Source organism: Lepidothrix coronata, unplaced genomic scaffold (genome assembly GCF_001604755.1).
Source record: "Lepidothrix coronata isolate B3197 unplaced genomic scaffold, Lepidothrix_coronata-1.0 Scaffold131, whole genome shotgun sequence".
In the NCBI taxonomy this organism is placed as follows: Eukaryota; Metazoa; Chordata; class Aves; order Passeriformes; family Pipridae; genus Lepidothrix; species Lepidothrix coronata.
The window spans coordinates 2537080-2608861 of record NW_016690311.1 but is presented as its reverse complement, the minus strand read 5'-3'; the positions used below and the strand labels follow the sequence as shown (position 1 = coordinate 2608861).

At 44.0% G+C, this 71782-nt stretch overlaps 2 protein-coding genes across 10 annotated transcripts; both read right to left on the bottom strand.

Annotated features, from left to right (window-relative positions):
• Positions 1-11561: 11561 nt before the first annotated feature.
• LOC108503147 (monocarboxylate transporter 2-like) lies at positions 11562-50562 on the bottom strand. 9 transcript variants are annotated; one of them, XM_017826886.1, is made up of 7 exons: positions 50450-50562; positions 48207-48281; positions 47316-47762; positions 46828-47085; positions 22198-22341; positions 16072-16926; positions 11562-13305 (listed from the first exon to the last, which is right to left on the bottom strand). In XM_017826886.1, the coding sequence occupies exons 4-7, from the start codon at positions 47042-47044 to the stop codon at positions 13013-13015; spliced, it is 1509 nt and encodes a 502-aa protein (XP_017682375.1). In that variant the 5' UTR covers positions 47045-47085; positions 47316-47762; positions 48207-48281; positions 50450-50562; the 3' UTR covers positions 11562-13012. The 9 variants fall into 9 exon arrangements, with proteins under 9 accessions (XP_017682375.1, XP_017682374.1, XP_017682376.1 ...); XM_017826885.1 differs by having other exon boundaries at positions 47316-47573; XM_017826887.1 differs by having other exon boundaries at positions 47316-47528.
• Positions 50563-56359: 5797 nt separating this feature from the next.
• Positions 56360-65852, bottom strand: KBTBD8 (kelch repeat and BTB domain containing 8). The gene is made up of 4 exons (XM_017826902.1): positions 65772-65852; positions 63506-63716; positions 61781-62895; positions 56360-60036 (listed from the first exon to the last, which is right to left on the bottom strand). Exons 1-4 carry the CDS (start codon positions 65785-65787, stop codon positions 59573-59575), a joined length of 1806 nt encoding a protein of 601 aa, XP_017682391.1. The 5' UTR covers positions 65788-65852; the 3' UTR covers positions 56360-59572.
• Between the last annotated feature and the right edge of the window lie 5930 nt (positions 65853-71782).

Genomic DNA, 71782 nt, shown 5'->3' with positions numbered 1-71782 from the left:
GGCTAATCAGATAGAGCGGAAACTAAAACAATCTAAATTTGTTGTTCCATTTTATTCTATACATAATCACTGCTTCTCGTTTGCTTCTAAATAGCTGCATAAATACACATTAAATGCTGTGACATCTCTTTTGGGACTCACTCCAGTGTTTCCTGGTTATTTTCTCACTTTGAAAGAGATTGGGTTCTCAGATATTGTCATGTTTCTTGTAAAATCCTCTGTACTGTGCACATGCAGGAATGGAAATTATAATGCTGGGCTCATTCTTGTACTCTGCAGGCACAATGGGTTTAGTGACACTAAATGAATGTGTAAGAATAACGTGCCCACATCCCACGTATGAAAACAGAAAAGAGCTCTCAGTCTGGGCAGCTATGGTATTTTGAACTGACACTTTTTGCAGTGTGCTCTCTTCTCTCAGCCTTCTCTCCTGCCACTCCATCTCTGACTCTCAGGCTCCCATCCCAGTTTGCAGGGATCAGTTTGTATTAGTGGCTCTTGGTTCCTGAAGAATGTCTGGCTCCTCTTTTGGTCTGGTTTCCATCACCCAGGACGTGTGCTGTCGCTTTTCACTTTTCAGAGAGCCATCACAAGTCTCGTGTGTGGATATTGGCACTTCAGGCTTTCAAGACTGAGGTAGATACTGGTGTCAGAATTCGAATTTTTGGCTGATCAGTAACTGTCCTTCCAGTACAAGAAGAGACTTTTGATACTGTATACACTAGCTGCTAGCTCAAGAAAATTGTGAGCACTGCAATCTCTGTAGAATTCATAAATTAATTTTTGCCATCTTCCTGCACTTTCTGATTTTGTTTCCCAGAGATGAGCAGGAGGAGGAATGTTCCCAGCACCTGAAGAAAGTGGCTTTCAAATTCACCCATTCAGACAGTTGCACAGCATCATTCTCAGAGCAGCAGTGACATGAGGCAGGCACATCCCTTGGGGGCTGCCACATCTGACCAGCTTAGAGCAGAAGGAGACTGAACCCACATCTGTTCTCAGCATAGCACACAGTCACCTTGTTCGTTTTAGATTCCATTTTCAGTTTGTTCATTTTAGCTGGAGGATCAGGAGAGCAGCCTCCTCAGTTTAAGCCAACCCATGGGTAGGTTTTTGCAGTGTGGCATAATGAGAACTGCTGTACATTTTTCCCAAAAAGGCTGCACTTAACTGAAAATATTTATTGAAGATTAACTATTTCATTCTAACAGTGAGGCATAAATATGTGCACACACAGGAATGCATGTTAAATCTGGAGCTCTGCATTCAGAAGATGATATTTTGGTAAAGAACTGGGACAAATCCTGAGGGTGAAAAGAGTTCTGCCTGAGACAAGCATATAGCTGAGGTCCTATAACACAAATGAAGCTGAAGCCCAGTTTCTGGCATTTCCCATCCTTTGGTGTGCCATGTGCTTCCCACATCTACACAGTTTGTCACGGCTGGTTACGTCAGCACATCATGTTCAATACATTTCCAAGGCGCAAAACAAGAGATGATCAGAGAAGTTCTGAAATATCTGACACAGGGAAACGAGGAGATTAATTGCAGCATTAAGGCTGAGTGGGGCACAAAGTGGGAGATGGAAGAGCTCTGCTCCAGGGGAAGCATCTGTGGAGTTGCTCTTCACAGAGGACCACTGTGCACTTTGGTTGTTGAGCAGTGTGATATCACTGTCTCCAGTATCCCCAGTGTGTAAGGGAACTGATGTGGGCATAGGGCAGGATGGAAGATGGATGCACACCAGCCCTACCCTGAGCATGTAAGGTAGTGCTGGGCTTGTCCTGCTGCCCACTGTCCCCAGTCTCAGAGAGCAGGCAGCGGGGTGGGATGGGAGAACCCTTGTAGAAAAGCAAAATATCCTTTTTCCTTTGTATGTTTTTATCCTCCCTCCCCGATTTGCATATCTTAGAATGGAAAATGTCAGGCATGGCACTAAGACAGTCATCTGACAGCAGAGAGGAGTCGAGGGGGAAACAAAACTAAAAGTTTATAGCAGAGTATAGTATAAAAAAGCAGCTAAAATAAAGCAAACAGCCTGGGGACAGAGGGAGTTCGGCATCTCTGCTGCAGAGAGATGCACACAACCTCTCTGCAGGAAAATGCATCTCTCGTGCTGTGGGCTAATTAATGACAGCCGAGCTGAAAGTGATGGGGGAAAGCACAAGGGAATCTCCAAATGCACAGGGAAGAGCGTGCACAGTCCAAAGAAAAAAAAAAAAAAAAAGCAGGGTGCGAAAAGCCGGGGGTCGGGCGGGACCGAGCAAGGAGAAGGCGAGGGAAGGGTGTTGGTGCGGCGGCAAGCGCGGGGCAAGGCTGATCTCTAGCGGCTGCTGCTCCCGCACCTCCGCCTTCTGCAGCTGAGCGGCAGCTTTCGGGGGCTTCACTGCAGCACCGCCACCCACGGCAGAGTGAAAATTTGCCCAGATATTTTTTTTTCGCCTTTGAGTACAGGTCAGAATGTTTTTTCACTCCCTAAAGCCGTTTCTGTAGCAGCACTACCCTGTGCCTCTTGGAGCAGAGCTCTTCTCCAGTATTGGGCTTCTTGACAAGAGTTGTTTGGATAAGAAAGGAAAACAGTGATTTTTGATCTTTCTAGAATTGTTTGGATTATGGTTTAAAACAATTGTTTCTTTTTATTCTCTGTTGAATACTTAGTTTCTATTTACTCCTCTGTGTTGTTCAATCCAGTTCCTCCCATGACTGATGGAAGGAGCAAAAGTGGAGAAAAGAGAAGTCAAAACCTGACTTGAAGTATTTTTCATTTGTTTTAAATAGTTTTCTTCCTAGTTCTACACATAAAATAAAAAAAAAAATAAAAGTATTGGCCCTTCATGCATAATATTTGAGGGGCCATTAAAAAGAAGAAAAGGGGGGAAGAAAACCCAAGACATTATTTCTTTAGAATAAAAAGGATGGTTTTTATCCAGTAGCAAAATGCAACTCCTTGCTAAGCAAAGTGCACATTTATGCCATCAGCCAGTCAGCACCAATGAATGTGCACCAATGAATGCCTGATTCACGTTTTCTTGTTTCTCAGTCAGTGTCTCTGAAAGGGCAACTGGGAAAATCAGGTGCCTTTGAGCCACCACTCACAGGAATCAGGAGGAAAAAAGGAATCCAAAATACATTTCAAAATAGACAAAAATTGTGACCACTGTGTACTTTGAAGGGCTATAAAATATGAGATTTGTCAGGCAAGTCATGTTCCTCTGGGCTGTGCTGTACCACCTAAAACCACTAATTTGTTCTCAAGCTGCAAGACTAATAGTGACAATACTATTGCTTTTGCAGTTCTTGTACATCTTTGTGTTCTACATAATGCTGACAAGTCACTGAAACAGAAACCACAAATTGAGAGCATTACTTACATGATTCTGTTTGCTCACACCCTCTTAATCTAAGAGCTTTCTTTTATGAGCTGTCAAAACACATAACCGTGTTGTATATTCTGCATATTCCATTAGCAATTGTTAATCAATAACATTTACTGATGAACATTGCATGAACAAGTCTAGAGAGAAAAGCCTACAAACTTCCAAAAATTATTTCACCCATCACTGTCCTTTGAAACAGGCCATTTTTTCCCAGACAAAATATTACCTTCCTGTAATTACAGAATATATGATTAAGAATACCCTAAATTGATTTAGCACAGTTCATTCAAGGGGCTTTGCCTATTCCATCCTTCTCATCCTGACTGGTCTCCATTCTGCCTGTACAGCAGCTGCACTCCATGATCTATTTTCTGGCTGGGCATCTCACAACAACAGCTAATAATTTTGTCACCAAAACCACAGCCCCTTCAGGGAAAGACAGAAACACCTAATCAGCACATAACTGTGATGTAGTGGGAAGGAGCCAAGCTGAGGGATACGGGAATTTATAGAAAGGGCAGGTTTGGTTTCATTTTTAAGTGTCCAAAACTGATCTAATTCTCCTCCCACCAACCACACTGGTAAAATCCCCTTTCTTAGGCAAGTAAATTCTCTCTGATGTTCCTCACATTTGAAGATCTGGGTGATTAGCATGTTTTAGGGCATCTCTTAATAGTGGAGCTGGGGAAAGCAGCTTGCCCTGTGCTCCTCATTGACCTCTGTGCTGCCACAGCCAATGTCCTTTTTTTTTCCTGGACACAGAGCTCTACTCCTCAGCCTGTGCTTTTAATCCAAGGAAGCTTTTCTTTTCTTCTGCCTCTTGCTAAAATATTTCCCTTTTGGCAAAAGCAGAGCTGTCTCCTGCAGTGATGCCTCACTAGTGACAAGTGCTTATGGGAAGAGAGAGACCTTGCTCCTCAGGAAAGGGGTTGCCAGTGCCATCCATCCCAGAACCAGGGCAGGTTTCAGTCCTTCCATGTAATGTCTGTGTCCTGAAATTTTCTTAATGACTGTAATGAAAGGATTTACTACAGGGCCTTTCTGGTTTTAATGTTACTTTGGCATTAAAGGGAGGAAAGTGTTCAGGTCTTGCACAAAGTTCATGCCGTGAGTTGGTCAGGGCTGGGCTGGGCAGGAGCCTCTAGCATGGCAATAATTCATATGCATGGCAGCATAAACTGGAAGCACAAACCCTGCAGAGGAAGCTCCTCAATTTTGTCACCTTTTCTGTAGCAGCCTGGTTTGGGATTTGGTTTGGGTTTTGGTGGGGCAGACACTTTCCCAGGCTCCTGCCATGGGGACAGCAGCTGTTCAGGGCTCACACCCCAGCATTTCAAAGCAGCCCTGAACACTTTCTGCTGGCTTCAGACCTGTTTTTCCCATTTTCCCTCTGGCTGTCCCTCTCATGGCCCAGCAGCCAGCCCTGACAGCATTTGCTGCCCTGTGATGAGGAGCTGCGTGACAGCCAACGGGTAATAAAAGTCCTGCAGCAACCTGCTGCTGTCTGTATGGATGCTTAGGCTGATTCATGCCTCTCTGGCAGCATGGGTCTGACACATCCTGCTCTTCCTGGCGTTAAGGAGAAGCCAGTCAGCAGCTTTGTGTTTGGAGGAAGCAGCAGGTAGAAAATGCCTCTCACTGAGCGTTGCTGAGGAATCCTCCTTGTTTGACTACGCTCACAATGATCAGCTCCAGCTACAGAGGCCAAGGGTCTTTTCAGTGGGCTCTCAGGCACAGGCAGGTGTAGGGGAAGGAAAGATTTGCCCTGCTTTCCTGCTCTTTGGGGCTCTTCCATAGGAGGAGTGATGTTTGCTGTGCAGGGTTTCCTTCCCCCCTTGCAGTGCAGGCAGGACAGGCTGTGCTTCACCTTGAAGGGGGGCACCAAAATGGCCTGTGGCTCTTCTTCCTCTGGTCCCCATCCATGTAAAGCTACTGTGCTCCCCCATTTGGAGGTCTCAGTGATGGGAGACACACTTAAAATCCTTCCTACTTATTTATATACATATTTACATGTCTGCTACAGAGCATTCTTTGTTATGGGTTCCTACTTTTCTAGATTTTTTCCAGCTCATATTGAAGTCATAATGTCATCACCTGCATTTTAAAGTAGGGTCTCTGGGAAGTGCAGATCACAGCCTGTAGATAAGTGTATGGCAGTTCCAAGTGTTTCTTTGCAGCTCTAGGGAGCATGGAGACCAGCAGCCCAGCTGAGCATAGGGCTCATGGATGTGCAGAAAAGCCAGGGCTGGTGAGGTGATTATGGCTCACAGACAAGGACCCAGCAACCCCAGGATGATTTTAAGCCACAAGGAAGCCCTAAAAACAGCCTGCATCAGGTATAAATAGGAGTCTGCAGCATGCACATGGTATCTGTTCTGTGCAGTGCCCAGAGTGCCCAGACACAACTGCACATCTGTATGTTCTGCACACTGGCCAGAGTTGTCCTTCCCACAGAATGCCAGGCTCCTGGACTCATGGATTGAAATGGCACTGAAGTAAGAGCCATGACCTGGTGCAGTTCATGTCCCAGTTGCATCTCCAGCTGTCCAGCAGCTTTGTCCCCCCATGCAAAATCTTTTTGAACCCACACTCACCTTTCTGTTCACGCTATGCAAAACAGGAGCAAAGGCTGCTGCTCTCAGCAGTGCTCACAAACTGCGTGTGCCGAGGGGAAAGCCCTGCTCAGCTCCTGTGCTCATTTCTCACAGGTAATGGCTCCTGCTAAATCAGCCCCCAAACGGTTCTCCAAACAGTGCTTAACTGCTTACATGCTTAGAAGTAAACCACATTTAGCTGCCCTTAACACGTTTCCATCTCTATTCTTGTGCATTAAGATCAATTTCATGAACTTTCGTGGGTAAGGTGATTGCCATCGGCAGGAAGGATGTAGTAAATTAATTATAGATGTATGTTAAATTACTTTCATTACCACTCTCAGTTCTGGGAGGGAGCTGTGTGAGCAGGATGACTGATGAAACAGTGTTTTTTACATATTCCCTCGGTAGTGGATATTTTTATTTGTCTGCCAGTGTTGTTTCTCAGCTCAAAGAAGCTGGAATTACACATTTCAGAAAATGGAGGCTCAGTCTAAAATTAACCTCCAAACATTGCCAGACAACTGTGGCTAAGACAGACTTGCTGGAACACAGTCTGTCTGCTCAGGGTCTTTTACTGGAAGCCTCAGTGATATACAAAGGTGAACTGAGGGAGAATTCATCCTCTAAACATCAGACACACCCAAATCCGAGGGACTCACTTGCATTTTGGGGTGTTGTTATGCACACTGACAAAGACGTAACAGCCAAGACAGAAGGCAACATGAGTGGAAAGTTATTTTCCATATTCACCTTAAAACAACCTTGGTGCATGATATTTTCTAGGGATTAATGACCAGGCCAGTTTAATGGCTCTCTGCTGAACTTCAGGCTATCAACTTTTCACAGCCTATCATTAATCCCTGGAAAATATCTGGGTTCGTGGTAGATACGAGTGAAAAATAATACACAGTGCGAAGGAAAGTGTATTAATATATATACTGGTGTTGGTGAAGGTAATTGTTTAATCATGGACTGGCCCTAAGTGCTAACTTCAGATGCACTTCAGAATACAAGTAAATGAGGTACAGCTTAATTACACTGTAATTACAAAGTGGCTTCACTGCATTTCTATTTATATGGTGTGTAATTGCTATCTGCTCTGGCCGAAAGCTGAAATCATGATATTATTGTCCCTCATGTTTCGTACTGGAATGTGCTACACAATACTGTATTTTGAAGGATATTTGTAACAGGTAAGCCAGAGTTCAAATACTTAGTGAATAAATTAATTCAATATATTTCTAGGCACTGCAGCTGTGATCATTTGGGGTTTCTTTAATCAAAAAAGAGTATGGCAATGATTGGCTAACAAAAACAAAAAGAAACAAAAGATAAACCCAAATGGTCAGGCTGTTTTCCAGAATGTTTAGTCAGAAGGGCACCAGTCTTCTGGATATTTGGGATTTTCTAAGCCAATCCCCTGATGGAGGTCCCCAAATGGAAGCTTATCTTCAGAGAGGTGATTCCTCCTCATAGATCTCTGTTTAAATACAGTATCACAATAATGATAGTGATGCCATATTTGCACTCCTTTCAGAAGAAGTCCCACCCTTTGAGCAGCTGCAAGGTTTTGCTTCTGGTCTTAGTGAATCAGCACAGTTGTCTTTAGAAACTTCTCGGGTGAGGACTCACTCATCCATATGGTCCATATCAACCCAATAGGACTGTTGTCCAACAGACTTTTGATCAACTTTCTGGGCAACACAGCATCTCATGAAGGGGTACACATGTTAAAAAAAAAGAGAAGAGTCCAAAGAAATAAGAAATGTGGATTACCATACATCATGTCCTAGGTCCTGAGCTGTGAACAGACTTAATTACGTGGGTTGTCCTACCTGGAAGAGTGGAAAGGAGAGCCCAGCCATGCAGAACAAGCTGTGCTGCCTCCTCAGTCCCTGACTGTGGTCTGAGGCAGGGGGTCAGTGCTGAAAGGAGCTTCCTTCTCACTTCTCATTGTGACTGGCACCTGGTTGGGACCCACACAGCACCATCAAAGATGCTCCGAGGATCCCTCTGGGCACCAGATTTGAGTGATTCAGAGTCTTTTAACACATCAATCCTGACAGCTCTGGGGAGTGCAGCCCCCGAATCCAAGCCTTTAGCAGGTGGATTTTCCTTTCAATCTGTTGGAGCAAGGTTGGGATGTGTGTGTCTGCATGTGTGCACAAGGTAGGGCTATCTCAGATGTCTGAGGCACATCAGAGAGATTTTCTTCCCCATGCTGCCTTTGCAGCAGCAGGGCTGCAGAGGTTTCCATCAGACTTGTAGAAGTGCCAAAAGAAACCCCATAGTCTGCTGGGAGAATAATTAGGCTTGGCAGGTTTGCTCCACAAGCACTTCTTAAACATAGTATTAATGGGTGATAGGTAGAGTCTGTGTTTTTTTCACTTAATAATGCATGGAACCTCCTAGATATTCTAAGGATCCCTCTCTGGAGTTGTGCTTTATGATCAGATGGCATAACTAATGGCTGGGACTGATTACATACTGATTAAAAACTACTTAAGAATTTCATCTGTCCAGGAGAGGAATGCCAGGCTCTGCAGCACAAGGAAAGTGCTTGTTCCTGTTTCATTTCAACTGTACCCATTAATCTGAGGGACTCTGCTTTGCACATCAAAGGGGGTCCAGGATACATCAGGAATCCTGATGTGTCCAAGGTTAGTCAGAATCAGATCTTGAAGCTGATGTCTTTGGTGAATGGATATCTTTTCCTCCTCGGAAGTCAATGGATTTGACCAGGAAAGCATAGAAGCTCATTATTGTTTGGTGCTTATTCCAAACAGCAGTGTTCTCAACAGAAGGCATGTGACACATTTTGGTGGGATACCCTTGCACCGAGCAGACAAGTCTAAAAAATTCTGGAGAGCCAATGGGAAGCCCGTGTTTCTCTGTTTTTCTCTTCCCACGGATTTAACCTGATGTAAAAAATGACAAATTCACGGGCTAGGGAGTTGGACCATGGGCTGGACAATTCAGAGATGGTGATGGTGTGATGATGGGCAGTACGAACTAAGGTGTTTGCATCATTAAGACTGTCAGATACTTGGTCAGAAGCAGATCCATACTTTGGCTCCTCTGGACACAGCAATACCTCAGTGAGTGCCAGAGCAGACAGCAGGTCAAGTCCGTGTTTCTGAGCTGCACTTCCATTGTGGGAAGCTTTGCTGACAGCTATGAATGTCCCTCATCAAAACACCCTCACATGGTTCTGATAAGTCTAAATAACACTATTTTACAGACAATGTCATTGTTGCTGTAGAGGGCACGAAAGTCATATTTTAAGTTCATTCCAGATGTAATCTGAATGCACCTGTATTGCCTATTAGGTGTTTTCTGAACACAGTCAAATAAATTTGGCATCAGCTACCATGGGAACTGTCCTTCTGAATAATCTCTTGTGTCATCTAAAACAATTGCATATTTCAAACATATAGGTTGGCACTTCATTTCTTTGTTTGCTTGCTTGCTTTTATTTTAACACAGTTACTACCAAGTTGCTTCTACTCATTCGTAGCTCCAGACTTCTCAAGTCTCCTCATGTGTTTTGCGCTTCCTGAACGCAGTTCATTCTCATTATTTAGAGGAGGATGAGGCTGTGTGCAGCAAAGCAGCATCTGGCACAAGGGGTGATGACAGAAGATGTCCCTTTCAAGTAGTATGACACTCCCCCATGTGGTACAGTCACTGCTCTACCATTCTGTTCAAACAGGAGGTGGGAAGGTGTACAAATTTTGCCACGTCCAAGTGTTGAAACATCTGAATTCCACCTCCATGCCTTTAAATTTGGAAAGTTAAATATGGGGAGGGTAAAAGTGAGGGGAACTATAAATAAGAAATGAATACATGGGATAAATCTGAATTCAATCCATGATACTTGTCACACCTCCCCATCAAACAACACTTGTGCCTCACCAGCAGAACATGGTGAGAGCTGGGAGTGCTGTGTGGTCTCCTGCTCTGTTGGCTTCCTTTGTGGTTGTTGGGAATGACGGTTCAGCATTCAAATCAGGCTCTTGACAAAGTTCAAGCAACCCTGGAAAAAATGGGCAATCACTTCTAATAAGGTCACAAGCTAATGAAATACAAGAAAAAAAAGTCTCATAATTGTACACCAAAGAAAGTGTTTGCAATCATCCTTGCATGTCTGACATTCCAAATATCCCCCATGTGCCTGGTACATATATTTATGGTACAACACTTGCACTTCTTGACTTGCCTACACAGGTGCTTTCCAGGCTTAAGTAAATATGAACATTGTGTTCAATTTGCCACACAAATCGCTAAATTAGATGCACAGGCAGTTTCTACTCTATCACAAGAGCTTTTTGTAATGGATATTTCATATTGCACCAGTCATTTTTAATAATTGAAAATGTTCTTAGGAAAGTTTGAGAGTTTTCCAAGAATGGATTACAGCTTGAGCCTGCAAGGTGCTAAATTCACAGGATTTGAGTCAGCAGAGCATTTCTAGGGCTGCTCACAGACTTTTAAGTACAGTTACTTGGCATTGCTTTGCTGCAGTCACTAGTGAGATGTCGTGATCAGAGGCTTGAGTGTAGGGTGGGAGCAGGAGGAAGGGAACAGGGAAGAGTCAGGCCACCCACCACCGAAAACCAGCTGTAATCACCAAAATTGTCTTAAAATTATTAAGGCTTCCTAGATGACAAAAGTAGTGCCCTAATCTTAAACAGAGCATATGCTTTTATGACAGGAGGGTGAGTAGGTTAAATGAAGTAGCTGCTTCATGTTAGAAGAATTCTGAAGCCTTAAAGATCCACTTATCCAATGTAGCGGTTTTTGCCCTCAGGGACAGTTTAACAACAGCGTCTCTTTTTCCAGAGGATTTTCATACCTAGCTGAACAGAATGCCTTTTTATTAAAAATTTTATCTGTATTAACAAAGTTTTATAACCTCAAAAGCTTGTTTTGGGTTTTTGTTAGGCAAGGAGCCTCACACCAGCTCCCTCTGTAAGGACAGCTGGGAATCTGGGTCATTGTTCCTAGGATTAATTGATATGACCTGGTGGAAAGGTATGAAAATCTTCTTGCCAGGTCATTCTCCACTCTTTTCAGACTCATGGGCCCCTACAACTGGAGGTGAGAGTCAGGCTGGCCCAGATCACTGAGGATGTCAAAGGAACCCTGGGGCAAGGAGCTCCCAGTGGTGGTCCTGGAGTAAGAGGCTGTGACCAAGAGTTGTACGACCATGTACAGGGAGCCAGGACTAGAAATCCTCTGAGGATAAACTCCTTACTGAATCTAAAGGCAGCATTACACACATGGGCAAATGTAAATCCGTTTCATTTTTAAAAATAGTTTTATTAAGTATATGAAAGCTTCCAGAAGGCATACTGGAAAATGTTCACCTCTTTCAATGCCTTTTTTACTGAAATATGACAGGTAGATTTGACAGAAATAAAGGGTATTAAAAACACAGCACCAAAGGCCTGAATATATCATATAGACTTTGGGTTTTTTTCAGAGAAAATACAAGATATAACATAAGGATAAAATTTAAGTCCTACTGAAGACAATGGCCAAAGACCACTGTTCTTCAGTGAAACAAAAGATTTCACAGAAAAGGTTTTGTACAGGAGAATGTGTTTCAAGAGTACAGTGTATTTATGAAAGTATTTTTGCATGGTTTTCTTCACAGTATGTACACAAGTGATAATTAAAAAGAGCTTTTCAGTGACGAAGTCATGAAAAAAATACTATCTGATCACATATGGGCACCACTGAAGTAAATTAAAAGGAGAGCTAGCCTTTGGACTGGTGTTGACTTCAGATTTGGGTGACCTGTCTGAAAAATCCTCATTTTTATCTAGTCACTTGGAGCTAAATCCACAAAAGTCTGATGACTCAACAGCATGATGCCATGCTCAGCACCCATGGCTCCTGGGCAACAGCTGCTTAGTATAAAACACATCAGTCAGAGTCCTGATCTTCCCACCTCAAAATTATCACCACAGGATGGCAGTCTCCTGTGTGGCCTCAGCTCCACCTCTGCATCACTGACCTGGGGAAATTTATTTAATTCCACAGGATGGCAGGAGGCCAACAGGTATTGCAGTGCAAGCACCAGGGAGGTGCCTATCCCGGCCCAAACAAGGGGGAGGCAGCTGTGTTTGTATTCCCTCCAGGATGGATGCAACTTAACCAGGTTAAAAAAACATGGCACAAGGTCGCAGCTCTGAGACAGTGTTTAAAATCACTAATCCTGAGTAGCATGAGGCACACAGTGAGCAGACTGCACTGCAGAGAAGGCTGTGGTTTAATGCACAACTATCCATGGTATTCCCTATTTTCTAGCACAGGATACCTGTGCTCAGCAGGGCTTTTAGGCATCCAACTCAGGGCAGTGGATCCCCATTTCAGCTCTGGCATGCCTAAGCTTTATTCACTGATGCAATGATGCCCATAGCTCCTCTGTGCTCCAGTCTTTCATTTGTACAATTAATTAATAGTAGCAGCACTTATTGCCTCACCAGGGTGTTGTAAAGAAAAAGCATGCTAAAAATGGTAAGGCACTCAGAAATTGGATAATAAGGACTTTGTAGCCTCCCAGGGTAAATTTTAATTTGTACTGTTTGAATGCAGATCAAAGTTTAAGCCCTTTAAAACTAAATTTCTGCCCCACACGGACAAAGCACTTGAAGGAGGACTCCTGTAGTATGTTGGCCTTGTCCTGGCCTCCTGCATAACATCACCTTTCTGGTCTTTTCCCTGAGTGCAGCTGTAGTACAGTGAATAACAGCAGGGTGTCAGTTATATCCCAACTCAGCCCCTCTGGGAAATGGAAAATATCTAAAGGAAAATAATATTGCAGGACCTTTGGTACGCAAATGGATACTGCACAATGTCCCAGCACTTTATGAGAATCAAGACTTGATTCTGTTCTAGTTTTCTCCTACAACAACGATGAAGACAATGCACGTGGCAGAGAGCAAAATTTAAAAACCTATTGTGATTTCACAGCAGGTGCTCACTTAAGAAACCCAGAAGTCATTTCTTGTTCAGCCTATGAGAACAGGTTTAAACTTCATTTGTGCCATTTATTTCCTTCTTTACTCCTTCTTGTTCCTCTCTCAAGGGTTCCAGCTCAGGTTCAACCTGTGTGGTATCTTTGTTCCAGTTATTTCTGCCTTCATTTTCTGTCCTTACAGATTTAGGATCCTCTTCTTTTGTCTTTTTTTCCTTCTCCTCCTTGGCAAGCATACAGTAATTATAATAATTCATGATGAACAGGAAGGTTCCTGCCAGGACCATCACAGCTCCACATTTAATGAACATATATTTATAGTCTCCAAAGGTATCAATAAGAGTTCCTGTAAAATACATATCAAAAAAAAGGAAAAAAGAAAAAGAAACTTAGAGATGAAGGCAAGATTATTGTGTTTTCAGACCCTAAATATAAAGGAACACCCCTGTGGCTTTAGAATAGGATAAGACATTTTCTGGACTTCTGATCTCTTCCACAGACATCCTGAACCTGCAAATGCTTCAAACATGTTCCACTATACAGCCTGTGGGTAGTTGACATTTGTACAGGTAATGCTACCCATAATTTGCATAGTTAAGTAGAAAAGGACAGAACCTACACTGGAAAGCCTGGACTTTTCCAGCACACCTATTTTTATCATGGAGAAACTATTCCTCTGATCTCAGAGCCTGCAGGCAGCCTTTCCACTGACTCCAATGATCAGCTACAAGGATGTCCATTTGACTTGGCAGTTCTCAGGCTGCCAATAAAACTGGCAGCTTTTGAGAAGACCTTCCTGAGAAGGCGCCTGCCCACTGGATCTCATCTCAGACTCCTGACAAAGACCCTCAGATTTATTCCACCACAGGTTGTTCACCAGCATTAGAGGGGACTCAGCTTTTGGTCACAGTTGCCCTTTCTGCATTTATACTCATGATCTAAAGATGAAAGGGCACAGAGTGGAACTGGGAAACATTAGTTCCAGGGAAAGCAAAGATGATGCTGTCAATGTCAGATAATTTCAATGCCAAGACAAATGTGACAGGTTCCTCTCAAAGGTTAATGCCTCTGCTACGGAGCTGCAGAGTAATTGAAGGGAGATGGCTTAATTGAAATGTCACTGTTCTCCATTATGTCAAAATGTAATGCAAATCTTATTGGGATTATGATCCTGAGCATTAATTCCCATTTACTGGCGCAACACGGACCATTCTTAACATCCCAAATCCTAATTAAAGTAAGACCCACTCCTAACCTGGCCTTCATAGTAAGATAGTCCTCCTTGAAACTGCCCATCATCCATTAGCTCTCTGATTTTTTGGAATATGTTCTCCTCCTTAAAAAGAGGGACCTTTAATTACTTCCCGATTGACCCCTAATGTTGAAAAGCTGATGATTAATTATCCCACTGCATTACACTAACAAGGGATTTTATGGTCACCAAATAGATTTCTTGATCACAAAAAATAATAATTTTTCACTGGTTTTGGTCAATGGTTTTTCCTGGATCATCCCTGGCTGCCTTGGTACACCATTTTCAATGCACTGTGTTGTAACTGCACAATTCATATTACTGGTGAAACATCAACCAAGTGTTAATTGCAACAATTTTTCCTTTTCTGCTCATCAGGATGACCTAGAGGTCTCCTAAATACGTTTCAATGAGAGTTTTAATGAGTAGAGTATTGGAAAATTCAACAGTAGGATAGTCTTGCCTCTTTTCCTTTGAGAATAAGATAAAGTCATAAAACACACTGGGAACAATTTACTTAGTTCATTAAAGCAGAACCCTGTAGTAGGTTATTAAAATGCCAAAGAACCAATAAATTTGCTGCTTATTAAAATGGTGGGAAAAACCCTACAAAACTAATATTACTGATTATAACCTAGAACTGTTTTAGCCTCATTAGGAGTCTCTGGTCATTAACTTAATCTTCCACACAGAAAATGATATAATTCAGAAAATAGTCATTTTAAAATTGTATTTTCTTTTGTTTGTCGTTAATTAAATAATGAATCTCTAAGACAGCAAGAGGATACAGCTGCTTCTGTCACACTGTATGAGCTACATGGTAATATGAAGAATTAAATGGCTCTGCAAGACGTGTCATATGGAGTATTAGCCAGATTTCAGTGTTGAATCCAGGAAATGGGTTTAAACTGCCTGCTTTCTGTGCACCTTATACATCCAAATAAAGACAGCACACACAACCTAATTAAACATTTTTGCATGCTTAAAGGTGACCAGTTTCCAAACCAGTTATTCAACATTGCATGCAGGTGAAATACAAATTGCAGGACAGGGCAAATAGGTAGGATGATATCTATACACTGAGAGAATGTCACCTATAAAGTCATTTAATTCATGTTCAACTCAAATTTGATAGTACCTGAGCCAAATGCCAGATTCAAATACGGTGTCTTTCAGATATGGTGTGTTTTTTGTGGAAAGAGCACATGTTATAGAGGGAATATTAAGGATATTAAATCACAGGAGATCACTGCTCCCACTTACCTTTTTATGACTGTAAGTCCTCTTGAAGGTTCAATATTGTCCGCATGGACCTCTGAGGGTTTCTTTCTTTTGATATTTCGAACCATCCAAAATAAACTTTTTTTAATTATTTTTGGAACAGCCTTAAATCTATCAGCTGCACTAAGATAACTCAATTTTGTAAGTAAAGTGCTCAGAGCCTTAGAGACAAAGAGAAAGGCTTAAGTTTGACTCAATGAAAGGATTTCGTACAACCAGTGTGTTTTAAATTGTGGTGGACTCCATCCTTTTGCAACAGGAGCAATCTCCAGGAGGAACTATCTGAAGTGCAACATTCCCGGTGTGGTAGGAAGTCCTGCTCAGCAAGTTCAGTTCAAGTGTTTGAAGGGATCAGGGATTAAAAGATCAATCTCCAAAACTGACTTCAGCTGGAAGACTACACAGAAGGGAGGAAGGAGGAAATGCTGGAGGAGATACCAAGGACCTCCTTCCCTGTCCAGTTACTAGTGGTTGGGAAGCAGAGAAAACACATTTAGAATAATTTCCTACAAACTGTGCTTGCAAGAGGCTAAATATAAGCCACAAGCCAGTGGAAGCAGAGGAGGAAAATGCACTCACCTCCAATAGGTGGTCCCAGCAGGATGGTGCAGCACTCCGCGATCGTGACCAGGCCGACGGCGCTTGTGAACCGGGCAGCTCCCACCAGGTCCATCAGTGTTTCAAAGAGCATAGCACAGACCATGCCAAAGGCCAGGCCAAAAAAGCTGGAGTAGACAACGAGCCCTTTGTAGCTGGAAGCCAGAGGGCACAGGAGGTGACAAGCACCGTTGAAAGCAATGGCAAAGCTGAAGAAGTATTGAATGCGCGGTCTCACCCATTTGCTGTTTGCAATGATGCCAGTGGTGGGTCGAGCAACCATATCCACGATGGCAAGGATTGAGAGGAGGAAAGCAGCTGAATATTCATCAATGCCAGTGTGCTTTGCATAGGGTGCCAGAAAAACAATGGGGGCAAAGAAACCCAGGAACATGAGCACGTTTCCGATCAGGTAAATCAAGAACCCTCTGTGTTTAAACAGGGAAAAATCGAGGTACTGATTGATTTTTTCACAACAGTCCTTTCCTCCTTCTTCTGTTTTATTCTCCATGGGGACATTTTTGGGATTACCCATTTCCATAGCATCTTCAGTAATCTTTCCTGTCAGAGCATCCTGGTTTTTGGCTGATGTCGTGGCTGCCCCAATGGGTCTGAAGAGAGCTCCTGCCACACAGCAGTTTAATAAAATTGCCCCAAGAATTAAAAAGCTGCCCCTCCAGCCAAAATTTTCAAAAAGGAATTGGTTTAGAGGTGCCAGGGTGCAAAGCATCACAGGGCTCCCTGCCATAGCAAGGCCATTTGCAATGGGTCTCCTCTTCAGAAAGTATTTCCCTATGATAATCACTGATGGCTGGAGGTTGAGAGCAAGGCCAAGTCCTGGAAAACAGTTAAGATTAAAAAAAAGAAAATTTAAGACCCATTTCACCTCAGGTCATTGTTTAAGGAAATTCATGGACAGTGTGACCACTGGTGGCTCTTCAACATGATAATCTACATGCAAACTTTGCTCAAGGTGTCCCTGAGCTTCTGGCTGCCAAATTTGGGTAACCGAACCCCAGAAAGACCCTCTCAGTCAGGCTGTCCCCCTGCTTTTGAACTGCGAATCTCTTGGGTGGCAAAACTAGGACAAAGAGTTTGCTTCAGGAAAAACTGAAACTGTTCCTTCAATGAATGCTGATGGGCTCTGTCTGGACACGGTGGCCTTGCTGGGGGAGAGCATGGATTTATTTTTAAAAAATGACAGCTCCCAGTTTGAGGAAGGTTTTTCTGGCTTGGACAGTGCCAGCCACCAAAGCACATCCTTCTGGGACTGGCCCTCCCTTCCATGGGCCACGGGCACCCAACACTGCTTCCAGGCAGAGAGCCCTGCACAGAAAATAACATCACCCCTCTCAGCCATGACTAATTTGGTGGTGTGAGCAATGCAGGTGTAAGGCAAGAGATTAAGAGGTCTGAAAGTACACAGCAAAAGAGCTACTGAGGATGCTAATTACATGGGACCCTAGAGTGTTTCTTTTAATTAAAATTTATTTTTATTGCACTTAGGTATATAAATGCTATTATAAATCTGCATTGCTAATTCAGTTAGAGAGCTTCTCTTGCACAGGCAGAGATACCAAATGCTGGGACAGTCTTAATTTTCTGTGGTACTGTTTGAGAGCACTACCATACAAAATAAGAGAAACATGGAATCATTCAGGTTGGAAAAAAAGTTCAAGACCATTGAGTCCAACCTTTGACCAATCATCACCTTATCAACTAGATCAGAGCACTAAGTGCCATGTCCGGTTTTTTATTGAACACTCCCAAGAATGGTGAATCCACCACCTCCCTGGGCAGCCCCTTCCAATGCTTAATCACCCTTTCACTGAAAAAAGGCTTCCTGATGCCCAACATCAATAATCAATAATCGAACACCAATAATATTTCCAAAAATTTCTGTGATGTGCAGTATTTTCTTAAAAATTTAATTCTTCATAATCTCCCTCAAAATTACATTTAAAAATCATATTTTCCACTTTATCATCCAGGAAACAATGAGCCACATTAGACCAAAGCAGAAATATAATCCTTGGAGTGATTATATCAGAGAACATGAATCCTGAAAATAGGGTCATGAGGATTTTTTCTTGTTCATTAGTCTATATAATTAGTTTGTTTAACTGTGCAGTACATAATTAGGCATATTGCTTTACAGAAGAGAATTTAGAAAGGTCAAGGTCCTCAAAATTAATTAAGGAACACTATCATTAGGCACTGATAGAGTAGAATCCAACTGATGCAGCAGAATTCAGCTGATGTTGGATAGCTTTAGTTCGAATGGGTTTACAAAATTATGATTTTTGCCAAGTCTAAGATTCTTTTTTTTTAATTACTTTGAAGTTTACAACATTAAAAATAAATCCAAATGGCAACATATTAAAATTAATCTTGATATGAAACACATTCTCAGCATGAACTTTGCTAGATAGTCCATATATTTGGTAGAGCACATCTTTGGGAAATACAAGCTGCTCATGACACATACAGGGCCAAATTCAGGCTGACCTGAGAACCACAGAGGGTAAACACCACGTCTGTTAGAGAACACCCTTGATGGTGCTCAGATATAGGAATGTATCTTCTTTCACCTGAGAAGATGCAGTACAGTGGATGAGAATTTGCCTTAACTCCCCATTTCTCAGGCTGGTCATTAAGGGTGGAAATTGAACCATCATTTCCACAGAATCATTTTTGGTAGGGACCTACCACATGTCTTCCAGAGAAGGAAATCTAGACTGGATGCCAGCTACCCACTTAAACAATAATCAACTAAAATTTTTTATTATGTGAACATTAATTTGCCAGTCAGACAAATCCAATTTAATATTACCTCATGCTCTTCCCATTAATTAAATTTGGAGAGTTCCAAATTCAATAACTGGAATTTCAATTTACTTTAAGCTTTTGGCTTACTTTAGTTGGAAATATTTACATCCATTTTATTGCAGTTTTCAGAAAATACAGCAGCTTTTCCATAGCTGAAATTGTTACTCAATAACCACATTTTCTCCCCAGGGATATGACAGAGAGGCCTGTCAGTGGAATTGCATGGACAGAAGTAAACCTGTGCCAGATACAATGTCCTTCCCTGGATTAAATACATATCCCTCATATTAGAAGGAAGTAAGTGCTGCTACAGGAGTCAGCTGTGTAGCTATTGATCATGTTCTTACTTTATCAGCAAGGGGAGATCTGACCAGGTATTTCAATGTTTTCAGCTGTGGCAAAGACTCTACTCTCATCAGCCAACAGGCTTCATCCAAAATCCCATTTTATTTCCCGGCAGTCTAATTGGTACAGGTTGAGTTAAACTCTGACCAGTTGTTACTGCCTTGCATTTAGCTTTGAAATTTGCTTCTTCTACCTCAGACTTAAGAAGAGGCTGCACGCTGAAAACACCTATTTAATGCATCCAGGCTGGCAGCTGTCCAGGCTGACAGCTTGCAAACTCCATTTCTTTTTCTAAGCGCTGTAGGGAAACAAATGGGAAGAGACTGCGGGGTTTGCAGGGTGTGCAAAGAGCCTCGTGCAGCCCAGAGCTCGGTGCCATCAAGGACAGAGCTGCCTCCGACAGCAGAGCCTGGTTCCTGCTCTGCATGCAAATGGCACAGACATAGTCATGAATGCAGCTGAGATTGCCGTGTCTAATCTCTCCACCACAAGCAGATACTTCCTGCTCTGCTCCTCTGAAGAGATTTCCATTAACATGCCACAGGCACGGGGCTGTAGCAGAGACCTCCCAGCACCAGCTCGTTTGTATCTCCGTCCCTGCGAATTACATGAACACAGACTTTCACATCTGTTTGTTTCCTTTCCAGGCTAGGAGGAAGGAGGCTAAAAAGAGGGTGATGTTTGCAGGTTGCTTTGCAGTTACTGCAAATCCCCTTCACAAAAGTCTCTCTCCTCGTCCAGTAACGCTGTCACAGCTGCATGATGAGCAGGCAGCTCCCTAATTGCCCATGAATGCTTCCATGTAAGGCCTGACCAGCAAAAGCACTTCAAGCGTAATTAGAGGCATCAAGCATGTTAGCAGGCGTACAAGCATCTTCCCTTCTCTCTCAAATTAATATTCCTTCTCCAGCACACACACCGTGCCTGGAAATGATGGGTTATTAGCCAAGACCTCATCCATACGGCTGCCCTCGTTCAGCAAGCAGGAGGAAAAGAGGTACACAACAAAAAATGGGCTTTGCTCTGAGGAAACAACACAGCACTAAAGACCAGGAGATGTGGGGGTGGTTTGCCCTGTACCTTGAGGCTGGTGGGAGGGTTACACGTGTGCACTGAGCACAGAGCAGACTGTCAGCTTTCTGAGGTGGGCAGCAGACCAGATTTACAAACATATTCAGGGACCAAAAAAAATCAAGGTCTTTATCAATCCATTTGGGTTAGGCACAAAACACGTCCTGCCATGTTTTTAGACAAGGACCTTTGAACATAGAAGCTGGTGTCTTCCTACAGCCCTGTTTCTTGCCTAAGCCCTTCTGCTTACCAAAATGGGTATATTTTTAGCAAAGCTTTTATGGTTTCTGTGTGCTAATCCAGTGTGAGTCAACTCAGAATCATAGAATGGTTTGGGTTGGAAGGAATCTTAAATATTTTCCGGTTCCATCCCCTGCCGTGTGCAGGGACATCTCCCAGGATGCTCAGAGCTCCATCCAACACGGCCTTGAACACTTCCAGGGATGGGGCAGCCACAGGTTCTCTGAGCAACCTGTGCCAGGGCCTCACCACCCTCAGAGGGAAGAATTTCTTCCTAATACCTAATCTAAACCTACCCTCTGTCAGCTTGATGTCATTCCCCCTTGTCCTGTCACCACATGCACTTCCTATAGAACACTTGTTCAGCAGGGAAGGCTGCAAGCTCATGCATCAATAAATAGTGGGAGATATTGGTTATTTTTATTTCCCATTGCTTTGTTTCTGGAATCTCTTTCAAGGAATCTGCAAGATTTATTCATCCAGTAATAACACAGTTTCATCTAATTACACTGACACTCTTTAGAAAGAGCAAGGTTTAAGAGAAGGAATCCTGTATGGGGATTTATTCACTACTCTACAGATTTACTAAAGCAATATTGGTGTAGAAGAGCAGGATGACAATCTTTCTGTCCCAATTTACTTTGCTAGTGGCTGGTTTTATTGATTTTAAATGTTGAGCTCACACTTTTCACATTCAGAAAGCAGCAACACAATGCATCTGTGGAGAGATGGGGAACATTCATTAAAACATACACCTTGCAACCTCAAAAGCCAATTTTGAACTCACTGTGTCATGTTTTCAAGCAGATGTCCTAGCTGCCCTCGAAGAAACATTGTCTGTACCTTATCCAAAATAATAAACAAAAATGTTTATAATTAAGCATCTATACTCACTCAGATAGAGAACTCTAATGCATCTACCTTTTAAAGCCATAACCTGGCACCTGCAGGCTTTAAAGTGCTGGACTGAGCCTATGCCTTCTCCTGTTTCCAACATGTACATAGAATACAGACAATTCAAATTGCAACTTCAGTAAGGAAATACAGTTGGTGTTTGTTCACAATAGGGAGAATATTGGTTATTTACAATCAACTCCCAGGCTATTATTTTCAGATAAAGGACCTCCTCACCTCACAAGCTGGCAAAGGGCAAGTGAACTAAAGCAAACCCCTGAAATCTCATTTTATGTATCTCACAGAGGGGAGATAACACACAGTAATATGGGAACACTGGTGCTCTCTTATAGTCACACTTGCATCCAGAAGGACTTGCCTTGCCCAGGGCAGAGCACAGTCAACCTGAATTTGCTTCAGTGGTTGCTGAGGGCACTGATGGCCTTCCCCAGTGTCCCCCCCAGCCCAGAGCACGCAGCTGCCAAGAGCACAGCCCTGCTGAGATCCCACACTCAATGTTCAGCCGGGAACACAGCGCTGAGCAGGGACATGCTCTTTGCTAAAGTTCATCTGGAGCAGTTAATAAGGAGGGCCCTTTTCCCACCAGCTTTTCATGTCACCACTTTCCCATTGTGTTTGTGTTGATCCTGACATTGCCCAAGTGTGGATGTCCCAAGCCATCAGAAGTGAACCTCAACTGTGGAGGGGAAGGAGGTGCTCTGTTCTTACCTGTAATGAAGCCCACGCAGATGTAGAGCTGCAGAATGCTGGTGCAGAAGGCAGCTGAGATCATCCCAACACCACACAAAAGGCCCCCAAACATGACCACAGGGCGGCTGCCATAGCGGTTCACTAAAATACTGCTAATGGGACCTGGGGAAAGAGTGAAAAAGGGTCCTTGAAGTTGGTATCTTCTGACAGAAGGTCATATTTGTCACAAAGCAGGTAAAACTCTGCATTATCCGTGCTCCTGAGGTGCTGCTGACAGCTTTTAGGTTGGCTTCAGGAAGAAAATGGAAAACCAGAGAAAGATGATCCACACGGAGATGGCAGCATGCCTGATGCCAAGGCTGTGTGCTCGGTGACAGCTCCTGCCCCCAGGACTTTCAGATGTCATCAGAGAAGGCAAACAGCAAAAACAAACCAGGTGAACCCATGATCTCAACATAGGAGCTTCCTGATTTACGGTGATAGTAAACCACACACACAAAGCAGTGGTTCATATTACAAGGCTGATATCATGAATGCTGTTGCATTTTTAATGCCCTCATTTAATGCAATTCCGATACTGCTGACCAGGACCAAAGCTTCAGCAGAACAGTTTTAATTAAATCTTAATAGTAGTCCATGTAGGTAGAAACAGTTTAGGATGATGGATTAGCTAGAGCTCAAAAGAATCAGTTTGGCCTTGCGTTTATGCAAAAAGGAGGTTCAGTAAAGTGTAAAATTATGAAAGAGGGAAATGGTTTAGCAAAGACTGTGCACACTGAAAGGAAGCATTGAAATCTGAGGAAGTGATACCTGGAGGACAAGTAAAAATCAGAATCACAGAATAATATATATATGAGAGACTTTGATGGACTCAGGACCAACCTCCTGCTCAAAGCAAAGCCAACTCTTAAGTTAGATCAGGCTGAGGCATCAGAACAAGAGAAAGCAAACCAAGCAGGAAAGAGCAGTCCAGAAGTCCAAGCCATGAGATGTGAGGAAAAGATTCTGTATTACTCAAAAACCTTGAATCAAAATGCTTCAAAAATAATGTTGGAAACGAGGAAGGGGAACACAGGCAGCTTTTAGTATCTCATCTTACATGGTTCTACTCGTCACACAGCAATGGTATTTCAGAGCCCAATGTACCTGTTTGCCTTCCTTCCTGCCACTATGAACAGCCCACACCATCCACACACAGAGTGCTGGAAACAGGTATTTTAAACGTACAAGCATCTTTTAGGAGTTTGCCTGTGGGGACCTACCTTTCCATAGAGCCATGTGAAAGAATATTTACCTTTGCTTAAATAATCTCAGCCAGAAATAGGGCCAGAGCTCTTTCCAGACTCTGCAAACCACGGCACAGCTGAGCACAGGAATGAGACCCAGAAACCCAAATAGTCCCTCAGCATGGCCCACAGAAATACTTTCCACTAGATGTCTGAGGTCAAAACACTCCTAGATGAAATACACACAAGCACAGTCTCAACAGCATCCCTGTAACTGTGTGATCTGTGAGCTGGTCCCATCAATTGCACCACTCAATTAAAATTTCTCTGTGTATAATTATGTGGAGAGGTTTTGTCCCCTAATCCTGTAACTGGATTCACACACACGCACCCTTCTGCTGCACAGAGCACTACAAAATCCAATGAGAAGTTCTGGGGAAGGAGATGCATATTTCAGATCAGCACAGTGAGAAAGGGCCCCTTTTCTGTCTGAGTTTCCCCTGGTCAGGGCGTGGACTTGCATCATGCTTGAGCTGGTCTCAGCATGTCCTGTAATTCAATAGATCGAGCCAGTGTTCCTCGGAAAGGCACCAACACATTCATCTGCAGCCCAAGGGCATGCAACTCTTCCATTTTTCAATTTTCCACATGTCCACATTTCTCCAGAATCAATCTAATTACTCAGCTAAGAAAATGTGGTTTCAATTACTTTCTCACACTGGAAGAGGGCTTTCACATCAGCCCTAGAACTATAGGATGTTTTACCACAGAGCAGAGCATTTAAAGCCCACAGGATTCCTTCCAAGGTCCCTCTCCTGTTCCAACCCAGGGCAGCAACCAGGGAGAGAAGCCCCTGCTACAAGAAGTGAAACAGCCTGCTCATATACATGCACTCTTGCAGCATCCAGCTTGGGAAAGGGAAATATGGATCTATGTCCCTCTCACTTCAGTCCATAAGCTCTGGTACCAGGTTCACCCATCAGTAAGGATGGTTTGGAGCATGACAGCAGATTATGAACTGGAAAGGGCTGAGGGTAGGACACATTCTGCTCTGCTGCCCAGGTATGGGGACAGCCCAGGGTTGACGCTGGAGCAGAGGAAAATAAAAGTTCATGTCCAAAACACTGTCTGTACAAATGAGAGAACCCTTCCTGCGTCCCTGGGGACCTTCCATGAGTGCAGTCTCCCTAGCCTCATCCCAGCTTCCCAGTGATCATTCATTAAGCCACAAGACTGCAATTGCTCCCTGTTCTTGTCATGTGGGATCTCTCAGCAATGCTTTACAGCGGGTCTGCATGACCTTCAGCAAACAGCCTTCATCTGCTGTAACCAGCACTATCAGTTTTACAGGGGGATAATCAGTCCCACTTGTTTGCCAGTCTGGTGTGCTCTTCAAAGGTGTCACCTGCCTGGCTGGGCTGGGCTCACAGGGAACTCAGACAAACTTCAGAAGCACATAAGCCTTTCTCTTTCACACCTTGAAACTGTAAGTCCAGGCACTGTGAGCCTGCTTTGGTGAAGAACACAGTGTACAGCACATGCCTGTGAGTGACAGCATTTGATCTCCCTGAGTAGCCTCACCCACAGAGCACTGAGGGTTGGAGACCTCTAAGGTACTGAGTGCAGCCAGTTAGAGAAGAAAACAGGAGCAGAACACCTGGATTAAACATTTCCATCCACAGTGAAGGCCATGATGAGCACACAACCTGCAGCAAAAGCATCACCTAGACCTACCCTTTACAAGACACCAAAAAACCCAACCCAAAGCCTCAAACAGTTGGGAAGCCAAACTTCCCCGAGCTGCTGCTCGAAGGCCGGAGGGTCTTTAATAGTCCTGAGCAGACCTTTCAAACGCACTGAAGCAAGTGCAAAATCACATCCCCAAAATTACTTCCACTTAAGTCATTCTGGACCTACAGAAACACCCACAGATTTAATGGAGCAGCCCTTCAAAAGCTGTCCCATCTCTCAGCAGAAACCAGCGCACGCAATGTGTCACATATTGCACACTTCAGCTCCCAAATCCTGCCAGTCTGGGCAGGGGCACAGAGCACAGACACGTTGCCCTTCACCCTGCCCAGGTGTCTTCAGTGATCAGCATCACACCCAGCAGATCTGAGTGCACCCCTCCTGCCCCGTGACACTCACAGTGTATTTTTTTTGCGGGGGGGGGGGGTTGATCAGCCATCAAACATTAGATAACTTTAACAGCAGTGTCGTGGGGAGCTTCAGGAAACATCAGACAGCAGAGGAATTAAGACGAGGGAACACAAAGCCAGCACTGCAGCTGTGGGAAGTGGGAAACACAATTACTGCTTTGCTCGCAGCTATTGCAAAAATTAAAAGTGTGACAGCCCCTGGCAACACGGTGGAATTGAAAAGCAGGACCTGTCATTTACCAGTTACTCAGCTGGCATGGAAAGAATAAAGATGCTGTATATTACCACAGAGAACCATTTATGGTAACAATGTGTGCAGCTTAAATCCCAAGGCACATTTACTTGATAATACCTGCCTGGTCAAATGTGCAGGAGCCACAGGCTCCCTGTCCTGGCATCCAAAGGAAATAATTCTTCCTTCCTGCAAGCCTTCAGCAGGAGAAGCTAACAGGAGTCTGGGTGATTTTTGCCTCTTAATTTACAGCAGCAGGTGAGAGAAGGGCAAGAGAAACAGCTGGCAAAGTTCTCAGAAAGCTGCCATTTGCCTGGCTCGACCTTGCAGAAGGAACCACACAAACACTTTGCAAGTCCCTGAAATGTCAGAGCAAGGAGCAAAAGATATCCCAGATGCTGAGCACATCCCAGTGCATTGCTTGTCAGGGAGCAGAGCAGCCAGGGCCAGTGTCACCCCACCAGGGCTGTGCCCACAACCCACCACCGTGACAACACTGAAAATACTAATGAGGAAATTAGAAGTAACATTTAATCAACCCCTGGCACCCCGATACATTGCAATGACAAGGGTACTGGAATAGTATCACCAGTGTTTTAGTGCAGGAAGGGATGTCATTCCCACACACTCAGCCTTAGGAAGCACAGCAGCCCCTTCCCAGATCCAGCAAGTGGCTTCCTCCCTTCTGACAAACTTCCAGCCATGACCATCATGTATCATCCAGTGCAGGGGGATGACACAAGGCAGAGGAGGACACAGGGAAAGCTGAGCCTCATCCTGCTGCAGGCTTTGCTTGGAGCTTGCAGGCTTTGCTTGGAGCTGTGCCTGTGTCTCTGCAGCTCCCCTGGCTCAGTGTCTCCATCAGTGTCTCCATCACCCCTGGGTAAGAGCAAGGAATGCCCACTCAGAAATGCCTCACTTACACCCCAAGCCCTTGGAGAGCAGGGTGCACACAATGAGGGTTCTGCTTCTGCCTGCAGTAAAACTCTGTGGTCTGGTGTGCAACAGTTTGCACCAAATATCTCCAAAAGATGCAGCTGGGACCATGGAGCCCCTGGAAGATTGATGGAATGTAAAGCACTATCCTCAGCCCCTATAAATCATGATGGTTTAGTGCCTGTCCTGTTTAAAGCCTCTCTTTTCTCATATCTGTGGCAGATTTCCATTCTTTGTTAGCTGGTACATGAAAGGCCATGTCAAAGAGGCTGCTCTTGGTGGCAAGAGAAACACAGCAACTCGCCAGTGGGGAATGCAGCAAGCCCCAACTCATTTGTTAGCTTGTCCAATTACTTTTCACCTTGAGTTTTGTGTTTGCAGAAGTGAAAAGGACCCTGAAGAGGAGACTGTAAACCCAAAAAGAAAATGCAAAATACCCTGAATTCTCCTCTTTTCTCCTCCACAAAGCCAGGCCATCTTGTCATTCATTCTTTTTGAGTCGCTGAACTATGATCCAGAGAGGATGATAATGCAGAGTTGGCATTTAACAAGAAACATCAATCCAGACTGGCTTGAATTCTTGCAAGTATGACAGTGCTCAAAAAAAAGACACCTGAATTGCCTTTCTGTTTTCCTCAACAAGGCTTATGAATTTTTTATGAGCCACAAAACTTCCAGTCTCTGTACAAAACACTGATGTATTTCTAACAGGGACTAAAACATTCTTCTCTCCCATACCTCTGCCACCTGCACATATATATATATATATATATATACCTTATTTGTAAAGTTTGGTGGGTTTTTTTAACTTAACCTCACACTAACAGTGTTCCTCATTTTCGGTGGAACTTGTCTTGGATGAATTTCTGCTGAAATATTTTTGTGCAGGGCTCTCAGAGAAGTAACTAAGAGCTGAGACCCTGAAAAACTGACTCTGTCACCCAGAGGCCTCCAGCAACAGGGTTTTTTTCCAGGTTTCACAAGACTGACCTTCTGACAGTGTAAAGTGGCACAGAGCCATTGCAAATGTTCTAGGTCTGCTGGTAAGATCATTTGGTGACCACGCAGATGATAAAATAGCAACACTTTAAAATCATGAAGTGCGTGGAACTGCAGTGTTGGGAGATTTGGGACCACCAGTGCCCCCATCGCTGGGGCTGCAACATGCAGCTCAGCTTTTCCTAGTTTTTCACAGTGAGAAGTGGCTCTAAACAGCTGTTCCTGCACAGGGACATTGGTCAGCACCAAAAGAACTGCCCAGGTAGTTAATATTTTTCCAAACTTCTGTGAACACGCAAACAGGAACTCAGCACAACATGACTGGCGTTGACTGTGAGGAGTCACTGGGGATGCACGAAGGAGCGGAGTGTGCTCAGCTGGGAGGAAAGGGGGGGAATCATTTATGCTAATAAACTAAAGTCTATTTTTACACCAGTAGTAAAACGACAGGAGCAGGCCTGCAATTTCCTCAGTAATAATCTCACTCCCTCCGTGGAATAGCGACACTGCCTTTGGCTTCGTAATTTATCCACCAGGGGACCAGCCCACTGTAACAGAGCAACCTCCTCATTACCCTGAAAATGAAAGCAAATGTCCCCACGTTATTAACGTGCTGCCAGACCCCACCAGCTTCTGGAGACAGGGAGGATCAGCCATCAGTTGCTGGTACCCATGCACAGCCTGAAAGGGAGGTGGCCTGAGAAAACACGGGGCACGGTTCCAAAGGCAGGGGAAAAGGGATGAGAGGGTTAAAACCTGCAGCCTTTCACTCGTTGCCACGCCAGAAGAGACTTAGAATAGCTCATACTCCTAAGTATTTGTGCCACCAGAGCTTGGAGAACTGCTGCTCACCAGCTGATCCACGGTAGCTGAGCCCAGCATGTGCCTGCTCTGGATCACTGGAGAAGAACTGGTGGTACCTGCTAATAATGAAGTATATTATTAATCTCAGCTGTTTGGTTCAGATGGTTTTGTTTGCACCTGCATTGGCTGAGGAGCCCACAAACAACTGGCTCTTCCTCGGGCAGTGCTGCTGAAGATGGGATGGCCATGTATGCCAGTGCTAGAGGACAAGTGGCAGTGAGCAAAGGCCCCATGTGACAACCACAGTATCAAATACCACTCTACCAGACCCCACAGGGCAGCTTCCAAAGACCTGCCCACACCTAAACCACCGTGATGCCCCCAGCTAATGACCCTGACCTCTTATCAGAAATACTTGCATTTACCAGAGCAGCTTCCAATTTTTTTTTTTAAATAAATAAATAAATAAATAAGAAGAAAAACAAAATAGATGAGTCCCAAGCTTCAGAAAGACAAAGTGTTCTCCTCCTTATCCAGCAATCTTTTCTGATCAGCACTCAGGCATTTCAATTCCCAGATAACCCGGCTGACACGCGCTGCTCCTGCCGCGCACGGAGGAGCCACAGGCCAACAGCTCCAAAACTGGGGCTGCAGCCAAGGTCCCTCATGTCACTTTGTATTTAGGCAGTTAAATAGCTGCTCCTGCAAGGGGATGGCATCTCAGGTGCCCAGGACGTGCCACCTTCCTGCGCTCGGGGGCTGCTCCGGCTGCTGGTCTGGATCTCACCCACACAGCAGATAACAGGCACTCACCCTCAGAAGGTCACAACATCACGGTTTTTGAACTGCTTTCCCATGATTTCTTTACCTAACTTTTTGCTTTGGTAGGACCCCTGACTTTTATCTCTTCCATCATTCAAAGCCCAGCTGCATGAGTTCCTTCCTGGAGGTCAACAGCCTATTCGTTGCCTCTCTTAACCCATTGTTCTGCAAGCAAGTTGGCCCCTGCCTGGTCACGCTCTCCAAAGGGCTTTACCTATCCCTGGAAAGACCTGTGTGACTTGACCAAGAGGCCAGTTATGCTGGAGAGCCCATCCAGGGGCAGAAGAGCTGCAGTGCTGTGGGACAGGTTGGCATCAGAGCTCTTGCCCACCCAAAACACATCCTGTACTGACTGGGGAAAGAAGCCTTCAACTTGGGGCAGTGGTTATAACTTATTCCTGGGCTTAACACCTGCCTGTGAACCACTAACAACCCCTACAACCAAAACTCTTTGCTTTCTTCTTCCTAGTTCTTATTAATCTTGGTTTTTATTAAGTCTATCACATCTCTATTACTGCTGCCTGGTGACCTTGCTAGCTCCAATAAAGGGCAAAATGATAAAGCTTTGTGACCAAGCCCACGAACACAGAAATATTTCACCTGAGCCTATAGTGCTATTATCGCTCTTAAGTAGAGCAGAGCTATTTAAAAAAATAAAAAATATAAGCCCATACATGGTGACCTTGCAGAGCTTGAGTGCTCTCTGAGAGTCAGGAGAAGTATATGAATCTGCAGCACCATCCATTACAGAAATCAAATCATTCCTCATCCAGCATTCATATCAAAATCCACAACTGTAATGGTGCTGCTACCCCAGGGATTGCCTCAGCATGGGAAGATGTCTTGTTTCAATGGCATGGGGAGGCTGATTGAGTGGGACTCCAAGAGGTGGGGAGGATAAGAAAAGGGTGAAGTCCAGCACTGGGCAGCTCCAGGGAGCACCTGAAATTGGGCCAGGATGGCAGGATGTTGGATATCCACTGTGATAAACAGAGATATTCCTTTTGTTTCAGCCTCCACAAAATATCCAGGTGGAAAAGCACATGCCTAGGGAAATCCTAGCAAAATCCCTACTTGAGAATTTTTGTTGAACCAGTGCTGCAAGCAGAGCAATAGAAAGCTGACACAGGTTACAATACTACAAACAACCTGTCCTCCTCTCTCTGTCCCTCTCCTCTCTCATAACCCCTGCTCAGCACTCAGGGCTGATGAGGAGATGCTCATGTCATTTCAGACACCCTTGGGTCAGTGAGGCATCCCCTGGGGTGGCCAGACACAGCCCAGGACCCAGAGGATACAGGTGCTGGATCTCCTGGAAAGGTCAGTGAGCAGACAGCTGCAAATCCACACTGCATGTGTTTGTGAGCAACTCTGAATGCAAAACCTGTTCGAGTCCTGACCTCTTTATTTCTCTGCTAAACCAACATTATACAACATGCTGGGCAATGCACAGCACACAATTTTACCAGTCACCCCTGTCACCAGGCTTTCAGCAGACAAAGCCTCCAGCCATCCCAGTGCTTGTGGTCCATCAGGCCATCCCAGAGCCAAAACTGGCTTGCAGAGAGTTTTCACCCCTCAAGGCATAGCCTGGACTCTGTTAGCCACTTGCTGCTTGCCCTTGAAAAAACCCACTTCCCTCCCATGCCTCAGTTTCCCCTTGTAGTGCTGTGGTACCTTACAGCTATTTGAAAGCTCTTGGGATGGGTGGAGAGCCTTGGGTGGGGTCTCCTGGAGGCAGAGAAGGTTTTGATGGAGTCTGGACCAGAACGTTGGCAGTTTTGATAAAGTTAAAAACTGCAGAATCAAACTTATTATTAATATAGCTTTACGCCACTGCATGTTGTAAGGTGCTTTCTAAACCTGTCACTGCAATTTATCATGCTAGCAATGTAATAAAATACAGCTATAAAATTTTGGATTAAATGTTCAAGGTCAATGGTGGACTTTCAGCTTCCCCATCTCTTCCTTGCTGCTTTAGGAGATGCTCTATTAAGCAGCTACAAGCTCTGGGAGAAAGTTTCTTTGGAGAAAAGATTCAGTTGTGGAGCATTTCCAGAATTAAATCTTCAGATATTTCATCAAATTACAAAACAATAAATAACAAACAACAAGAGTAATAAACACTTCAGGTTGAGGCTTTTCCTTTAGAAAAACTCTCATTTTTCTTGTGTTTGCAAAATGTGGCTCTCTGCTGCTGTCTTTGAAAAATAGACAGAAGGTGATTCCTTAATTTTAATAGAAATTTGGATGTGTTAGAGCAGCACCCTGGAGATTTTGGGAGGAGTGTTACAGCAGCGCACAGCAAGGCTGAGACCAAAATTCCACTTCAGTGCATACTGAATAAAAACAATGCTGGTGCAACTGAGCTTTTTATGTATTAAAGGGCAACAGAAGCAGCACACATTTACACATACAAGCTGTGCACAAACCTGCACAGCAATTGCAACAGACTGAAGTTCTTCAAAATTACTAAAAAGAAGGTCTCATGTTCCCTGCTTTAGCCCCAGTTATTCAAACCAAGCTGCTGAAATGACTCTGTGTCAGGATCTGGTCAGACGACTCCTATTATTCCATTATAAAAATGAAGGAAGCAGTTGGCCACAACATCACCATTTAAAAAAAAAAAAAAAAAAGGAAAAAAAAAAAAGAAAAACCCACTGAAAATGTAGATACTGTTCTAGGCATTAAATTATTCTCTCTATTTTGGCACATGTGCCAGAGAGCTGGCTCGTTGTTCAAGCTCTAACATAAGTCGGCCATAATAAAAGACATTATTTCTTCCCATGATCCATACCTCTCTTATAGCCTTACCGGAGAAGGTAACAGCTACAAGAACATTGCTGCTGCTAAATTATTAGCAAATTAATATTGCTTATATTTTCTTTCCTGGGAGCTAAGCTGCCTCCTGCTTTCCCTGGATAACAGTTATCCCCAGGGACATATCTGTGGCTTAGCTTTAGATGAATCACCCTTAAAAATGGGAGAAGGGAAGCTCAGTTTGGTGTTGTGAACGTGACACAGGCACAGGACCCAAATCAGGAGGTGCAAAGGCCAAAGACTTTTGGCTTTGCAATGAGGTTGTTTCCTGAACAAAATGTACTTGAGGCAAGACCTCAGGAACCTCGGTATTTTGTTGGCATAGCAAGGTCCAAGGAGGCAATATGCAAAGGGAAACCCTGCCCAGGGCATCTGGCAGCATGATGGATGCCCTGTGGGGCTCCACATTTTGACAATGTTGGTGTGTCCTCGTCACCCCCAGAGCCTGTTGCCTGGGTGCTGAGGTGCAGCTGAAGCACCTTTAGGGAAGGATGATGCCATGTCTCCTGGTCCCTGATAGAATCAGAGAATGGTTAAGGCTGGAAAAGTCCTCTAAAATCATTGATCAGATCCTGGTTCCTTTTCTTTTCATCCATCAAAGACTCTGCTCTGTAACACCTTTCTCATTTGGGGTAAGGGATGAGCTCCTCACCCACGACAACAAAAAATGGTGGAAAGACTGTAGAACAGAAATCCTTCTTTATCAGATTGGCAGGGCTTCAGCCTGTGGGATTTAGTCAGAGAAAAGCAATGTTCTCTCATGCTCCTTACTCACAAACCTCCCAGTCTGCCCTCCACGACTGGAAACATGGAATTGCTGAACATGAGCACTGACAAGCACTACAAGTACCCCATCATAAAGTCCAGGCTATCCACTTTACTGCACAGTAATCTGTTTTACTACTTGTATTATAGTGACAGAATTGTTTTCTGCAACCTAGTTCAGATTAAGAAACTGGGGGATAAGACACATTAACTTCTGTAATATATATTGCCAGAGCCTTGGCTGGTATAAAACAGCTTCCTGGGGGAATTAAGCAGAAAGTGAAGAGCTGAAACAGTCTCGGCTGCTGATTTTCAGTTTTAGTCTAAAAAAACTGGAACTGCTCTAGTGCTACAAGCTAAAGCCTCAGGTGGCACTGTAAATCTGCATCCATGCTGTCAAAGTCAACAAAGCTTCTCCAGCGAAGATTTGAGTTAGTTCATGTATTTTCAGAAAATAAGCTTCATTTGCATTATTTATGAAATGCAAACATAAGCTCTGTCACACAGTAAGCTGCACATCCCAAAAGCAAGTCCCTACACCAAGGAGCACAACAAGGAAACCAGAAACTGTTTCCTGGGGATGTTTGCAAACAAAAGCTGTGGTCAGTGGAAGCATCAGCCCCTGTGTGCCCTGCCAAGGCACCAGGACATGCCAGCTGCCCCCAGCTTCCAGGGACAGAGGGAGATGAGACTCCATGGAGCGTCAGCCCTCACAGGGGACATTCCTGTGCCCAGATGCCAACCTCACTGCCCTGAGTCCTGGTTCTGAGGGCCATGGCACAGTCCAGAGACAAGGCCAGCACTGGGAAGGGAACAGAAACACCGTGGCCTTTCTCTGAGAACAGCTGAGCAAACAGCAGTGCCTGTACACTCTTGAGGAGAGCTTTTGATCCATGTGGCCACCTTCCAAATCACTGCCATTTATTGCAGTTGGAGCAGGGGGAAGGGGTGTGAGGCAAGTTTGGGGGTTTCCTTCAGCGGCTGTGATGCCCACACCTGACCCCAGCAAAGGCACCACTGGCCCTTCCAGCCCCTCAGGATATGGACTTGTTGCCTCACGTAGGAGATGCTCAGTGCCCCCACACAGTTCCCACACAGCTGCAGACTGCACCCCCTGCACCGCTGCTCTGTGACAGTTCTGCCCCACCACTGATTTGGGAAAGGAAAGGAATGGACAAGCCATGGTAATATTTAGTAACAGTATTAATTATTCAGGACTATGCTAAAAGTTCGGCATTTATAGAATTTTTTTCTTTTCAGAAAGATTAGCAAAAATCCAGTGTTCAACTATTTTATCGTCTTTCAGCAAAGTAAATCAAACTTTGCCACACAGCTCTAACAGGCAGTGTAGCAGAGCAAGAGTTGGGCAGCTCACAAGAACCATCCTTGAATGAGAATTTCCAAATCACTGGAGTCATTCATAAGTTAAACCCACTCTGGCATTAAATGGCTGGTCAATCAAATTAGTCGTGTTAAATACGCTCTTGGGCATGTGCATTTTATTGCTCGATGTTCCACAAATTCCCACCATGGCCCTATCTGCAGCCACTGAGTGACTTGGTATCTCACCCTGCAGAGAGAGTGAGGATCAAACAAGCATCAGTCATATTCCAGAGCAGAGGAGGGGAGGACTGGTAAATAGACATAACTCAGCAAGTGGGAAGGTACAAAGGTACAATTGCCTACAATTAAATCTAGTGGTGTCCAGCTGTACCATCCCCCATATTACTGTGTCATATTAGGGAGGGTAAAGTTAAAGATCCTTGCAAAAAGGCAGGAAATACTCAGTTCATTGGGATAAAAGTCCACTACAACATCCCAGGTACAGAGCACTTGGCACTGGCTTGAACACTTGGAGAGACAGAGAAGGAGGTGGGCTGGAAAGTGAGGAGATGGGAGGAGGCAGAGGCAAGCGGAGCAGCATTTCACCTCCTCCAGCACCAGCTCGTTGGCCATGACCTGCACCCTGAGGGGCTCCAGCCCCCCTCTATGTCCCTGTGAGCAATTTCAGGCCCTGCCAGGTGCAGGGTTAATCTGCAGAGCATGTTCCTCACTCGGTCATGGTCAGGCACTGAAGCATCTCTTCCATAGTGGGGGAAGTATGGAAGTATACAACATTTCTGTATTGGAAGACAAAGCAGAGCTGCCAACAACCCACAGGGGCAGCCAGGAGCCCCCAGCCCACAGGCACATTTATTGCAGTGTAGTGGGACAGGTGATGGGACAACAACAGTGGCTCAAGCAGGGGATTTCTCCTTCTAAATCACGTTTTGCCTTAAGTGCTCCATTTGTGCATTCTCAGATAGGAACTCAGCTCTTGCAGAGCTGTTCTCCGTGGGACCAAGCCTTTGCAGTGGGTTGCAACAGAATGCATTACAACAGGCTCTGTACAACACATCTTTACCTTCCTTAGCAACCGTGCTGTTCAAAAACCACTACAGTGCACTATTAAGGAAAAAAATCCTTTGCAAAAATAGAGAATATTTTCAGAATTGCTCTAATAGCCAGGATAAACATTGATGAAGTTTCCTGCAATCACAGAGCATGGTTCCTGTCCACCTCCCACTGCAGATGTAATCAAGAGCAGCCCAACTTTTTCATTGAGTCATGAAAGTGATACTAAAATCCATAAAAAAGAGCAACATTATATGCAGTGCTTTACAACTGATAAGAACGACTAACTCTGGCGATTTCATTGCTGTGATTACAAGCTGCCACAATAAACAAGCAGCTACTTCATTTATTACTCTATATCCACGCTCAGCTCTGGCTGAAACCCAGAACCAGCTGCTTCACACCAGTCTATTCCCAGGGCTTTGTCCCTGATGCCCATGGAAAGTTTTCACACTTAATCTTCTGATTTCTGGGTAGGTGACCTCAGCAACACGCTGGGTCTGGCCATGCTGGTACTTCATAGTCTCTTGGCTGCAAATTTACTGACTTGTATCAAAGCAAGGTAGAAGATGCTAGTGTTGCCCATCCCTTTGCCACTTGGATGCAAGGAATACGTCTGGTATTGCCTTTGGGGGGAACGGAGCTGCTGTGTGACAGGACGAAGCCCTTGTTTTGTTCACAGTGTCAGAGAAAGCCCCTGATGTGCAGCCTGTGGCCGGCAATGTCCTGGGGAAGGGGGTGCAGCAAGGGAAGACACCATGCTGTGGCTCAGCCTCTGGTGCACAGAGGGTATTGTACCCCTATAGAAAGGTTTTTGCATAACACTGTGCCCATATCAGTGAAATACATCCTATTTTGAAAAGCGGCAAAGGTGCTGCAACCCTAACTGGAAATAAAGGGGATATCAGCACCAAACTGGCCAAAAACATATTTTCAAAGACATTTGGAGTTCCCTACAGGCCAAAAAAGCACACAGAGGGGTCAAAAGAGTCCGGCACCCACTGAGCCCAGCGGCAAATTCAAAAGGCGCCAGACCTGTGTCCCAACCAACACTAATTCAACCAAAAATATTGCCCCTTCACCCCTTATGCTTCACGTATGACTTGTTTGCCTGAGCTAACGTTTGGAAACAGGATCAGAAAGTAAACCTGTGGGTGGTGCCCACGCAGATGGGCACTGCTGCTGCTCCTCATCTAAACTGTCCCAAAGTGGAGATTTCTGGCTTATTTCTGCTTTCACACCACGCCGCGGGGGGCTGGTGCAGGATCACTCACCTGCACCATACGTCGTGGCCAGCATGATCGAGGAGATCCACGCCACCTCGCTATAGGACGTGCCAAAGAAATCCTGGATTTCTTTGAAGAAGATGGCCAAGCCCTTGGGGAAGGCGTAGGCGAAGCCGATCGAAACGAACGCCCCGAACACCACGGCCCAGCCCCAGCCGCCGTCCGGCGGGACGGGGGCTCGCCCTGGGGGCTGCATGGTGGGGGGGCAAGCGGCGCCCACGGTCCTCGGGCAGCTCTGGAATACAAAGGGCAGAGTTGCCGGGTCAGGATGCGGAGCCCCGGACCCCCAGTCCCGGGATGCTGCTCCCCCAGTCCAGGGGTGCTCCTCCTCCAGATCCCGGTCCTGGGAATATCACTCCCTTGGGCCTCTCGTCCCAGGACGCTGCTCCTCCATATCCCTGTTCTGGAGTGCTGCTGCCTGGAACCCCAGTTCAAGGATGCTGCTCCCCCAGCCCCAGAATGCTGTTATCCCAGTCTCAGGGTGCTGCTTTCCCAGCCCCGGAATGCTGTTATCCCAGTCTCAGGGTGCTGGTCCCCTAGATCCCCAGTACCGGGATGCTGCTCCCCCAGCCCGGGAATGCTGTTATCCCAGTCCCAGGGTGCTGCTCCCCCAGTCCCGGAATGCTGTTATCCCGGTCCCAGGGTGCTGCTCCTCCTGCTCCCCCCCTCTGCAGGGACACCGCGGCCCCCACACGCTAGTGAGTCCCGTCCCGTGTCGCGCCCCCCGAGCCGTTCGCGTGGCCATTTAACGCCAAGCCCACCAGCCCCGTGTCACCGTCCCGCGGGCAGCGGTGCTGGGGAGAGCGGGACGATGTAGAAATGCCACGTGGAATTGGGTAAAACCAGGAACAGCGGCTTCAACCCGGTGCACCTCCCCGTTCGTTCCTGCCCAGCCCCCCGGGACACGCCTGCGATGTGGGATCCCGCATCCCCGCACACGGACCCACCTGCGGAGCGCGGCGCCGGCACCGACCCCGCGGTACGGGATGAGATGGGATGGGACGGGACGGGCAGGATGGGGCGGGGGTGCACCCGCACCGCCCCGCGCGGGACCCGCCCGCCCCGGCGGACGGGACACGCACCAAACCTCCCCCGGGAGCTACATCCCTTCCCGCTTCTCCACTTCCCCCGTGTTTTCCTCGCCCCCCTTGCTCGCAGCAGCACCAGCCACTGCGTCGGCGTTAATTAAACCACCCTCAGTTACTTAATGCAAATTGTTCTTTTTCTCGCCTCCCTCCCGTGTTTCCATCAGCATCCCTCTTCTTTTCTGCTCCGTACCAAGTTGCAGGCTGCTCTTCTGCCCCCGGACCACGTCATCATCATAAAAAAAAAAATATTGTGTTTTTTTATGGGGGGGTGTGGGTATGGGACGAGGGGGTGTTTTTTCACTGTGAGAGGAGAGACTTAGGTTAGATGTTGGGAGGAAATTCTTCACTGGGAGAGTGGTGAGGCCCTGGCACAGGTTTCCCAGAGAAGCTGTGGATGTCCCATCCCTGGAAGTGTTCAAGGCCAGGTTGGACAGGGCTTGGAGCAACCTGGGCTAGTGGAAGATATCTCTGTCCACAACCGGGAGTTGAACGTGATGATCTTTAAGGTCCCCTCCAACTCAGTTCTGAATTCTGTGATTCTACGATCACTGCAGACTTCTACCCTCTATTTGTGTTCACCAATTTGCTGTATATTCTACTTTTCATGTTTAACTCTGTTTGGAAAAACATTAAGCAGTGTTTGCTCTGGCTGGAAAGTTGCAGTTTCACCACAAGGTGTTTATCTTACTCAATCTTGCCTCCCTCTGGCTTAACTAGCATCCCCTTGGGTGTTGAAGGAATGAAGGCATGTGCCTTCCTGGGCCCAATTTTGTGAAAATTCAGATGGAGATGGCAGATGAGTGTCAGCACCTTGTCTCTTCCCATGAGGAGACCTTCCATCCCCATGTAGCCATGATTGGAGTACAATGGGGCAGATCTTACAAATCATTTTGGCAAAAGATATTTTGCCTGCAAATAACTATACCATCTGCATTGCAACTATAGCCCTTTCTTCCCTCTTTCCCCAAGAGGAATTTTCATTCCCTTTTGGTTTCTCTGTGTGTCAAGGCTCAGATCAACTCTTCCCTAATATCCTACAAAGCTGCATTCAGTCTGTTTCAAAAAAAAAAAAAGACAACCCAACACTCAAAAAACCAAGGCACGCTAGTTAGGTGTGTGGAAATTAGCTGGTTTTAAAATCTCCCTTCAGACACTGCTGCTGTTCACGTTTTTCTTTTCTCCTCTTCTTTTTGAGCTGAACACCACCCACATGGGGATGTCATAGGGGGCAATGGGCTTCCCCCTCCAATGCCCACCTGAGATTGAACTTGGCACACCCTTAGCAGCAGCATGGAAGATGGGAGGGCAGAAGGAAACCCCCAGGAGCAGAGGGATGAATAAGCAGGTACAGCTCCAGCCATGGAAGCTCCAACTCCCAGCTGGAAGTTGAGAATTTCCTTTTGCAGAAAAATTGAATTGTATGTCATGCTCAGGAATGTCCCCCACAGGACAGCCTTGGGTAAATATTTACACAAACTGGTGGCAAACTCAAAACTGGAGCAGGAAATCATTTGCAGCAGGAGATACTGGGGGCAAACAAATGATTTCTAAAGATGTCTAAATGCAATTGGTTTTTGCACTCACGTGTCTGCTCTGAAGAGAAGCTCACAAGCGAAGCACAACAGCCTGAGGGCAAAGGGTAGGAGACTGACAGTAGAAATCCTGGGCTCACTAGGTCAAAAAAGACTTCCTAGCAATTTAGGGGGACTTGGGCTCATCTCACAGTAGCTGCCTGTGCCAGTGCTCCCCCTCCATTTCGGGAGCACACACTGCCCCCCAGGGCTGGGCTCTGCTCCCTCATCCACTGACAGCAGTCACTTCCTGGAGGGCAGGTTTTTTAATTTGCTGGCAAGCGGCAACAAAATTGATTAAAATTGTAAAGTACCTTTTCAAATGACTCATTTCCCTATCACAGTGCTCCATGTAAATAAGTGACTGCTACTGTATTCCCAGCGCTCCACTTCAGAGCTGTTGAAAGAAGAGGGGCAAACCGGGAAAAGGGGCCAGGAGCAAGGCAGAATCTGAAACTCTTCCTCTCTCCCCAAAAGGGCTCATTTTCCAATCTTTGCAAAGCTTTTCATGGCAGTTCCCACGTCATGATTTTTAAATCAAATGAACTAACACCCTTCACTTACTTACAGCCCAAAGTTTCATGAACAATATTTAAAATCACAGAATCTTAGGATGGTTTGGGTTGGAAGGGATCAACCCCCTGCCACGGGCAGGGACCAAACCCCTGCCACAGGCAGGGACACCTTCTGCTAGACCAGGTTACTCAAAGCCCCATCCAACTTGTTCTTCTTGAACACTTCCAGGGATTAGGCACCCACAGCTTCTCTGGGCAACCTGTGCCAGTGCCTCACCAACCTTACAGTGAAGCATATAAGTTGCCTCCAAAAAAGTGACTAGTGATGACAACTTGAGTGTTTTTCTTTTCTTGAAAAACAAAAAAAAAAGGTGGGGGTGGGGACTGGAGAAACCCTGGGCTTCCTCGACAATGGAAATCTTTCCTATTTACTCTCAGTGGACCACTTTGGTATTTGGAAATAATTTCATTCAAAGCCTTTAATGCAAAACATTTAATGGCAGACAAAGGCAGGAGCTCCAACTCTATAACTCCAACAGTGTTTTTCCTTCATTTAGTCTTTGAAAGTCAATTAAAAGCTTTAGAAACTGCTTTCACATTAAAAAAAATCTTTACCTACTTCTGCTGCATGAAAACAGCATCTGGTAAATAAACACTGAGAGAGGTAGCTCTGCACTTCCATGGCACACCCCATTTCTCAAAAGAACTCTGTTGTCATGTTCCATTTGCTCATAAAATGCAGCAGCAGCAAAATGCAATCCATAAGCATGGTTAAAATGGAGCTCCTGAATTAATGAATGAGATTACAGGCAGCATTGTCCCCAAAGCCAAAGGGCTGGACCTCACAGCTGGGGTATGATACCATCAGCATCCTCAGTACAATGTCTTAGGAGGGAGAAATCCCAGTCCTCCAAGAACAGACCTACACAGCTACGTTCCTAATAGTATTCTTAGCTTTTTTCAAAGGATCAGTCCAGACTAATACAAGAACAGATTTCAATTCAGCAAAATTATTGGCTCTGGAACAGATGCCATCAAGAAATGCCAGCTGGGGGAAAGGAGCAGCAGTTCCCTCCCCTGGTGAGTGCAGAATTACCCTCATACCCCACGTTCTCCTCACCCTGAGCATGACCAGGCTGATGAAACACATTCCTCAGTACTTGTTATTTATCTTGGTGGTAAACGCCTGAATGCTGGAGGTCTTGTTCTCCTCCATAAGACCTCCAGCATTCAGAGATTTACCACTAATAATTTCATGCTTGAGGTTTTAATTAAAGGGCACCTAACTCTGGCTGGTGGCTCCCAGGGGAACTGAGCAGCAGGAGGGATGCAGGCAGCACCCCACCAATGCAGCACCCACACATGCTCCATGTGGGACACATGGGTCAAGCATGGCCAGTCCACATCCCTTGACATCTCCATGGCTATTTGGAGGGGACCTTTAATTTCCATGCAGCCTCTTTGCTGCTCTGTGAGATGTTCTGCTGCAGACAGAGCCACCAGCCCCTCACACCCTGCACCTGGTGATGGGGTGACAATGCATGGAGCCAGGCAATGTTGGTGCTGGCACTGCTCGAAACCACTCAGGACACTGGCAGAGCCTCGAGGCTTTGCTTTTCACTGAGTAGTGTTTTACAAGAGGGTCAAGGAGAGGTCAACATAGAAAGTTATGAAATGTCAAACTTGCTTTTTGCTAAACCCCAGTATTAATAGCACGGAGACCAGACAGGCAAAGGGATTCATATGACATGAAATAAGTCTCTTCAGAGCCAGCAAACCTCTTAGACAGCCCCAGCCCTGTGTCTGTGCCATCAAACCAGCCAGGTGCATGAAGCATCGCTGCGGGATGAGCTGGTTTCCTGGAGACAACAGAATAAACCAAGCAGCAACATCACTTCTTCTGTTTCTCCCCTGTTGCAGGAGTTTAATCAGCAGCCCAAACCAAAGCATTTTTGCTGGTAAAAAGATGGTGACAATTAATCTAAATCTAATAACTGGAATGTTTTCACTGGGGAATTAAAACAAATTATTCCTTTGCTATTGCATCTTTGTCTCATTTACATTTTAATCCCGGAAGGACCTGCCTGTGTTATATTTGGAAAATGACTGCATAGAAAGGGAAAAACAACACGGTTGAAAGTACTTAAAGATGCATCCAGAATTTAGCTATTAACTTTTATGGCAGAAGTCTGACTACGCCAAGCTCTAAATGGCTGAAAATTAGGACAAATACTGTGTTTTTTTTCTCAAACACTGCTGAATGCAGAGCCTGGTGCCATTTCAGATTGTGCACACAAGGTCGGGCAAACAAACAGCTGGGGCAGAAGGTTGTGTTGAAGGTGTAATTACACATTAGCCAGAGCAGAGAGAGTCACTCTGTCATTTGTACTGAGAGTAAAGGGGACCCTTCTCTGGTGACACCATTTGCAGAGGGAAACCTCTGCCTTCCCACCCTGTGGCTCTCCACTTGCAGACTCCAGCCTTGTTGTCCTTGCTCTGAGGTTTCACCACAGGATAATGAGTTCATACCCTTTTGCTCAAGGTAAACAAATGGTGAATAAAGGCACTTTAGTGTTGTCCAAGTAAAACCAGTGCGATATCCCACCTTATTCCAGTCTGTCTTACCTCCCTTGCCTGCTTGTGACTCCTGATGGAAATATTCTTGTGGGAGTTTCTTCACTCACTTCAGTAAAAAGGAAGCAGATTAGCAAAAATCTGCAGATCAGATTGTCAAACTAATCCAATGAATTGTGACACATCCAGCCCCTCCACAAGGCATGGCCCTCAGCAGCTGTGCCACATCTGGGTCCAGAGGACCAGTGCTGCCTCCAGCCCACCTCCAAGTAAACTCTCAAATAGTTCTCAACAGGGCAGGAAGAGGATCAGCTGCCTCAGGGCTGCCTGAATAATGCTTCACCAAGGTGGAGAGCTTTAGATCTCATTAAACCCTCGCGATGTTTGAGAGAGGAGAGATGATGCAGGGCCACCATGAAGAATGATTCCCACTCCAGAGCAGCAAAAACCTGGAGCTGCACCATGTTGACTGTGCCTGAAACAAAGGTCAGTGGCTGGGGGACAGGGGGATGTCACACCAGTTTGCAAGTAGTCTCTGGGACACTGCTGTTTGCAGATCACAGTACTCTGAGTCATAACATAACGCAGGTATTTTCCCAAAAAATTAACCCCACCTCATCCAAGTTTTAAGGTATTGGATGGGTAGTCAACTAAAGCTACAAAAAAATATCACAGAGAGGTAGCTGAAGCTTTGTTTTGATTTTTTTTTTTCTTCATCAAATAAAATTGTGACAAGTGACCGTAACTCCACGAGGGCTTCTGCATTTGACAGTAGTTTCCTCAGAAAGTCTTCCTGTAGGACTGCAGCATTCTGGGAGCAGGTACTGCTGTTTGCTGCATATATGTAGGACACCTTTGATGTGCTTCAAGGCCAAGGATGCACCGAGCAGAAGCCAATCTCAGCTGGCTCCTCACCATGCAGTCCTCGTCACCAGCGAGGCTCCCGGGCACTGAGAGAGCGGGTGGGGAGCAGGATGACAGGATCAAGCCTGCAGCTGCTCTGCACACAACCAGATCCTCTTAGTGGGGTGGAAGAAACCTGGCGAGCTCCTCATTAGCCTTCAAATTCAGTTAAATGCTGGGATATGGAAATAAGAGGCAGACTCAAACCCGGGAAGAGTTGAGTGCCTGCATGATGTGGTGCAGAGAGCTGTGTATAACATCACTGTGCCCTTAACACAGGGTGATGCAATGCACAATATTGCTGTAGGTTAACTCAGCCAGGCTCCTGAGCCTGAATTTTCTGTGTTGCTTTGCCCTCCTGGCTGACCATTGTCCAGCAGATCAAGCATGATGCTTTAGTATTAACTTTCAAGGTCTTACAGAGATAGTTCTTTAGGAACTTGTTGAACTTTTGACATTGTGCATCCATGTTACCCCACAAGATAAAAAGAGGAGACTTTTTGGTCGAAGTGTAGTATTTGCCCAAAGCTTGCTGTAATCCTGGGTTTACAGACTGGCCCTCCTAAGAGCCCCCAAAGTACCACACAAATGACTCCTCATAAGACAGGCTTCAAAGATGCACCTATTTTCTTGTTTACCGGGCATTCCATCACTTCACATTCCTGCAGATCTTCGGGAAAGCCCCTTTTCCCAAATGCCATGCTTGGGGCTGAAATTTGCCAGGCTTCTAGTGCTGTAGTTCAGCAGACCAAACTGTGCAGCTGAAAGATGAAACCCTGGCTCCACTAAAGGTGATGGCAAGGTGCCTGCTGACTTCAGTGCAGCCCAAGCTTTACCCAGAAATAATATTCAATGTTTGGTGAAGCTTTTTTTTTTTTTCCTAATTACTCCAGTGCGAAGAAGCACATGTTGTCCCAAACAGCTACTTTGTAGACAGTCAGCTGTAGCATTTCTGAATATTGTAAAATGAAAGCTGGGGTTTCAAGGGATCCCCTGCAATCCCTCAGTCATTCTGGGTAGGCTTTGCTGATGCTTTCCTCCCCCCTCAAACACAGCATGCAGCTTCACTGGATGCTACACAATTGCTGTAGACTTATGCTGCTGTAGCTGAAAGGAAGATCAAACTGAGTATTCGATTACTTATTCACTCAAAGATATTTATTCCCCGAGATGAAACTCCTAAATCTGTTATTATTGCCATTCCCTCTTCTATTACTACTTGCATGCTGCTGCTTTCAGATCTATGGAGATGTCAACACCATTTACTGGAAGCAACAAGTGAAAGATGAGAACATGACAGGGAAATGTTTGGAATTATGAATCATCCTCAAGAACAGAGGACGTAATTGATATTCCTTAATTCTAGAAGAGTCTATAATCATTACACAGGAATTCTTCCAAAGACTTATGCTTTTCCAAGATCTATTTCTTTCATAGGTTGTTTGGCTTTTTTAAAACCCAGTTGCTGCAGTGATTTAAAAACTGAGGGAGGTGAAGAGCAACAGCTACCACAGCACAGGCAGACCCCCCCAGAGAGGAAAGATACTCTTGGTGGCAATGAACACAGGTATTTCTGAAAGGGACAGGACCCCCCTACCAAAGTCTGTGTGAAGCTAAATGCAGTGCTGAAAAGGAAACGTCACCTTGCTTGATAACATCTCACAATTCTCTGCTTGTGCTGACACCCTCCTGTTGTTACGTGTGCCATCTGGGAAAGTCAGGCACTTGCACACACAGCTGTAGATTACAATGACAGCTCTGCAGCAGTAAGATTTCATAAAAGTCTGTATTTAAGGATGGGAAGATCAGGGCCGAAACCCATAAGTTTTATACTGTAATGGCTTCTTCCCCCATCGAAACCACCAACAGCAGTCCCCTTGCTGTACTCTCCCCTGTATCTTTGTTTGGTGTCAAGGGCACCAGCTCAGGGAATGTGGAGAATGAAAAGCCAGAAATCTCAACCACTCTGAGACATGTCCAAAGTCTGGTGCTCAGCTTCAGACATCCAACTTTCAGACTGCCCTAAACAGCAACCCTGAGGAAATGAGTCCTCTAAATAAGTCTCTTCAGTGTCTCACTCTGACTCTGTCAGCCCTTCTCAGCTCCTGACATGAAACCACCAGAGCCAAACAGCAGCCAGAGGATAAACATCCATTGTTTCAAGGGGGAATCAGTGTTCAGTAGAGCTGCTGATTTAATCCCCTTGGAAGTGAACCCTTCTGTCCATCAGCAGCAGCAGACCATAGCCCAAAGAGATCAATGAAGCTGCTTCACTGCCCACCTCATCAACTCCAGCCAGACCTGAAAAGGTTTTTTCTGCAAGCAGGGAAGCAGCTCATCCCTCACACCTCTCAGGTCACGTACATTGCCTTTCACCTTAATCCATCCCATATCAGATGACAAGACAGCTCCTTTTTTTTATTGCCATGTAAAACCGGTTCCTAAAGTACATGAGTGCATGACACTTCCATACACAGGGTGTACCCAATGTCTGCAATGTGTGACCCAAGAAGCCTCCAAACCACCCTGTCCTGAAGGCAGCACAGTACCAGGAGGATCCTAAAACTTCTTTTGCAGTAGTCTTTCCAAAAGTGTGTGTCAGTGACCTTGTTTGAGGAAGAATACATGTTTGGGTAGATGCAAGTCGTGTGGCTATTCTTGTGTTCTTAAGTGTTAATCCATTTACCTTTCACCCTTGCTAAACAAGCTAAGAACCACCAGAAATCTCCTCAGAGCCCAGAAATAACCATCAGCAGCTGAGCCTCACAGGCATTAGTAACCTAAAAGCAAGATGGTCCTCTACTAACCATTAATAGCAAGATACACACCAGCTACTCAGATCAAAGTGACAGACTGACACCTGGCACCAGTGTCTGAGGGAAACATCCCTCTGAGAATATCCACTTGATGATTTCATTATGAGGACAAGAGAAACCTTTCCCACAACAGCAACTTTTGCAGCCAAGGTACGAGAAAAAACCCAGAGAACATTTTTACTTGAAGTAACTGGTGGACATAGTTGTTCTTTCAGAAAGATTCTGCACAGAAAAGTCTAAAACATCATCCCTTAATTATTTGCAGCAAAATTTTAGCAGCAGAATTAGGGAAAAACATATTTAAATACTATATCAATATATACACGCACACATCCCATGTTTGTTCATGAGCAAAGCTTAGATTCCAAGTTTCCAGCAGCTTCTCTACAATCATGAGTGCAAGTAACATATTTTTGTTTCAAATAGAAAGACAAGAATAGGAAGGGAACAAAAGACAGCACTCAGACAGTCCAAGAGTCAAATAATTCCACCATGGCCAAGCCTCCACCCACATACAGCAAGATTTCTGATGAAATAATAATTGATGACATCATATATATTGTCAGTAAAATACTCAGCATTACTGGCTTTCTCCGTTTTGCCAATGCACATCATCAGAAAACAGAAGGCCAAGCTTAGAATCAGCAAGAAGTTTCTCAAAGAAATATATTCTCCCCTTTTGGCGTAGAGATCAGACCTCCTCCTTCCCAAAGGAAAATACAGTCTCGCTTCACTTACCTCCTCCATAGGTGGTAGCACACATGATGGATGTTGTCCAGGCAATCTGGCTGTAGGAGATGCTGAAAGCAGCCTGGAGCTCTCTGAAGTAGATTGTGAAAGCTTTAGGAAAGGTAAATGCAAACCCAATGGAGATGGAGGCTCCAAACACCACTGCCCAGCCCCATCCACCATCAGGGGGGACATAGCCCAGGTCCGAAAGGACTGGAGGAGACATGGTCAGAGCAGATTTCAGAGCAAAACCCACTTCCTGCTGTCCTGCAGAGCAGAGGATACATGTGTTATACAGAATACACATATCATGTAATCAGGCAACATTTTAAAGCATAATTAAATAATTTAGAGATACAGAGGATCCCCCATTCTCAAGGCTTTGGACTTTTTGCTGCCTATTAATGGTTCTGCTGTTCAATTCTAACACAACCAAGATCACCCTTCCCTCTCCAATAACCCTGTCCAGCCCTTCCACCTGGATTTTGAATACATACCCTCAAAATACTCCCATGGCCTCCAGGCTCAGGGATGGACCTCAGTCAAAAGCTCAGTCAAAGCCTCCACTTTCTGTTCTCTCCGCCATCCAGCTGGTGGCTCGGTGTCCCACCTTGGGAATGGCTTCTGGAGGTTACTCCTGTCACAGTCCCTCTGGAGAGAACCAGATGCTCCAGCTGTACTGTTTTTAAGGTAAATGCTTCACTGTGTATCTTTCAAACATAGGTAGAAACCCTTGTGGTTTCAAGATATCCCCGCTTAAAAGAATAGTTCTCATGACACGAGCAGCAGGTGAATGGCCCCAGTGTGTCCAGCACCCCCTGTTCTGCAGGGGCACAAGGCTCTCCTGGCTCTCCCCCAAACCAACAACCAAACTGAGCAGCTGCTTGCAAAGGGGTTGAAGTTTCTTCCTACTTGGGGGTAGCAATTCCACTCATGCCTGGTGCCTGCCAGGTTAGCAGATTATGCTCAGGAGCAACACAGATCAAAGAGGGCATTCACTCATTTGCATTCTTCCCATTTTTTTTTTTTGCCATTAATGTAAAATGAGGGTAAAAAGGAAAGAAGAAAAACCTACATGTCTCTCAGGAGTTAATCCACAAGCCTTCTATCAAGGTCAAGGTCTTAAACCAGAGAGGAGAGGAGTAGGTCCCACAGCAAAAGGTGGTAGGTAAGTTGGATAAAAGGTTGATTAGTGCCCTTATATACTGAAACTCAGAAATAAGAGAAGCTGGTAGGAAAGGGCATTATCAGAGCTAATGGGAAGGAACAGGCATGGATATCAGCTAGGAACATTTTGCTCAACCTTAATAGCAGCAGTCAGCTAGCTAGGGAGAGAGGAAACTTTGGTTATCTTGGAGGGGGAGAAAAAAAAAAAAAAGAAAAAACACCTTAGGAAAAGCACAGTGTAATTTGCATCTATTTGAGAGTCCATTGCCTTTTGAGAGATGTCATTCAGATTCAACCTGTAAGTAGGAGGAAACAAGGAAACTACTTTAACCATACAGGAAAAAAAAAAAGGGAGTATTTTAAGCTGGTGATGAGTGTCTGCAGATAAACTCCTGAATTAATGTTTTCATCTACTTTTACAGCTGTTTAGTGGTAACACCAATATGGGGCCCTTACACTACAGGCTTCAAGCTCTCCCAGCTGCAGCTGGAGGAAACGTTAGTCCAAAATGCTAATATTCAATAAATCCAGTATTTAAGAACTCTAATAACATCCAGGATGGCAAGTTGTTGGTTGTCCTGAGATTTCATCGCTATATCGAGATGACCAGCTAAGAAGCTTTTCACAACAACAAAATAATGCACAATAATGAAAATGCCCCTTCACACTATGAGGGATGCTATGTTGTAATTTCAGGATCAAGAAAGATTGTACTTGCAAAATTTCTCTTGCTCTTGTATTAGGTAATAAAATGATCTGATAGAGATTCGTGAAACATTCTTTTTCCTCTACAGGCATCCACAATATATAAACAAGTTATTCTGATGTAGAGTCTTACTATCCACCCTCACCTAAGCTTTTCCATTAAAAGAAATAATTGTCTTTTGGAATTACATTAGCTATACTTCTGTACTGTAGGGTGGGATTTTAAAAGAAAACCCAAGTTAAAAAGCAACACTGGTAATGTTGGAATGACTGCCTGTTGATGTTTAAGAGACTTTATTACCCATCAAGTTGCATTTCATTGCACTGTTTCTTTTGTTTATGGTTATTCTACTCAATTTAGACCACCCATATATTGGAGAGAATACCAAGCTCCCAAAAATATTGACATATACTTGTGGTTCTGAAATTAGGCAAAATAAAACTGATTGAGGGGTGGGTATAGTGAGGATATGTTTTCTTATTTAACTTTGTGTTTGGTATTCACAATCTACCAAAATTTAGGACACATGAAATTCTCAGAACCCTCAAGTTCAGATCTTTTTTGTCAGTCCTTTCAAAAAAGTTGAGCCTGAACTTTAAATATATTTTCTGGGACTAACAAGAAAGGTTATTTTTTAATTACTACCAGTTCATTCTGCTTGTAAAATTATGACTAATTTTACACCACCTTTAAAAGTCTTGCATGATGAATATATTAATTCATTTAATTTGCTTTTATGTACAATGAGACATATATTGAGAAGATATCACCATAAAATCAGATTAAGGTATCAGCCCATTGTCCAGGTTTTCTATATCAAGGCAAACTTACACAACACAAAAAACCAGAGACGAACTGAAGTTAAATGAAAACATAGTGTACAATAAAATATAAAAATCACATCAGCTGACTTGCTTCCCCAACTGTAAAATAAGGCTTACAGAAGCTGACTTGGGGAAATCAAACTTTGGGATTGTTTTAACAGAGTTTAATAACCTAAGCAATGAGCAGGCAGTGATACAGTCCCAGTCTCCCCTCATTTCCCATGGTTTATGGGGACATTGGCACTAAGGAGGGCACAGGACCATTCCCTCATGGGGTGCTACCCCTTTGTTACCACCCTCTTAGCCACTGCTTTGTAATTTTAAAGTGAGAGTTGTCTTTGTACAGCCATGGTCTGGCACAAATTTACTTGTTGACTCTCTCACTTTATTCCTATTTCCTTTTTGTGAAATTATACAAGTCTGGACTTCCCATTTCTCCACTTACCATTCCCTATAGGTTTCCTGCTTTATTTCCATCACTTTATTTAGACTTAGTTATTCACTGGTCACATCTGGATCTTCCCTCTCCACTATTCTTCCCTCCTTTTCAGGAAACTGTCTGGGGCTACTAACAACAACTTCAAAATAAAGGAATTCCTGGTGTCTTGCACAGTCAAGGCCCTTATGCTTCAATCCAGCTGATATTACCATCTTCTTTCCTTAATTTATCGAGCTGCTGTCTTTTGGAACCAACATATGCAATCACAATCTGCATTCTGTAAGCCAGATCAACTGGGGACTATTCTTGGACTATACAATTATTTTCTACAACAATTGTTTTATCAGGTCGGAGCTGGTTTTTTGTTGAGTGAGAGAGCACCAGGACAAATCAAACCCAAGTCTAATGCAGCTTCACCTGTCGATCCAGGGACTCCCTGATGCCAAGTTTCCCTCAACCCAAGGAAGCCACCACACACCAGACACACACACTCACTAACCACTGTCCAGTGGGACTGTTCCCTCTTCGGCAGAGGCGGGCACCACTCGGGCTCCCTTCCCTTGGGAATGCTGGTTGCTGGCTCCCTCAGCAGCGACCTGCTCAGCTTTTAAAGCCATCTGCTGACCTTGTCCCCCACTCCAAATGCAGTTGAGATCAAAGGTTGAGATCAGAGGCTCTACTCTCGGATGTAAAACCTTCCGGTAACTTGGAACACCGTCTATCACCCAGCCCCTCATGTTACATCCAAAGGCTACTGTATCCCACATTAACTAACTTTTCATGAACAGGATTGCACTTCACCCAGGAGGAACAAATCCATTTCCATTTGCAGTGCTTGGAACATTGGCCTCCTGGGTCTCTGTGGAGGTTAATAAATTATTTGTCAGGTATCACTTTTTCTTGTATATATTAACTTATTCTCTCTTTACAATGTGTTTTTACAGACTCTGCTCCCACTCTCCTCCGGGGGAACTCGCATATGGAGATCCCCTGTCTTTGCCCAGCCTGCTATGGCAATTTTAACCCTCTGCCTGAAGTTCTCCTCTGTGACTTCTGGGTCACCTAAAATCTTACATCAGATTGATTCAGACCACCCAAAAACAAATGCAGGGATTCAAAAGCTACAGCAACACCTATCAAGGGGTAAATGTCGCTCTGGAGTGGACAGAATAGGATACAGAATATTCCTGAGTTTTTTGCCAGTAACGAAGCAGTTGACTTGGATAGTGACCGAGCAACGTCCACAACACCAGTTTGTGCTTTGGAAAGGTTAATGTAACCCAGTTTCTGTAGGAATGTTTCCACAAGACTTATGTTGCAAATCCCCATTTGGGGGATTTAAAACATTCCCCTGCCATGTTTATAATCCAGACACTGCAACACACTATTTAAGCACAGGAAAAACAGGAAAAAACTGGCTGTAGGTGGTCCAGGGCAATGTTTTCATCCAGTCTGAGTAGAAAACTGTAGAAAGGTAAACAGAGACAGAGAGAAAAATCATCCATCTGAACTAACTTTGTGAGTCAGCATCTACTGTAGCGAATATTTCCTGCCTTGTGGCCACATGGAGTCATCTTCACTATTTCATATTGCCCAAAAAGAAATATCTTCCTTGCAAGGACACAATGAGTGCTCAAAACCACACACTGGCTCCCAGTTTGCATTAAAAAAAGAGGCTGCCAATGGTGCTCCCACAGCCAGCTCAGATGTTCTTCTCACGAACACAGGACACACAACACACACACCCCCCTCCTCACTTTAAAGAATTTTCTACCAGCCAGTTGTAACAGCACGATAAAAAATTTGCAGTGGTCAAAAGACAGGAAGATAAATTCTGGGGAGAAATCCATTGAGTGCTATTAAACACAGAGATGCCACCTCTGGCATTGCAGATGGCAAATTGCTGGAGCCTGGGGAGTATTGACAGGTAGCTCCATACTTGTCTCCCCAGGCACCCACCATTAATTCACTGTCAGGAGAGAATTCCAATTGCACATACCTTGGGCTGATTGATCTTATGGTCCAGCTCTTCCTGCCTCGCTGGTCATGGCTTCTACCAGTCGTTCTTTCTGAAAATGTTTTACGACCAGAAATGTAACAAGTATATCTGGTGCTTTTTCTATCTTCCAAAAGGAAAAAAATCTTTAAAGGCAGTTATAGGTGCTATGGGAATTCATTACAGATTGTTGGAGGTGCATGTGGATCCTCTGTGCTCCATCCCATGGGAGGGCACCAGGATCTGCCTGTTGAGGATGCTGCAATCACACCAGACCTGGAGTTCACAGGAGTCGTTTCTTCCAATGCTACACCTTGAGGAATAATGTTATTGTAAAAACTTTATGGCATTGCAAAAGGTAAAACTCCTAGGGACCCCACTAGTAATTTCTATAATTTCAAAAATGTACTCTCTTTTGCTTGAGGATAATTCACAGTTCCCTTGGCTCTGAGCCATTTCAGATTGATGCTTTACCAAATCAAAACATGAATATGACTTTGTTAGATTATGTTGACCCTCTTTCCATCTCCATGTTAATAGAAATTGCCTAATTTATAAAGGTTTTCTGCTGGTAGTTACTGGGCAGTGGCCAATGCACTTCAGACACAATAGCCATTCACACCATTGAGATTGCTCTTCAAAATCACTTTGGAAAACCTTGGACACCTCTACCATTTCACTGGTCTATGAAAAATTGAAGCTTGAATGTCTAAGCCAAGGGCTCTTTCGTTTTAACACTTCTTCTTATATTAGCTTTGATATAAAATGTGGTACCTCTTTTATTTAAGAAAAACAAAATGCAAATTTTTAGATCAAACACAATTTAAGCACTTCATTTATTGGGAGAAGATTAATTTGGTATTCACCAAATATTCCTGCCCCAAACTTTTCAGAATCCATGAAGAAATCTGTTCCAGAAGGAACACGAACTGAATCAAACTGGAAGGGTTTAAAGTGTTTCAAAATTTATCTACGAATCTTTTTCTGCAGCTGATGTATCACACACCATCTTGACTTCAAAATCATTAATGAAATTTAGAGCTGAGTTTATGGATAATCAAAAACTAGATATGTATCATTAAAAAACAAGAGAACCAAATTTTGGCACAAACTGAGCATAAAATTCACACTTCTTACATTTGTACTGGGCAGCTTTCTGGGGCAGTAAAAGCTGCAGAGCAGGGGTCACATGCAGATCTAAGGAGATATGGGAACACAGAGAGCATTCCTTAAAGTAGATTTATTTGGTACTATTTTAGTTGATGTTTTACAGATATGTTATCATCGCTTGCACTCAGTGACACTTAAAAGTTCTAAATAAGCACATACCATCTTTTAAAGTGTGGAGCTGACCTGTTACAAGGCAGCAGCTTGAGGTCATTTGGGCACAGCCTCCTGCCCTGTTAACCCAGTGTGGCTTTGGGGCCAGGTTATGTCCTGGCCCACAGCCAGATAGAGTGGGAAGGCGTGGGAGAAACCAGACCCCACTTCTGCAGAATTACATGGAGCAATGGTCCTTCCACACTGGGAAGGCCTCACCATCACCCAGGTACTACAAAATGTAGGACATCATGCTCTTATTTATTTCCCTTTTGTTCCTCTTCAGGCAGATCTATGCCTTCTTTACTCGAAGCTTGTGATGCCCGGAAAGCCACCTGGTCCTTCAAAAACAGTCAAACCTAGACAAATGTTCTCCAAGTGGAGATTTTAGCATTTTTTTTCCATGAGGAAACACAATATGCAGGGTTTTGTACATGTTCTCGATCACTCCCACTATCTGCTCCCACACACACCTCAACTTCTGAGATAGTGCCTGCCTTAAAATGTATGTTGTGTAGGGCCAAAGCTTTCAAATATGTAAAGAGTCTGTACAGGATTTGTGTCCTATTAGTTGGCTAAATAAGAAAGGGATCCCACCACCACCTTCTGAAAGGGAAAGCTGACAAACACCTTTGTTACAACTCAAAATCCACTAGAAGAGATACATTAGAAATCAGCTGGTTTTGCTGCTCCTGAAATAATTTGTTAAACCATAACCTGATCACATAAACTTTGCTAAAATTAGTAAATGCCTGCCTCTCACAGTGGATATTTGCATCATTATTTCTGTAAACACAGGAATACAAAAATCAAGAGTAAGGCACAGGGGACTTTCATAAGATATCAAGAAATGGGGGAGGTTCCAGCTTTGTTGGTCTGACTCTTCCCTCTTTGAGAGGCCCAGAGGGGAGAACATGTTGTAAAGAGATAAGGAGAAAGGAACAGCTGGGTGGTTATTTCCCCACCTATTGACAGCACACAAGTGCCAAGTTCTCAAGTGAGATACTCCCCTGCATGCAGCACACACTTCACAGCTTTGGGCTACAAACCTAGTGGATTAGTTCATTTAAGTAATGCTTCTTTGTTTGGGGGGCTGGGGGAGGTGTTCCTGTCCTTCAGCAAATGCTTCCAAAATGACATACCTTGCTTCCAAAAGGATGTCTGAAAGGAAAAACACGCCCAGCAAATAATTCCACCATCAACCCACGAACAGAAATAATCTCTCAGATGCCCACCTACTTCTCTCTTCAAAAAACTACATTGGAATTTACTTTAGTGCCCAAAGAAGGAAAATCTAAAATCATTTGCAGATCTGTGGTTCCCCAGCTCCCTGTTTGCCCTCCTCGTTCCTGAGCAAGTTAACTTAACCTTGCAAAGTGATCCCACTCACTCTGCTATATCACTGGCATTTTAACACATGCCAAGCACTGAGAGGATTTCACAAGACCCCAAGGCAATTTGGGACACTGAGGGACAATTCATGTATCTTTTCTTTGCCACAAGAAGAGAAGGGAAATTAAAGAATCGAAGAACCTGATTGAACCAATCCTGTCCCTCTTTTGTTCTGATCCTGCTTCCATCTCCTGGGTATTTCCTGCTCACGCTTGAGTAATATCAGAGTTCCTCGTTCATTCACACAGATCTCTTGCCTCTTTTTCCCAATTTCTTGCTCACTGGGATGCATCCTTCTTGATCCGGGGGGAAGTGATTCTTGAATATCAACCAGCTGTCTTTGGCCACTCTTCCCTGAAGGGCTTGTTCCCATGGGATTGCTATATGAAGATCCCTGAAGAGGCTAAAGTTGGCTCTCCCAAAATGGTTACCATCTTGCTGCCCTGCTTCCTCCTCTCCCAATACTGAACTCCACAATCTCATGGTCACTGCAGCCAAGGCTGCCCCCAACCACCACATCTCCCACCAGCCCTTCCCTGTGTGTTGGCATGAGGTTGAGCAGCACACCATTCCTTGAGGGATCCTCAACTCCCTGTGACAAAGTTGTCACAAATGCTTTCCAGGGACCTCCTGGACTGTTTGTGCTTTGCTCTGTAGCTTCTCCAGCTGATATCCAGGTAGTTGGAGTCCCCCACAAGAACCAGGGCCTGTGACTTTGAGGTTGCTTCAAGCTCTGTAAAGCCTCATCCAGTTCCTCCTCCTGCTAATGTGGCGGGGAGCAAACACCCACAGCAGTGTCACCCTTATTAGTCTGCCCTTTCATCCGAGCCCATAAGCTCTGGACTAACTTGTCATCCACCCCAAGACAGAGCTCAACACATTCCAAGTGTTGCCTCACATAGAGGCAACTCCACCACCACACCTGCCTGGTCTGTCTTTCCCAGTGTGCAGCCCTTCATGCCAACATTCCAGTTACACCAGCTATCCCACCACATCTCTGCAATCCCGGTGAGATCAAAGCCCTGTGACCGCACACAGGTGGTGCCTGGAGAGCCTGACAAGAGCAGCACCTTCCCAAACAAGAGAACCCCATGTTGTTTTCCCAGGCTGCCATGACTTGGCAACTCCACTGGTCATTGGGTCCCTCCCTCTGGAAGGGAACAAAGGTTTACAAACAACGAGTATCATGCACAAGCAGCTCTGCTGAGCAAAATCACTGCAGCAGAAACCACAAATAAAGCTGAAGAGTTTTGCTTAAACAGCCAGGGGAGAGGAGGCCTCTTGTGCTCAGCTCTGCAGCAAAGATGCTGGGAAATTCAGTATAAAGCGTTTCAGGGTTTTCCAATACACAGTATTATTAGGATGAAAAGCCCTACTTGACATTCCTGCTAGGATGTCAGCTCCAGCTACAGGCAGGGAAGAAGGGAAGGGAAGGAAAGTAAAGAGAAAGAATATGTTGCCTGTGTGCAAACAAGTAAAAAGTTAGAACTGAACAGGCACAAGAACGAGACAAAAAAGTAGAACAAAGCACCTTCCACCTTGAAAACAAAAAAAAAAAAAGTGACACACACAATTGAGACACAAGTGTAGAAACAGAAGAACTGAACAAACATCAAAAAGATACATCATTGGGTTAATTTTCAGAAATTTACTCTACTAAAATGCACACAAGAGATTTATCACAAAACCAGTTGAACTCCACTGTATTTCAACAATAGGTTTATTTTAAGAAACATAACATGACATTAAGTAAAAATGCAAAATTGTGCAATTATGGCAAAATGTTTAAAAATCCACACATTTGCCCTCATAGGACTACAGTACTTCTTACTAACATACCTGAGCACTGAATGTTGGATGCCACTTCTCAACAGCCTCGCGAACAGGGAGCTCTTCGATCTCTTGTAGAACATACACTGCATGTCTGCTGCACCAAAACTGCTTTTAGTTATTCTAGAGTTTACTGATGGAATCAAGTGGAAGTTACAAAATGTTTCCTTCTAAAGTTAACTAATAATTCTGGAAAAGAGATTTACACTCACCTAAGTCCTTACAACGCTAGAAATTCATTTCATAAAGGGAAATAAACGAATGCAGAAAAAATACCAAATGGGCAAAATGTACAGATTACTGTTCAAATATTACCAGTACCTTTGGTGCAATTATTTTTTTTTTGTTTGTGCTGTGCAAGTTTACTTAAGCCTGACTCTAAAGCAAAACTTTACCAGGAATCTGACTTTCAGCAAAACGTAGAAGCGTTTAAGAATTGGCAAAATGTCACAGCTACATTACTGTCTCAACAAACTCCTCATGCAAAAGATTTAGTATATTCTACTCCCACGGCAAGTTCCAGGATTTAGCTTTCAAACACATGACAGACTTGGATCACACCCTCAGTTTGAATGGTTAAACAGAATGGAGATCTTCGTACTTTAGTGCAGATAAACAAAATTAACAAACCTACTGCAGAATTAACCACAGCATATTGTACTTCTATACATCACATGACCAGTCAACTGCTAACTCAATCCTATTTCATATTTTCAAGTAATATATTGAAATTTGTTCTACTAAATAAATATAGAAGATTGTCGAAAAGCAGCAAGAAATCTTGTAAATATTCAACCAAGCTTAAAAAAAAAAAAACAAACCAAAAACAAAAACAAAGAAACAAGGAAAAAGCTCCATAACACTTTGCAAAAAAAATGGTCTTACACACAAATGCAACACTGTCAGGGAGGGTGCTTCAGAAAGCTTGCAGCTAGAGGCCTACAACAGCGCAAAGAGAGCTAGCCAAGGACTAAGGACCATTTTAAAAATTAAATTAGTTGTACTCTTCAAAAAGCCTCTTATTCTTGGCTATGCATATATATAAAACTATCCAGAAGAGAACTAAACAAAGGAACAATACACCTCAACACTGTTGGAAAATGCAGTCTTAGCGAGAATTGCCAGATTCAGGACAAAAAGAACCACAGGTGCTCGCACTGGAGAGAAGCGTTTGGTGAATCTCCGGAAGATGAGGTATGTAATGCAAAGAGGCATTTTTGTTTTCCTTTCCATTTCACAGTTTTTTGTTTGGTTGGTTTTTTTTTCTTTTTAGACATTTTGTGCAAGAATTAAGAAATAGAACCAGGAGAGTATTTTCCTGTATTAGAAAGATTCCATTTGGGAACAGTAAGACCACATAGTAAACAAACATTATCCAAATCCTCAGCCATGCCAGGGGGATAAACAATGAGCTAAATATTTGGCTGACTGAAATGTCAGCTGTTAAGTCAGATAGTGGTAAGCACTTTCAGCCAGTGATGGCCAGTGCCATGTGAAGTTAACTGGTTTACTTAGATCAGTTGGAGAAAATAGGAAAGAGTAAGATAACTTACAGCTCTGCAAAAATTAACAAATTAAACCTGGCAAATTACAGCTGATACAAGTTTTAGAATTCATCTTTTCCCTTTTAAATCCAGTTTTCACTACTGAAGTGGAGGCTGAACTTTGAACTTATTTACTTCTTAAAAATAAGCTAAAAAATAACAGAAAGTGTTGTAATACATTGGATCCTTATTCTGTATTTCCTCTAAGAGTATTTAAGCCATGGACATTTATTGTCAATTTTGCTTTAATACACTGGATAATGATGACAGCTCAGTAGTGCAATTTTTCACATTATAGATCAGAATGGAAGAGAAGATATTTGAGGGCTTGACTGCGGAGAGAGAAGAAAAACAACTTGTGAAGTTAAGCCACACTTTTCCAAATCACTGGAGCACATGCCAACTCTGCACACAGCACTGTACTTTAGTGGAGACAGAATGAACACTCCACACAAAAAGAAAAAATAAAAGAGAACCAATATTATTAAGGCCATATCCTGTCACCATTCTGTGCAAGAATACCACTGCAGTAAAAATGTTATGTTAGAAAAGACAATCTGATGACAGGACAGGGCCCGAAGACAGACACACACTCCATGAAAAATAACAGGCTGTCTTAAACAGTAGCAGAAGGCTGGCCCATTTCAGACAAACAAGTATTAAAAATGTACTAGCACCATCAACTTTTGGGTTAAAGCCCTTTATGGGATGAAAAAAAGGTTTTAATCAGTGTTAAAAAAAAAAAAATGTTTTTACAGCACTACATCTACGTGGCAAAAAACAGGTGTGGGATTTTTTTTCCCCCACTATCATTAAGCTCAATTTTAACAAAAGTCCACAGACAACAAGTGGTACAACAATATGAACAGGCCTCCATCCGGGGCTAAAGTACTCCACAATCCAGTTCTGACTGAGCTTTTCTCCCAAATTGTAGTGCACAAACAAATCACGAACATCTCAGAGGACTTCAAAAACAGTACAAAAAGAACAGATCATCATGAATCAGGATCTACCATTCCTATGTACTTTCAATCTAAAGTAAAAAAAAAAAAAAAAGCAACAAAACTTAGTGATATTGCCTCAAATTTTACCCGTATTAAAAAAAAAGAGAAAAAAAGAAAAGTCACTTCAACACATCTTGGACATCCTTAACTACTAATGCTAGATTTTCTTTCATTGTAGTGCATAGTTATCCTGGCTCTTCCACTTAATTTGCTTTTACCACCAAAACACCCCTCTAGTATGACATGATTAAGTGTTTACCAGAAAAAAAATGCTGATAATTGCACTTTGTAACCTCCTTCTCATTTCCCAGGAAGATATCAGTAAATATGAAACTGAACCAGCAATTCCCTCCCCAGACTGCAACCTTTAAAGAGCACCCATCCCCACAGACAAAAAACTGTCTGTGTCAGCTTACAATAAATACTGACAGAACTTCTTTGTTTTCTTTTAAGACATGTTTTCTCTAGCATCAAATTACCACTGAAATCACTAAGGCCTGTTACCGAAAAAAAAAAAAAAAAAAGAAGAAATTTAAATAACTTTCTGAAGACACTGCGGATACAATTTAGCAACAACACATTCAAAATGCCGGCCTAGATCCCAGAGCTTGTCTGGAGTCTCATATACTTTCTGCCACTGGTCAGTAACCTCATCGTACTGGTAGAGAGAATTCTTCCTGCTGGTTCTGAAAACGTGTTCTTCAACAGTGACTTGAGTAGCTCTGACAAACAGATGGAGTTTGTTTTTGAGGAGTACGAGTTTTATGTACGGATTAATGGACTGGTCACACGGGAAGTCTTTTTTTCGAGTCCACTTGTTCTGCTCGATGTCGTAGGCCTCCACGGTGAACATGCGCTGGTGGTTCCCACAGGTCCCAGCTATGTAGTAGATGGAGTCGTTGTACACCGTCGCCAAGCCTTGGAGTCTAGGCACAGTCATTGGGGTCAGAAATCCCCAGTAATCCTTCTGAGGATCGTAGCAGAGAAAAAATTCCCCTGAAAAGAGAGAGGAAAAATAAAACATAACTTATGCTTCGTTTCCAGACCACCATCAAGCTTTCAGGTGCTTTCTTCCACAGACAGAAATGCTCTTCCCATAACAAACACTCACTCCCAGCACCATCACCTGCTTTCCTTCAAGTGCATTACAACTACATTAACATCATGAATAAAAACTACTTTGAGTTTCTCTTCCAGTGGTAGAAAAGGAAATTTGAAGCTCATCAAACCCACAATGTTTTACATATTTCCTAGCTACCCTTTATTCCTTCTAAACCATGCTTATTAATTTGGGACAAAACCTTTCAAGACTGCAGTCTTGAAATGTCTGAAGTACATTTGTTTCACTCTTTAACATCTTCAAAACATGTCACCTTACAGACTGGGGAGTCTCAGAATTCAGTGCTTAAAGCTGCCAAACCTGAGCAAATAACTGTGCTTTGTACTTCACACAGATCTTGAAGCTACTCATATGAGGTGGTCAAGTTACACATTTAGGCTGATTTGCTTAAAAGGAGGCCAGGTGAATCCCTGCATGAAAGTACTGATTCATTGTTAGCTTTGTGATGAGGTCATAAAACACCTCTGCTGTTCACTGCTCAGGGCAGCATAATGGAAGTTCAGCATTCCTTTTTAACCACCTAAAGTCTCTTTGACCCAAGAGAGAGAGAGACATTGAGAGAACTTGTGAACATAACAGAATCATTTAAAGCCACAACCAACAAGAGTCAAACCTGATAAAGAAACAATGGAAAAAAACTCTCTGTAAATCACATGAAAGCCCAGGAATGTAAAGTCAAGAAATCAGGTTGACTTTCTCTGGTAAATAACAAGGACCTTACAGTATTCCCTATTCTGTTTCTTTCCTGTGGTTCAGCTTTGTATGGACAGTGACCCAAAGAGGGAACCGGTATGGATGCAAGAACCCAGCTTCTACAGGTGTTTACAGAGGTGGTAACTGAGACACCTCCTCCTCTTCCTTTCTTTCTTTCCACTTCCTGGGCCTCTTACCACAGCCCCACAGACCAGTCTCAGCACTTTTCAGAGTAGGCTGTGTACGGCTCACACACACACTCAAATACATATTTTATGTAAGATCTCCATAAGTAAAATAAAGGGAAGAATAAATTATTTGATCCATTGCCATAATGATCTTTTTTATTCATTTAAGAATCAATATCTAATACACCAATAAGTCTGATCACTTACCAGAAGGAAGGATGTAAAGGCAGTACTGTAATTACTGACCAAAGAAACAGAGCTAATTAAGAATGACAATTTATCTCTTTCTAGTTACTAGAATGATTTCAGAAAGCAGGGCAGGGCAGGAAACAAAGACCTACAGTGGTTAATTGACTTTTACAAGTCACCAAAAACACAGACACCAGGAATTCCCACAGCTTTAGCCCAGTAAAATGTAAAATGCTTTTTCATGGGACAGTATCTTTTCTTCAACACTAGCACATTTCACCCAGGTAAAGACTTAATACAGAATTTTCACAGAAACGTTTTATACTGTTGACTTAGAACACCAAAACTGCCATTTGTGCAATAACTCAACACAACTTACTGACACGTTTCCAGGGCATGAGAATTCAACCTCCTTCTTTCTTGCCCACTGCTCTCCCTAGTTTTCCCCCACCCCAGTGCCCCAGGGGTTTTTCCAAGGTGCTTAAGAGAGCACAGAGATTGAAAACTCCCCCCTTCCAACAAAATGCCACAGTCAGCCAAACCACCTTACCCTGTAAAACATAGATGTTATCCTTATATTCCACAGCACTGTGAAACTCCATTGCCACGGGCATGGGACAGACAGCTGTCCAGCAGTTCTCCCGGCTGTCGTAGCACTCCACAGACTTGAGGGAGTTCCTGCCATCTCCTTCATAGACTCTGCCCCCAATGGCATACAGCTTTCCACAGCAGTGAACCAGCTTGCAGCCTATCCTGGCTCGCAGCAAAGGAGCTTTTGGAAGCCACCTGTTGCCAGAGTGATCGTACATCCAGAAATCACTCTCCGCTCTGTGGTCGATGGAGACCTCGCTGCTGCTTGGTCTGTAACCACCCGCAATATAAATATCGTTATCAGGAGACACGAGAATTCCGACCTCCCTCAAGTCATTTGGTGGCTTGCATAGTTTAAACACTCTCCCTGTGACCGAATCGAAACAAGGCACTGTTTGCTTCTTTCCTGAGTGTTTGTGGGCAGCATCAAAGCATATGATCATTTCAGAAGCAGTCATTCCAAGCCGTTGTGTGTAGCCATTGGCACTGGGTTGTCCCTTTTGTACACAGCTTTTGGCCATCGCCTGTGCAAACATGGGAGGGATTTTCTCTAAAAATGTCTCTTCCAACAGAGGCATACGGATGCATTTGGCAAATATTTCTGGAAGGTGCACTTCTCTCTTATTTTGTTCATGCTCAAACCACCTTATAATGCTGTCATAAACGTGTTCTTCTTTGTCTACATTTAAATCATCACTGTTGAGGATACTTATCAGTTGGTCTTTCCTCAACTGAAGAAACTCCTGCTCTTTGGTGACACTCAGAAACTTTTTACGAATGTAGTCTTGTGACCTGTCCTTGAGTTCCTGATGACCGTAGTGATCAGCGAAGATAAACACCCCGATGGAGTTCTGTGGGTCCAAGTGACTAATCATGTATTTAGCACACTGGTCTTGTATGGAAGGGATCTGGAAGATACTGGCTGCAGTGAACAAAGCTTGGACGTTGGCCTCTGTCAGCACTACTCTGGAGGTATATGCATAGTTCAACACTAAATGCATTGACTCTGCTTCCACACCAACTATCCGAACTTCCTTCTGGGTGCTCTCGGTAAGGCCGCTCGTGAACATCGATCTGCAGGGGAAACACATTCAGCAGTTTATCTGCAATTACCTCCTAACTACTGGTATGAAATTAAATTGCACTTTACAGCTGATCCCAGTGCACTTGTCTTCACATCAGCCCAAATACATTTATTACAGGTGCTACATTTAGGTACCCACACAGGACAGTTTAAGGCTGTCTGAACTGTCTGACAGTTCTAGACTGGCTGAAACAAAAGCAGTGAGCTGGAACTTCTTGCCTAATTATCTCACTAACCCCATGTTAAAATTCACTGAGTTTACAAGCAAAGCTCTTGACATACCATCCTGAGTTTTAGCACTCAACTTTCAACAAGTTGTTTCATGTGCATACTCCAGAATGTTAAAATATGTAACTTTAAAAGAAAACAATTGGAGGCAGTTTTGTTTGTTTTACAATTGTGTGACATTTTCTCCAATAAGACTTTCCTTGACACACAGACACTGATAATTCATTGACCTTAAGAGAACAATAATATTTACTTGCTAGGATCTATAATTACACAGAATATTAGTATAGGTGCAGGGTTTTTTAATTTTCATTTAACAGAAATAAGCTCTAATTGTGTTTTGATTACCACTAGAGCAATGGACTGTCATACCTGAAATAAGGACTGATTGCAGCAAGAACATTCCTGTGACAAGAGAATGTTTTCCCATGATCCACTTCCACCACAATATCTGTCAGCTGTCCTTCATCATACATGGTCTTCAGCTGTTGCAGGATACTACAGGCATGGAAGGGGTCCATTCCACTGCTGACTGGGTTTGAGGGAGGAATTCCGTTCAGTGTTTGTGAAAACTGACTTGGTTCTATAAAGCAAAATCAAAACCGTTTAACAAAAAACAACCACCAACAACAACTAAAAAGAACAACCTTCAAAAAAATTACCACATGCCAAATAACCCCATGCATGACCAAGAATGAGCACAAATTTGTTCCATAGTTCCTCAGTGTCAACATCCATCAACAGCAAGTCTAACATTTTCAGGGGTAAATATATATATTATTTTTTCTTTTCACAATGTAGATGTCAGTTGCCATTAACCCATAAAATTATATTCATTAATGTTAAGGAAAATAATACAAATATTTCATATTTATGACACTTCACTGGGGATTAGGGAAATCAAGTCAAGAATCACAATGCTTATTGACTTATAAAATGAAAAAAACAAGGAACACAGAGGAATAAAATAAGTCCACAACCTACCCCACCATTACACAAGTCTGTATGTAAATATTTAACTTCACACCGAAACAGGAACTGCCTCCTGCCTTACACAAGTGATGGTTTGAGCACAGACTCATGAAGAAACAGCCCTACAATAAGTATACTGGGCAACAAACTTAAACTCACATAAATTTGTGTCTACAGTTACATGCTTTTCTCTATAAATAAAATACAATTATCATTTAAAATTGCCCAGGTGTGAAGGAGTTCACGTATCACTGTGGAAACGTATTTAGTGGAGCATATGCTGCTAAACAACATGTGATAAGCCTAATGAAGTAAATCCCAAAGTGAAAATTGAGCAATAGCTCGAGCACAAAAATCCGTTTCGTAATAGCGACAAAATTTTTACGCAACAACAACAACAACAAAGGAAAGCCCAAAAGAAAAACATTAGGTGGCAAGAGCTGCAAATCAGGTAAAGCTGCTGACTTGCAACAGAGAGAGCTTCCAATGAAATTTGGGAGGCACAAAGGGGCAACGAGGAGAGAGACCAGCAATGATGAATGGGAGATTTAAACTCTAACTTGTGGTGATACACAGCTGCTGCAATTTCTCTTATGCAGAATTCAGACACAGCTTCCAGCACAGCCACAATAAACCAGGAGGGATCTGCTGTTGGGCACCCATTTCCCACAGCAGCACTGAGGCCAAACATCATCAGTGTCTCTTCAAAGTATCGTCAGAAAAAGTCTCCAAAACATTTGTTTATTTCTTTTTTTTTTTTTTCAAACAAACCGGTAAATAGTTAAAGGTAAAATCTACAACCGGAGAATTTCCTTATCCTTACTGATAATTTCAATGTTTCCAATATTTGAAACTAACCAATCATTAGAGAGGAGGAGAATTCCTACTTGTTAAAAAACAATGTTAATCACTAGTTGCAAGTAAATAACACTTTGCTAGGTCACTTCCAAAGCGTCCTACCTAGCAAAGCTACAAGAAAACTCTGATGCATTTACTGTTGCACAAGAGTTTCAGTTACTTTCTAACAGCGAAAAAGATGCAAAATTGTTCTTCTCTGACCGTGCTAGTCACTCAGGCAACGAGCTCGTTATCAGGGCAGCTTCCAGTGCTGGGAACACTCACCCTTGTATTCCAGTTTTTCTATTTAATCCTTGACACGTTACAGCTTTCACCCCATAAAACCTCCCCAGTCGCTTTGATCAACTTCATTTTCTCCCTCCCACCCCAAGCGCCTTTTTTCCTCTACTAACACTCCTCTCGCTCGCACCTCAAAATTTTAACTCTGCCCCTCACGAACATCACCCCAAAACACTCTACATTAATTTATGAGTCGCTCCTTCTCTCCCCACACACCCATTTTCACAGAAGCCTTTCACCAACCCCAGCTGAACTCGCCTCATACCGCGGGGGGGGTCTCTCACAGAACCCCTCCCCGCTCCCCTCATACAGCACAGCCCCTCACACACACCCTTTCCTCTCACAGCATTCTCCTCCGCCCCTACACCCCTCACCCCGGGACCCCTCACAGCCCCCCCATCCCGCACACCCTCACACGGTGCTCCCCCTCCAGCACAGGCCCAAACCCCCTCACCGCCGCCCCCACATACCCCTCACCACACAGGCCCCGACACCCCTCCCCGGGCTCCCCCCGCCGCCCCGCACAGACCTCCCAGCGCTGCCATCCTGGGCCCCGCTCGGGCAGCGGCTCCGGGGGCGGCCCGGCAGGAAATGTCACCGCGCCGCTTCCCCGCCGGCACCGCGCGCACCCCGCAGCATCGGCTGCACCGATTGGCCGTCGCCCCCGCCACCTGCCGGGAAATGTAGTGCGGGCCCGCCGCCCGCGGCGCGCGAAGCATGCCGGGAGTTGTAGTCCCTCCCGGGCGGGATGCCTGGGAGTTGTAGTTCCCTAGGGGGCGGGCTCTGCCCGTCGCGTAGCAACGAGGCGGCGCCTCCGGGCGAGCCGCCATTTTGGGCCCTGGGGCAGGGATGTGGGGGCACCTCCAGCGCCTTGTTCCGGAATGTTGGAGCCTGTTCCCTGCTGACCGGCTGAAATAGCCTCTCCACGTAAATAAATTATCCTCCAATTCCTGCAATTCTTCTGTCCACGCTGAGTTGCAGCTCCTGGGGCAAACCCTTCCAAAGAGGAGTGAAGGTGTCACTCAGAGATGGCTGCCTAGCAGGTTGGGCAGAGCTGCCACCACCATCACTGATGAAAAGGGGAAAAGAAAATACCTGCAAACGTCCTAATGCTGCAAGGATGCAATGAGGGGCAAGGCAGTGACTGGATGTGAGAACCAGAGCTGTGTGAGGCTGAATTGACCTTTAATGAAAACCAATAATCAGCTGCTTAGTCTGAAAGCTCGTCATGCCAGGAATATTCTTTATTTCCCCGGGGTTTGTTCCCCCAACACGCTGTGGGCGGTCACGCAGCCGTACCCATCCCACAGAGAGCAGCTGAACAACTCCAGCACACAAGCGACCATTTTGTAGCCCATGACCTTTAATATCAAAAGCACATTTCTCTCTCCATCCCAGGGGTCAAGGGGATGATAGTCACCAGCTTTTGCAGTTTTCTGCAGCAATTAGCCACTGGTCTCCTTCTTGGGGACTGAGACATTGTCAGACATTTGCCGTGGAAGAGGTTTGGGTTTGTTTTTTTTCTGTGCAAAATCAACAAAAGAATTAAATAAAGGAAGCATTGCGAAGTCCTGTATATTTCTGTGGGTTTACTCAGAGCAGATTTAATGCAATTTCACAGCTTTTAGCTGGAAAGTTTTGCTAGAGAAAATAAACGCAAACAAAACCAATTTAAATAATATTTTTAAAACAAACTCCCCTTTAGCCCTCAGAAATAGTAGCCTCCATACTTGAACAGTGCTGTAAAGCAGACGAATTTAAAGGCAGTGCCATCTGACTGGGTTTGCTTTCACTTGCAAGGCACAGCCTTCCCCTCGCTCAGCAATTATCAGCAGTGTCCAGGCTGCTGTCCATGATAATGCTGTGTAACTCAGGGGTGATGGAGGCCCTGATGAAAGGAGGTGTAAAAGAAAATAGAACTTCACGTCTGCAAATCGATTCTGCAGTTTTCCAATTTCCCCATTCGGCAGCGGCACGGCCTGTGAAATTGTCCCTAGAAATATAAAATGAAGGGCTGGAGAATTCCTCCACTCTTGCCTTTTAGCAAATGACATTGCCTGATACAGTTCATTTCCTTCGGCGTGGGCGCGTGGGCCGGGCTGGATGAGTGTTCAAAATGCAGAAGTCAAATGTAGAATGTTTTTTAATACAGATCCCACACTGAACAAGCCCTTTGGAGCACAAGCTTTTCTCGAAATAGCTTATCTTTGTATGTTTTCTGGTGGAGCAAATAAATTGCCATACAAATAGGTTTAGATGTGCTTTAAGAGGCTTCAGTAGCAGGATTTTCACTTGGACTGAAGCCTTTCTCAAGTGTAATAACACCATCACCCCCTCCCCTCTATGGAAACCTCCATTAGAACTCCCAAGCACTCAGAGGGTGTAGAACTGAGAAGCATTCCCATGGAAGTCCAGGGATCTGGATTTCCCCCCCAGCTCTGCATATTATTCACTGGATTTCTGAAGGGCAGAGTGAGACGTGTTGTCTGTGCAAGTTGCTCTGAAATCCGTGGAAGTCACACCCCATGTTAAAGCTTCATATGACAAATGGCAATTGCATTACACACAAATATTTCTGGTTTTCAGAAATTACAAGACGCTTGAAGAGTTCCATCTCCCTTTCCTTCTGATGCATCCTTCTCTCTCCTGACATTGTTTAGTCAGGGAAGCAACAAAGGCCCATATTTAGTGTAGAAGTAAGAAAATTGGGCTTTCAGCTTGGTGCTGCTACTAATTTACTGCATGCTGTTGATCAAGTTATTTGATTTCATGGATTTGGGCTTGCCAGAAGACAACAGGGAGCTGTGAATAGATTTATTCATATAAATTCCTTTATCTTGTAATATTTTTTTTATATATTTTAATAATTTTTGGTTGTTTTTTTTTTTAATTTTTCTGGTCAGCAAAACACTGAAACTGTTGGTACCATTTTCAGATTTTGCAAGAATTTGAAATCCTTGTTATTGAGGGACTGGGATGCTTGCACTTATGCTTTAATTTCACACCTAATTTATCATTCCTGAAGATAAAGCTTGAAAACATATAGCTGAAAACACTTGGTAGAGAAATTTTCCCGCTTGATATTCCAAAGGTTCAAAATAAAAGTTAAGTAATATTGACTGATAAGAAATACAGAGTCCATGTCTGTCTTTCATAAGTGACTAGAAACATTGCCCCCCTTATGAACTCAGAACTGGCACTGCATGTTCTGGGATTCCTGCCTTCAGAATAAAGAATGTCTTTGTCATGAGCCCAAGAAAGAAAAGAGTGAAAGGAAAAAGTTTCAGGACAAAATACAAACTTTTTCAGATATTTGAGAACTTGAAAGATAGCAGAGAAAGGAAGGGCCAGCCTACTCACACACACACACCATATAGCCCAAATGGAGGAAACTAAGGGCTGCAGAAGCTTGACAAGACTTTAGAGTTTTTCATGGAAACATTAGAAAGGTGGCATTTTTCATAACTCCCGAGTTTACAAAAAAAACCCAAACAAACCCAAACCAAAGCCCAAACAAAAAAACCAACCCAACAAAACCCACAAAAACAAAACCAAACAAACAAAAGAACAAAAAAACCCCACCAAAATAACCTCACAATAATTTCCGGTAAAATTGTTTAACTATAAAATTTAAATACAAGACTACTAAAAAAAGTAACATTACTTGCTATCTCTCAAGTATGTCTCAATTACTATTTACTATTCTTGAGTTACATGTACCTGTTAATTTGTGCTGTGACTCTGTGAGGAGTAATAGAGCTGATGCAGCTTCACTCCCAAAACCCCTCATATTTTAATTGGAAAAATCTTGGTATTCACTGTGGAACAATCTAACCTTGAAAAACAATCTTTTACCAGTTGGTCTTTAATGCATAAAACACTGCTCATTTTCTGCAATTCTGTCACCAAGGGGCACATTAATTTAGTTGCACAATAATTTAATACATCGATCCATTGATTGAAGCAGAGAGGTTTTTGTTTAGCGGTTCCAAGAAATCCACACATTTCTTGCAGAATCCGTAAAAAGACAGTTCTGGCTCTGGTTTAAGTAGGGGAATTGCGGATCATTAGGGAAAGTTGCCCTTCAAAGCCGATCGATCCCGCCACACTGAGCACAGTGGGCATTACATCAGAAGAGAGGGAAGAGTGGCAGGGGGCAATTAATGGGGCAGATATGGGAGTGCCTTTCCTGATTACCCCATACCAGACAGTGGATTTGGCCTTGCTGAGCCAGGCTGGTAGAAACAAGAACCCCGATGAGATATGGCTCTGTTAATGTCAAGAAGTGCCACTTCCGAGCAGCAGGAGCAACTTTATTGGAGCCATCTGTTGTTTTGGAAGACACGTGTGCGCACACACCCCCCCACTTCCTCCTCCCAAAGCATTTAACCTTTCTCTTAGGGCTGAAATCGCACAGCTAATCCCTCCTTAATCTCGGAATGAAGGGCTCTGATGTTGTCAACGAGTCCCGGCAGCTACTGAAAATCGAGGGTACTGGAGTCGTTTGGGTGATGTGACAGTGATGCATCCTGGAGCAGCCACTTGAGAACAAAATGCCCATTCATCCACTGTCAAAATAAAGTTTGGCAAGAGCAGTGTGTGATTGCTGGGAGCCTGACAGAGAAGGCTGGGGAACCTGTGTAGAGGTGAGAAATCTGCACTCTGCCGGATCTCACTGCTCTGCCCAACACAGGGAGAAGGGAAAGGCAGCTGAGTTTGGTCCCGGTGGAAACCTTATTTTTCAGCAGGTATAACCCAATAGCCATCTCAAAGGAAACAGCCCTGTTTCAGTTACAGTAGAGTGTGAGCTCTGTCCTGACTTGTCAAGTCTCTAGTGGTACTTCTGTGATGATTCTTCCTTAACACACCAGAACCCTCAAGCTTCTCGTGGCTGTGTTAGAGGTGTGCACCAGAGCCCAGGCTGCCAACAGAAAATGTGGCACTGCTGAGCATCCACCAAGACTGAATTAGCTCCAGCTTCTTTGCAGGTAACCTATTTCTGTTGGTATTTCATGCACATCTGTGCGTGTTTTATTTATTATTCCTAAAAGTGGGGTTTAAAAGCTCCATTTAAGAAATTACCAGCTTCCCAGCTCTTTGGAACAAACACTGCATATAAGATCCAGAGTCCACAGAATCCCTCTTACCAGTAAACATGACCCATATCCTTCAGGTTTCTTGGTCACTGTAAAATAAACCACACAGGAAGGAGAAATTATGCCCCATCCAGAGTGGGAAGAGGCATGTTTCTGTCCTTGTCTCCAGTATTTGAACAAGTGGTTCCATCTCATCTCCAGATTCTTCTGGCTACTTCCTGTCTACTTCCAGAGGGCCTGGATCAAACAGACCTTTGCAATGATAGAAGAGGTAACATCAGAGAAGAACAAGGACTTCTTGCTGCTGTTTCTTTCCTCCATCCATATTTACTTCTACCTACGTGTGTGTGTGTTATTAAAACTCTGCATTTTACATGGGCAAACCCATACTGGCCTCCACAGAAATATGTCACTGGTGGCCTGACCAGCTCCGGCAATTAAGAGCTGGGACTTTAAGGCACTGATGTAGTTGCAAACTGATCCCAGTGTGGTCAGAATGTGATTCAGCTCTGGGAAAGGTGCAGGCCCTTCCCAAAGAGCACAGATGGGAAGAGAAAGGGGAGAGCAAAAAATAGACTGCCATTTCTGCCTGGAACAAGCCAAGAGGGTTAAGAGCAAAGTAGTTTTCCTTTTTAGTTTTAGGAGACAGCAAAGCTGCAACCTCATTTGTTTCTTTTTAGGGAGCATACAGCAAACTTGAATCACTCAACACCATCATGTGTCCCTGGGCCATTCTGAAGGCATCCCTCAGAGCTGCTGTGTCTTTCAGTTCTTTCTCTCTTCAGTAACTTTTTTTTTTTTTTCATTTTAAAGAACTGGAATATGAAACAGGCAATCCCCAGAGCTGAAACAGGAAGGAATGTATTGCTCCCTTTCATGCTTTCAGCCTGAGGAACACTAGAAGCTTCATACACTAAAGTTAATAAGATAACTCAGAAGGCCCATTGCTTAAAACAAACATAAAGTGTTTCAGACATCTAATTTTTAGTGGCTATTTTTGAGCCAATACTATCTGTCAACAAGGTGAGGCAATGTGGTGTTACAGACTTGTCCAGTGAATACAGAAAGTTAACAAGCTGAAATAATCTCAACATCCCTAAAAGGGAAATGGAGAGTGTGTATATTTTTATAAGTGCCCATGTGTTTGATTCTTTTGGATAGAGGAAAGCCCAATATTTCAGCTTTCATAAGGAAATAAGTTTAATGCATGGCATTATTTTTTTTAATAACAGGTATGATACAGATATCTCAATACCTCCCCTTATTTACTTGACCCATCCAAATCCAACTACATAATTTATTTTCTATGGATTCTGTTTGAAATATTTGACTGTTTATGAAAACTCGGTTTACATATTTCTGTTTACTGGCAATTTCTATTTTCTGTTTGTGTTTTTAGATCCTTTTCTCTTGTGGTCAATAGTTTTATTATTGAACGAAGGAA

Excerpts from the sequence above, each read along its gene's own strand:
- LOC108503147 (XM_017826886.1), bottom strand. The coding sequence starts at position 47,044 with ATGTCTCCTCCAGTCCTTTCGGACCTGGGCTATGTCCCCCCTGATGGT. Across the intron at positions 16,927-22,197 it reads CTGCGTGGGCTTCATTACAG|GACTTGGCCTTGCTCTCAAC; the intron begins GTAAGAACAGAG and ends ACTGTTTTCCAG. Across the intron at positions 13,306-16,071 it reads GCTGGGACCACCTATTGGAG|GAACTCTTATTGATACCTTT; the intron begins GTGAGTGCATTT and ends TGTATTTTACAG.
- KBTBD8 (XM_017826902.1), bottom strand. Across the intron at positions 62,896-63,505 it reads GCAATCAGTCCTTATTTCAG|ATCGATGTTCACGAGCGGCC; the intron begins GTATGACAGTCC and ends TTTCCCCTGCAG. Across the intron at positions 60,037-61,780 it reads TAACATCTATGTTTTACAGG|GGGAATTTTTTCTCTGCTAC; the intron begins GTAAGGTGGTTT and ends CTCTCTTTTCAG.